A 72,089-nucleotide genomic window follows, 5' to 3' on the forward strand; every position below is an offset into this window, starting at 1 on the left:
TAAGAGTAACAGACAAAATTGCAGAAAATCATATTTAATTTTTTAATTGAAAATTCTTAAAATTTTGGAGAGAGGGAAAAACGGGCCACTTACGTGATCTGAGAATGTAGTAGAATTACTTTAGTTCATTCTTAAAAAATTGGAATTTGATATCGCGGGCCACATCAAATGATTCCGAGGGCTACACTTAGACCGCGCGTCATGGGTTGAGCATGTATGGTCCGGTTCAGGGGTTCTCAACCTTTTTTTGCCCAAGGAACCTTTTTCATCAATTTTTCATTTCTGTGGCCCCCCCCCCCCCGTGACCATGACTAATTTCATATCCCCAACCCCCCATTTTCCTATTGCAAAATAGTTATTCAAATATTATTTTAAGTATAACATTTTTGAATTTTATTATTTTTTAATTTGGGGAAATAATGAAACCCATAATAAACATAATACAATACAGTGAAAATAAATAAAAAAATATTTTCGATCAATGTGAACCTTGTGCTTGAATATACGGTAGCAGGCAGTGCCGTTACTTTTATACTCTTCGTGCAGATAAATGTAATAATGAGGAAGTAGCCACACATTTGGAAGGATTTACGTTCATGTTGTAGCCCTGCGCTGAATTAAAAAAGAAATGAGAGAAATTTCAGAATATATGTGTTTGATACATTCGTGCCAGAGAAATCATGCGTAATTGCAAATACAAAGGCCACAACAGAAAAATGCCCAACGAAGTGACTGGAAAAAGATGACCATAAAAATATGCATGTCGAGTATATGTCTAAACATTATCAAAATTAGAGTAATTCAATTAGAGCAATAAAAAACAATAATTATGATAAAATATAAATACACTGCCCATAAAAAAATTATGGTTGTCTCGTATAAGTATGGACGGATGGCTTCTCGATTTATCTCAATATGTTTATCGTATTCCTTTTTGAAAGTGTCAATTTTGTTAGAATTCACGACCCCCCCCCCCCCCCCCCCGGAGGAAAGCTATTCCATTTATTCACAACACTATTAGGCTAAGAACATAGTGGACGCGGCGAGCAAAGCGACGAATGAGAAGGAAGAGAAGCGACACGAGAATACAGCTGCGAGCAAGGAACATAGTACACATAGTGGGGGCGTTTGATGTAGCAGAGAGTATCAAATAGAAAATCGCAATCAGCTTGGATTATTAAATTAAAGAATGCTCAAAAATTTCATAATTATAACAATCATTGCTCAGACAACAATTTAGAAATAATAATGTGTGAATATCACTATTTTTAAATATACACTACGGAAATATTCCTCATATTTTGGTCGTTTTCCCCGCTACACATCTTTTCCCGCGGCACTTGAGTGCGATCACTTCTCGAAAGATAAATATTTTCTACTAAATTGAGGAGTAAAAAATTGAGGAAAATATCAAGTTTATCAAAGCTCCCCACCGTTTAAATTTGTATTATTAGCATAGGCGGCAGGGTAGAAGTGGAAAATCCCCCCCCCCCCCGAATAGCTTTATTTGTATAAATATTTGTTGGTTTCAATTTTTTTTACACAAGAAACGTTATTATTGATACCCAAAAATCTAGCATAAAAAACATTCGGTACGCTTCCAGTATGGAAATATTGACGGTACACAGAGAATAAACAAACAAATAAAACTTGCCAATTTTTCCACAGAAACATACATCATTTTTAATTCAGACGACTCGAATACATTTACCCACACACGGTACATGATAAAATAGCTTAAAACTCGAAATGTTAATATTATAAACTCAAAATATAAATCATTTTCGGTTTGGTGCCCACGAAAAACGTTTGACGGGAAATATATGAAAATTATATTCGGTACTTGCTGTTTTCATTTGATCGTCCACACCTTTTTAAAAAGTACGTCGAGAACTTAACATCAACGATTCTGGTGACATTTTTGACTTCACTACCGCTTTTTAACAGCGAAAACAAGCCCTTCGACGGACATCTTGAAGCTACACACGAGCGAGCAGAGCGGCGAAAACAAAATATCTTGAATGCGCTGCTATTTTCGCTTGTGGCTGCTGTGGTGTGCGCCGCTATACGCAGGCGTATTGAAATCTGTGTGTTTGATTTCGCTGGTCTGATCTCCTCTCATCGTTGCTTTGCTCTCCGTCCCACTATGTGTTCAGCCTAAGAGGAAAACTCCCTGCGACACCACAGCCTAGAATCGTTCCCTTACCAATCGATACTGGTGTCCCTTGTTGAAGCAGTTGATTCGCGATGTATTAATAACTCATGTTCCCTTTTATCCATCCCATTGAACATATTAAACACTCTTCAATCATATCCCCAACATCTGCGCTTTCCCAATGTAAACATTTTTTAGAAAATCACGTCTCTCTTCACAGCTGAAGCTCCATGTGAAATCAAGAGAGTGTGCGGCTCATCTCTGCACACCCCTCCCCCCGTCCAGGTCAATATCCCTCTGTAAGCATGGTCTCTGAAACCTGGCGGCATACTTCAATCCAGGACGAAACAGTACACAGTGACAAAACTGCAGTGGTGGTCGAGTGGTCATAGTGCCAGACGGACTCGCATCGCGAGGATCCGAGTTCAAACCCCACCGTCGCCGCAGTGGTAGTCGGCTGAATTTGGTTTTCTGCGGTTCCCAACTTTGAGGCGCAAATGCGAGCCGATCTCGCCGTAGAGAACAACAGGCCTACACACAACGTTACAATTATTCATTCATTACACTTCACTCACTATGTGAGTTGAGAAAAACTCATAATTTAAAAAAATTGATTGCAAATGGCAGCACTACACATAACAAACATTACACATAAACAAACTTCACGGGAGCTTCACTATACATTCCAAAATTTTACCAATGCGTTAAAAGTTCCGCAGGGGAATATGGACGAGCTGCGTGTGTCTGGTTTAATAGTAGTAGTTGCGCCAAAACTGTTCACTTGGAAAACAAGGAGTTTAAATAATTTCTGAACACATAACAATGATTCATAATTCAGAATTTGAAACTCATCAGAAATTGTAAATAATCAGATTTCAAATAAGAAAATTATTGGTTTGTTGACTTAATTTCAATTTGGTAGGATTCACATTCATCACGAAAACCCGATGTCTCGTTGGATGACAAGCCAAACCTCCAAGCTTCTTGGTTCATAAATGTGGCTTCTCCCTCGCAGGCGAATGAAACAACTTGTGAGAGTTGGCTCGAAGACAATATTTCACATTAAACCACAAACGAATTAAGGTCGGTTGAGAGACACGGGTGCAGAAGAAAGTATTGGGCCTCTTAAATCAGACAAAAGTGTGAAGCTGGAGTTTTTCCGGGTCCTTCAGAATTCCGGGGCCCGGTGTGCTTGACGTTAAATCCGCGTGTGAATAAAAACACACAGTCCGTACTATATTGGATATAGATGAAATATTTTAAAAAAAAGGCATTTTTTTGATCTGCAAAACGTACTGGTAGGACTGTTTCTCCTCATGAACTTTAACAATTTGATGTGAAAACAGTTCCTCTTATAACCTGAGGAAAGAAATAAAAGTAATTGAGGGAAGAGATGGCTAGAAGGGGCTCGGTTGTGCGTAAATGCTTCCAAATTGCACTTGTGCGCAATAGGGTCCGCGCCTCAGTGAGATCTTATTTATGTCTCTCCGTTATACACGACTTGCATATTTATAAGACGTTTAGCTTCGGTCACGATTCGTCCCTATATCTCTTTCAACGTTAAAATATTTCATTTATGCGACGCACAACTTCAATTATTTGACATTTTTACTAGGGCTGGGAACCAATTAGAATTTTTAACTGGCTAATCAAAATTTTTTAATCGATTAATAGAATTTTAATCGAAAATTTTTTGTGACCATGTAATATTAATAGACGCTATAAAAATATATTTTATTCATTTCGCTCACTTATTCGGTAGATGTAATACATGTATAAAGAATACGAAAAATGTACTGTTCATAGTGAAGATAATAAATTTGAATCTGAAATCTCACATCAGTTCCCGTTGAATCAAATTTGATCAAAATATTGATTCAACTATTTTTAAATATAGTCACTTATCCAAAATGCTCTGCATAGAACGTGATTCATGAGACATCCAATCGATTTTTTAAAAACAAATAAAGTTGATTCACAAACTTTTAATAAAAATTTTAATCGAATTGATCGAGTCAATTGACTCAACTACAAATTTTTAACTGCGATTAACAATTGATCGATTAACCGACCCGATTAATCGGACCAGCCCAAATTTTAACTTCTGCCCGAACTCCAAAACTTTTGAATCTATGGACATTTCCAAATATCAAATCTACTAAAGTTTGCAGATTGTGAAAACGGAAGCGTCTCGCTGCAGTGTTGTGCAGGTTAAGCAATGCCAGGAAGCGCATACGCGTGATTATTGACGCGTGCTTTTCTGGCGACTGTTGATTGGCGGCAACATATTTCCTGACAATGTTTAATATATAATGGATATACTTAATTCTACAGGACTTGAATATATATTCACAATTTGTGAGGCATAATAGTCTCATAATAGTCGGGGTCTTATTTTTTCCTCACCACCAGCTTCGCTTTTTAATGTGTGTGTGATCTTAAATTTATTTTTCATTCCAATAAAATTCAATTTTTTTAAACCGTTGGACAGGTTAAATATGACTCATTTACATCACCAATTGCCACAATTTCCTATTGTGGCGATAACAGAGCTTATATTTTCAGCCCGGGAGCAGGGGCCCCCTTTAATGGCCGGAGGAGCGAAGCCGCAGGGCCGCGACGAACGGAGTTCGGCCTACAGGCGTATTTACTAATAACGTAGTTGAAAATAGCCAGCGTTTAGCGATAGTTTGCCAGGCTATCCAGAGACACACTCGCACATGCGCGTTCTGACAATGCTCAACCTGCACAACACTGCAGCGAGACACTCGTGTGAAAACGCGTTGCTCAAATAATTTTACATGCGTATTATCAACGCAAAACCCATAAAATTTTGGTTGCAGATATGAAGAGACGCTGGTTTTGGACATTTCAAAGTGAACACTCACGTCAGTATTTATTGCACTTTTTCTGAGAAATCAACAGATTTTCAAACAAACGGATTTAAATTGTTTGAAATGTGGGCCATATGCCCTTTTTAGTTTTTTTTTCTAGTGCCCACAGCATTATTCATGCAGGGCAAGAAAGTACATTAAAATATTCGGGATGCCATAGGTCTGTAAATAGGAAACAGGATGGATTAGTATCGAACAACTGCTATTAAACCAGACATGCACCTCGTCCATATTCCTCTGCGGAACCTTTAACGAATTGGCACATGTTGGAATGTGCGTGTAGTGAAGCTTGTTTCTGTGTAATGCTGGCATCTGTTTTCTTTAGTATGAGTGAAGTGTAATTATTGAATGATTTGTCGTTGTAGGCCTGTTGCTCTCTGTGGCGAGACTTTAATGGAGAGATCGGCTTTGCGTCTCGAAGTTGGGAACCACATGAAACCAACTTCAGCCGACCACCCCTGTGATGACGGTGGGGTTCGATCCCGGATCCACGATCGTCACTACAACCATTCGACCACCACAGCGGCAGTATCGAACACTCATTCATTCATTCAAACCGAGCACAACTCCGGTCTGGTTGACGGTATTTGTATGTTATGACCTGTATAATATGATGTTGCATTTTTATAAAGAAATTTAATTTTTTATGGCTTTTGAAAAATGAAATTTTCGGAAATTCTATCCCAACTTTCGATCTGGAATTTTTTTCCCATGGCCATTAACAGAAATAATTTTTCTAAAAATGAGAAAAAGTATTTTTTCTTAAATTTTTTTTTGTCACCTGATACATGAGATTTCCCAATACCGTAATCACTAATTAAGTAAAGTTGATTAATAGATCTTAATTAAAAGTGTATTCATTGCAAATTTACATTAGTTACAAAGAAAAACATGCTAAATTAATATCCAATTTTTTGAAAATTCTCAAATATGTTATTTAAATAGCCAGTTAGTCTTTACAAAAAAATTGGTCATGAATTTGAGGAGCGGTCACAAATGGGTTAAGAGAGCTGCTGTGTCAAACTGTCAATCTTAGAGAAAGTCTCGATACATTTTACCTGCTTTAAAGAAACCAATCAGCAAACCAAACGACAATAAGACTTTTTAAGTAAGTTCAAAATTACTAGATGTCACTAGATATGTTTTTTTCCTCCTCTTAAATCTTTAGAGGAAAAGCATAAGAATACTTGAGATTGAAGCAAAACAGCTAGTAATGCAGGCCAATTATAGGTCCTGTAATATAATAACTGTTTATGAGGTGAGTAGAGAGAGTCGTCGGATTATTGTCAAGCTGTACATTCCACATTTACTTGCTCAGATGCTGAACAAACACACACGCTAATTTATCATTGCAAATCAAAAAAAAAAAAAACAAAGCGTGCAATTTTGTTACAAATTTTTCCCGGGTACCGTAATTAAATAACAAATTTTCAACTGAGCATTTTGTTTGAAATGAAAAATTTTTGGTCACACTCTTCGTCACACATTTCTTCGTGGATCCCTTATCAGCAGCCGCGGCCACCTTGGAATATCCTGGGGCGGTTGAGAACCACTGGTCTAGTTGATCGTAGGTGGGAATAAAGAAGTATTTGAGGTGTTGCTGGTACACCGTCTTCGTCCATACCACTTTTTCTCACCAAGTCGTTTCTGTTGTATGAGTGTGTGTGCTCTATACCTCAGCAATGCTAACTTAAATGTTAGGATGCCAAAATAGCACTGTAGATCGATAAACAGGGTCGCACCTAGATTCTTGGTCAGCCGGGTCAGCACACATTTTGGCACTCCTTTTTAAATTTGAAGGAGAGTTGCCAATTCAATCGAGTTGAATAAAGGATGGCGTTCACGCTCCCTCTCTGGTCCTCCGTCTGATTTCACTCTAGTTACGGCGTTGGCGATTTATCAATTATAATATTACAATCACATATTGTAATATAGTAAATTACTTAATTACTGTAATCAATTGCAGATCAGATTATCGTTTTTCACGTTTTATATATATAGATCACATTTTTTTTTTCTCCAGAAATAAAATGGCCATTCCCATTAACGGAAACTTTCTAATAGCGGCCACATTTTCACAGTTCCGTTAGTGGCCGTTGTAGGGAGGTTTTACTGTAATTTTATTACAAGATTATGTATCTAGATGTCATTAGCTGTTGCATGAAGCCATAGCGTCTGTGCAGATTTAGTTAGCTTCCTTTTTATTGGCGCACTCAAGGGGCAAAAATTACGATGCCCGTGTCTGTCACGAGCATGTCAGACAAGTAGTTAGAGGATTAACATCCCCGCTTGCGGTGTATTGAGACGCAAAGGCTATATGGAGATCAGCGAAATGGTTTGTAATAAGGCACACAAGGGGCCTTAATCCACGTCCGGCATTCTATCTCTTGAATCGTAATGCCGGACGTGGACTTCTTGTCGGTCGACGAAGATCCCAATCGTTTTTTATCTGCTTGTGATGTTAGTCCAAACAATTTTTTTTCCCGTGGAACATCACTACTTAAAATCATCCTGTAATAAAAAGCTAATTTATTTTTGTGGGAAATGTCAGTTGAACGCCATCTGGTGATATAAATTTGAACCATTTTTCTTGTCGATCATTTTGCTATTAAAACGTGTAATCGTTTGTACAAAGAATACTAATCAAACGTTGACCGACAATAGAAACATAATTTTTTTTTTTTCAGTGATCCCAATCGAAATGATACCTAGTGATAAAAGTTTGAACAAAATGTTTTGAATTAATATTCAGTTATGTGTTATTACGTCTATCTCTATCGTTCGTTAAGACTTTTAAATACCATAGTCGACCATTCTGAAGAGGTTGATCTCGTCATCTTCGAATTGAAACGTTCCACTAATGTGGAGCCATCAGTGATGATAATGAATGTAGAAAAGTTAATGAAACTCACACATCGAAATTTAGATTCCACGTTGCACTACGGAATACGGCTCGTGAGATAAAATCAGTGCCAAGTAAAACACACGGCGTCTCTAGACCGGAAACTCATTATTTTCAAGAAAATAGAACCGTTATTAGGGGCCGTTCAAGTCTTACGTCATGATCGGAGGGGGGGGGGAAGAGGTTTCCGATTTGCTGCCTTTTTATGACGGGGGGGGGGGGGGTTTGGATAATGCTTACGTCATCAACCACCCTTTATGAAGATATGAAATATTCTTAATGGCATCTTACCCGGTGCGCTAAAAACGAGGAAAAAACCTTTCGATAGGCTTGTGGGCACTTACATGTAACATGTCCCACTATTGAGAAATTTCATTATAAAGGAATACCAGGATTTTGCATTGTTCTTAAAAGGGGAATTAGAAAAGTTTTCGTACAAACGAGATTTTCGCTATAACGGTATTCGTTAAAAAGGGATTCGACTGTAGTTTTTCAAGCTTCTTTAATTATTCTCTCAAAAATGGTCTTCTATCAAGACACACATTCCAAAAAAAATGAAGGCATACATGACATGAAATTTTTTTAAATTCTATATAAAAATTTTTAATGCAATTTTCATGACTAAAAATGAACAGATGTGATTGAAGTACACGCAGAAAATAAAATTTGCAAATTAAAATAGTATTTACTATATTTTCAGAAGCACCTAAGTTATTCTTATTTTATGTCGGAAACACCCACTACTTGCAAGCAACACCATGACATTTTGATCATTCGTGCAATTCCCTAGATTTTACGTGCAATTCCCTAGATTTTACGTGCAATTCACTAACAGCACTATTCTCATTTCGAATATATATCCGGTGTTTCAACATTAATTTGAAACCATTATAGAAAAAAACTGGTGTTCCGAAACCCCCTTTCGATCTCAGCACAAACAAAAAAAGACTTACGCAAGTGGTGAGGTGGGACCATTCTGACCCCACGGAAACTTTGATCAATGATTTAGGGGGAAAAATTAGAGCAACATAAATTGGTCGAACACGAGTAAACAACTAGCTTGAAAGGTATTGAAAATGAAGTCTTTTTCAAGGGGTGGCAAGATGAAGAATGTGTAGGGTCATGACCCCACCGTGCCAGTTAAGAGTTAAATTGCATGCTGATAAAATCCCAATTTTTTCAGTAGGGCGTATGATAAGTAACTGTAGCAATTTGACCATGACTGTAACACGTTAACCACTTGCCTGATGGGTGCGCAGAAAAAAATTAAAAAAAATTTTCTGCGCAAAAAAATGTCAATTTTTTTTTTTCATTTTATTCCAATGACTGGGAATAACAGAAAATTACGGAAAATCATTCTTAATTTTTTTTTTAAATTAAAAAAAAAATCGATTCACTTTCATTATTATTTTAAATTATTATTTTAATTTAATTAATTTTTTTTAATTAAATTAAATTTTTTTTTTTTCTTCCAAAGCCCTAATTTGAGTTTTTTTTTTTTTTTTTTGCATGGAATATGAATAATCTAGTTTTAAGATCGATTATGTAACTGAACTAGATGTATGTTGTATTTCTACGTAGAAAGAAACGTTCCCTGATGCACGAGGTGCTGGCGTATAAGTCCTCAGATCACGAGAAGAGTTACGCGAACGCCCCTCTCTGGTGAGGGTTCATTTCGGCGCGGGGAAAGGATAAAAGTTATCCCGGGTTGCCACACAGTAAAGGCTGTCTTGGCGCAAATCTCTGTTATGAGGGTATTCTTAGTGAACTCCGTCAGTCTTCACGCTTGAGTGAGCTACGCTTTTTGAGTTGGCGTTTCAAGTCGCCGGTACCAATAATCTTATTGGTTGCACATGCTCGAAAGTCGCATGCTTCCGTGATATTTAGTGACACGTGCTAGTGACGTGACACGTGATATTAGTGACAAGAACTATAATCCCCGATTGCTCTGTGTTAAGATAGAACAGCTACGAGGATCAGTGAAATCGTTGTAGTAAGACAAAGCTAGGGGGGTCGTCTCTTGAATTGTACTCCACTGAGTTCATCCGGCGGCAATCGACGCCTTGCATATCATTCCTTTAACAAGAATGCCTGAGTTTTTAAACCTGATTAGTCAGACATGCAACTCAAATAACACGGTCCTGGCCAGATGGTCAGTAATCGGGAGGTCATTTAGATATTAATAAATAATCGGAGGTCATATTCAGCGAAATAAAGCCAAGGGATTAATGTCAACACAATAGGAAATACTGTTACTGTATTATGCAAGTTTTTGCATGCTTAAATATTGGAGAAATATGCTGTTGCATTTTAATTAAAGAATTGAATTTTGCAGAATATATAGTTTTTAATTTTTCTCACTGCGCTCATTCCAATATTCCACGCATGATCAAGAAATACAAAAATGCTTCGTGGTCTCTCTTGGGACATATTTTTCTATTTAGCTTATGTAATGATCACGTGAATAGATATGCTTAGCTTCCGACATTTTTAGTAAAACAAAATTTGTGTTACCAAAAATAAAGATACAACTACCTGTTAAAGCAATTCGCAAAACAGAAAAGATCGGATATGCACAGAAAAAGCTGAATTTTAGAGGACTCGGCCAATTCAATCGATTATTAGAATGCAGATTTTTCACAAAATCTGAAACTGTGACTCAAATATGCCGGCTGAATGCGGAGGAACGGGCTTTTTTAAACGGTAACTAAACGAACATTATTGAAACCAAATAATTCAGAATGTGCGTACTCTCAATACAATATACTTCCTATATCCCCAGGAACCCTGAAACTGTGCACTGCGGGGTTCTGGTGCGCCTGCAATTTAGCGGTGACCCCGGCAAAGGTTTTTCGAAGAGGCGGCGTTGTTAGACAGCTCTTTGCAGCCGGCGAAGGTCGCAGATAAGCATTGAATAGGAAAGGGGCGCCACGGGTGAAAGAAAGTTCAAATTTTTCATATACGTATAAATTATATTATGATTATCATGACTATTTGTCGTAATTAATCTTAGTTTTTTCAATATTCATCTCATTATGCCAGTCAGCTGAAAAGTTTTCTTGTGAATTACATTTTAATCCTCTGCTATTTTGCTGTAGCGCTTCATTCCCGGCTATTGGTGATTTTTTTTGTAATTTGCTAGCATTTGGTTACGTTTTTTGGCGATAATAGGTGATGTCCCGTATTTTACCACAGGGATATGGATTTACTGTATTTCTATCAGGAAGCCCATTTAACCGATCAAATCGGACCTAATATCGGGTTGTGTGCATTAATACTTTTCCGCCAAAACAACTTTCGCTGGTGGCCCTATTGAACCCATTGCCGGAACCCGCGGGTCGGAGATTGTGCACTTCCTGTGGCTATCAGATTATGGAAATTTCAAGTAATTTGCTCGACGAGGATCTCAATTGATTTTCGTATCTGGCGATGTCAATAGAAAAATTTTTTTTCAGTGGAAGATCGTAATCAAAAAATCCATCCATTAATTGATAATTTTAATTTCTTTTGATGAAAATCTTAGAGACGACATCTGGTGATAAAAATTTGAACACTCTCTTTTCATTAACATCAATAAAGTTATTTTCTTTACTGATTGCGCCATACGATAGCAGAACAAGACTACGATTTTCAAGATACCCAAAAACTATCTGCACATACCCAGACCTGCGGTTCCGGCCAGTAGGTGTGCAAAAATCATTAAAAAAAATGGCGTCCTGCATGAATGGGGCTACCTCTTGGGGACGATTTGATACTACATGACTATTATGTTTCTCAAAAATAAAATAGATAGAATTGCAAGGATTGATTCATGGTGGGTGACCACCATTTTGGCCTTGATAAGATTCCTTTTATAAAAAAAAAGAAAGAAAAATTGGTGGTGATGAGTGATCAGCTTTATTTTTGATGCTTCTGTTGTCTGGGGGTGGTCCTGGTTAGTGTAAATAAGAATTTACATATACATTTAGTCGGATTTACGCCCATTTAATCGCATCGATTCTCTATTTAGTCGCTTCTATATTATTTTTTCATGTATTACCGTTCCCCCCCCCCCCTCCGGGAAGTTCATATCATCATGGACCCTAGTTGGGCCTGTGTATGTTCAAGTTATTCCTGGAAATTTTCTCTTTCTGGGTGTTAGGTGAATCTGTGGTTTCGCTCTCTTAATAAATACAAACAGGAATAGCAAAGCGCACTACTGCTACTGAATCGGCAGAGTAACGATGGATCATTGCTACCCATTGGAACCCCGGTATCACCAATTACGGTTTTCAGGTTTCACAGGCTCTTTACAGATTAGCTGCTGTAGTTGTCATGTTTAAAAACTTTGGTTGACCATTCTTAAGAGGTTGACCTTGGTATCTTTGAAATACCAACTTTCCACACAAATGGAGATCCATTAGTTATTATTGAATGTATAAAGTTAATAAAGCTCCCACTTCTCTATATTTTGATTCCACATTGAAATACTGCTCTTGAAATAAAATAAGTTAAACACCACGTCTCTGAAACGGAAACTGAGCATTTTCGAGCGTAGAACGGTTACCTGTTATTCGCTGATTCGACTTGGAGATTTCGAAAATATCATGCCACACAAAAACGACATGACATTAATAGATTGCGGGGTATAGAAATCTCGAACGGGTGCGTTCCATATTTCTTACAGGCGTTTGAAATGTCTGTACATCCTGTCAGAATACAACCTTTTAAACTTTTACATTCGAAATAGCAGTGTTTCAAGATGGAATATCTTGTCACATGTTCACTTCATGACATGTTTTGTGTATCCAAAAACTTTAGGAAAAGATGATAGAGAAATTTTGTTCATGTATTCTTGACGATTGTATTGAAGATTTTCTATTTTTCAGATAAAATATCCATTTCATTATGTTTCATAAAAGTCTTTATAAAAATCGGACATAATGGTGTATGCAGTTTCCAGATGCTGTAAAACAGTAACAGTTGATTCATGTCCCTTAAACGGGTGGGTGGGGGGGGGACTTACAGGGCTCCAGCCCGGGACAAATCTAACCATTTTTTTTTTTTGCTTTTTCACATTATAGGAGGGGTCTGCTAAATATTCTAACCTAGGAGCCCTGTTACAGGATTTGGGGGCTATGAGTTGATGACACGTTACCGTTGCGAGTTGGAGTTCCGAGCATTGGGCTCTCATCCTACTTCCTATAACTTATTAAAAGTAAATTTCAGTCCATTACAAGAATGGTTGCTTAAAAATCTTGCATTGTAAAAAAGTTCTTGAAGACGTGGACCATATCTGTGTCAAATTAGGTAAATGTAGACATGGAGATGTGTGCCGCTACTGTGGGGAGTAGTATAGGTGATAGGGCATGTGTCGCGTGCCTATAGTCCGTTTCAGGTTAACTTTGCAGTGCAGAGAAAGGTAGAGAGTGTGTTCCTTCGCCGCAAAATATAGTTCCCATATATCAAAGGCTTACGATGATCATCTATGCAGAATATTTCAGTTTTTTGTACGATTGAAAAAAAAATACTGAAAAAATATTGTTCTGAATCGATTTTTATTCGTTTAAGAATTTTAAATTAGAAAAAAATATTTGGTTACCATTATACGTAAAAAAAAAAAGTTTTTTTCTCAGTGAGATTGGCTAGAATCTTACCGCGATCGCGTATCGATACATTGGTTGAAAGGCTTTCGTTGTCATAGCAACGTGTGAAGCGGTTCCCTTTTAGCTTCCCCTTAACTGCAAAGTTAACCTGAAACGAACTATAGTCAGTCAAAATTGTGTGTGTGTACATATTAGGGCCACACATACAACACACAAAACACTTTCCTGTACGTACCTAATTCTTCAATTGAATTGTCGCTGCGAAAGGTTTACGGTTTCCATTTTGCTCAGTTCAAAATCGCAAAAAATGCTTCCTACACTTCAGCATAATCATTTATATTGACTACTCACGTGACTTACGAGTTATCGCCTACGCCTCTTTTTTGAGTAGCAGGACACAACAAATTTTATGAGTATGCGATCTTAACTGAAACTTCCCATGAATCCCGCGGCCCACCACACCAAGTGATTCTGTAATAATCATAATTTGAAGGTAAAATCTCCAGATTCATAAAGAATTAATGTAATGTGCAGTGTTATTTTTCACGGATTGCCCAAACACGGCTCGAGCAAAAACTGGGCCTCAAGCATTTGAAGAGATATATATATATATATATGTTTTTAACGTGATCCTCACGTGTTCCCAAAAGACCTGCATGCTGTCCAGAGAATAATAATTGATAAATTATTTCTTATATCAATTATGATTACTTTAAATAGTTCTGGTATTATTTATGTGCTTAATTCTGAAATTATTTTGTCAATAATTCTGGAAATTATTTGTTCCTATTAAGGGGTTTTGGAAGCATTTCAGGAAATTGTGTATATATATACCGAAATTCTGGATGCATGAACTGGGTCAAGGGTTGTTAATAAATGGAATAGCGTACCCCCCCCCCCCCCGGAGGTAGTGAATTGTAACACAAATGACACGTTTAAAAAGAAATACGATAAACATGTTGGGGTAAATCGAGAAAGTATCCGTATTTAGAATCAGACAACCTATAATAAGTATTCTTTATGGGCATTGTATAATATTTTATGATGTATATATATTGTTTATAATTTTTGTGATTGTGTTTTTAATTGGGTTGCTGTAGTTTTGAAACATAAATGACCATCCATATTTATTATGGGCATCTTTTTCTCAGCCAACTCATTGGGCATTTTGCCTGTTGTGGCGTTGTATTTGTATTTTTGTATGAGGAGGTATCTTTTAACATAGGAAGAGGAAAAAAGACCATGCATCTAAAAGTTAATGTATTATTGTTTTTAACCTACTCCAGATAGCACGGAGGCCGAATAGTCGTGAGCCGGATAAGTTGAAAGTCTACTGTATTTATAACCAGAGTTAAAATCAAATAGTAACATGAACTGCATTACCGTCTCCGTTATAGTATCTCTCAATCCCACGCCATATTTTTCAAGAATACCGATATAGAAGGCGAATTTTATTGTGAATATTTCAGGTGTCTCGGTTTCGGCGAAATTCGATTTTCCAAACGATTTTCCAGACAATATTTATTCAAGTAAATATTTCAACACGGTTTGGTAATATCGAAATCAGTGATGAGGAAATATGTAGGCACCATGAAATCGGTCGAACATGAAATGGGATATGGTGGGAAAATAATATGCTGGCAAACCCGTTAGGAAATGTTCTTAAATATGATAATAGAAGATGTGTAATTTCTAATATAATAATTTTTCAAGATAGTTAAAACAACTTTTTTCGCAAATGCTTCAAACCAAATAGCAGTTCCTTTATAAACAGTTCCTAAAAATTATTCAGAAAATAAATAGATATCACTTGGAAAATGATATTTTCTCCAAAGCAAGGGAAAAAATTTATTCTAGTACGTATTTTAATTACTAAGAAGAACTAGTTGTTATATACAATTTTTCTTATTCGCTAAACGCTTCGAGCTCATAACACGAGCGTCTCAGTAATTACTGTGGGATGTTCTTATCAAATGTGCATGGCGTACCTGTTTGCTTCACCCACGAAATACGAATCCTACGGTGGTGTTAAATATTTAGACGTGGGTGTAACCGGATCTGGAAACCATGCATCCTCCTGCAATAAAACGAAAAATCTAGAGAGATAATTGTAAGAAGAGTTTCGGATACGTGATATTATTGTTACTGTGTGTTTTTCTAGATGATTCTGCGTGGTGATGATAACCATATATAAACCCTTTCTTGTGATGGAGAAACGGCTCGGTATAATGAAACCAACAGTAAGAAAAAAATGGAAAGAGCTCGTAAAATGAGAAAAAGCCGAAAAAGCATTCAAGATGTCAAGGGGGTCACTTTCTTTGTGGTCATTTCCTTGATAACGTCAAGCCGAAACACCCAATGGGGAATATCTATGGTCATCGTATCCGGCGGTTGGTCATTACTGTTTTGTGTTGGAGTCTCAGCTTCTAGGAAGAATATAATGGTAAAAACTCACAGAGCAATGAACCTTTCCCCTGTCGTACATTCACATACACATTTACACAAACATTACTCTCTTGTCTTTCTTCTTCATCAGGGGGACGCGACGGGCCCCCAGCCTGTATGGGGAATATATGGCCCGCATAAGGGCCAGGCATCCCCTTAAAATTTTTATTCTGGTTCTGGTTCTGGTTGCACAGAGCTTAAGAAAAATAAAATGCTTTGGCATATGGACGCATTTCGTAAATATGGTCATTATTATGGAGTACAAAATATTTATATTTCATCTTTTGTTTGAATTCAGAATTAGGTGACATTGATACTAAAATTTAAAATTTGCTAAATAAAATGAATAATTTGGGATGAACGAGAAAAATTGCCGTTACATTCACGTCGGTGAAAAGAATGAAAGAAAAAATTAGAATATATTTACAAAAGAAAACACGTAACAATGAAAAAAAATTAAAAATCATTGGAAAAAGATTAGCCCTTTAAGCGGCACTGACGAGATATCTCGCCTCCTCAAGGACCTGTTATTTGACCATCAATAACCCTAGAAATTTTGTAAAGTTGATTTCTCAATGAAACACTTTCCCCTTACTTTGCCCTGTTGAAAATTAGGAGAAAGCCTGCTTGATTAGAAAATATGACATTTTATAGGGGGTTTTAATGATTTATTCTGTGCCGCTTGAAGGGTTAAAAAATTAACAAGGAATATGCGTGTTTATGAAAATACAAAATTAAAAAATGAGAAAAATACGAAATTACAAAAAAGAAAAATGTTGCAAAATAAAATGTAAAGTTAAATCATTGAGGTTGAGGGGAATAAAGAAATCACTGAGAAAATCAAAAAATAAAAATGCAAAAAATCTGGAATAACCAGTGGAAACCCCACTGGTTACCAGTGGAAACCACAGAAAAGAAAATGCAAATGCAAAAAAAAATGACAGTAATAATAAATCAACGTAGAAAATCAATTTAATTTCTTTCATATCCCAACGATAATGCATGAAAAATTAAAAGGAATGATAGAAGTTAAAAAACACGAAATTACATTTGGAAAGAAAATTTAAAAAAAACGAGAAACGAAAAGGCTTTGAAAGTAAAAATGGAACTTATCATATGCAGCGAAAACAAAATTATAAAAAGTGAAACAAAATTAATTAGTTTCAAAAAGGGACAGTGAAATTAACTGTAAAAGTGAAAAGAATATGGGGGGAGAAAAGAGATTCGAATGCAAAAAAAAAAAAAAAAGAAAAGAAAATTGGATGTAAAATTAGAAAGTTATGAATAAAAATGTGAACGTAAAATTATTGATAAAACTAATTTCTCTGAAATAAAGTATGGAACTTGCAAAAAAATTGAGAAGTCCAAATTAGAAAAAAAAAAATGAAAATGAAGAAAGAGAGGAAGAAATGGGAAAGGAAAGAGAAAAATATCAAACAAGAGTTATCAAAGAAAGTAGAAACGATGAAGGAAAGGAAATGAAGAAGAAAAGCTTAAAACATTATGGGGGGAAAAATATAGAATTTACTAGAGTGTGTAATATGAAGAATAAAATTTTAATATCATATTCCAATCAACAATACAAATTTGAAGAAATGAGAATGAATATAGAGATGAAAAGTATAAATGAAAGGGGAAATGATAAAAAGGGAATGATAAAAGAAAATGATAAAAGAAAATGAAAAAATGTGATGAATGAATAAAAAAAAAAGAAATGGGAAAAAGATTAAAACGTGATAGTAAGAAAATGCAAACAGTGAAAAAAAAATAAAGAATTTAAAAAAATATATAGAATTTAGATGTGTATGGGAAATACCCCTCAAATGAAAATAATGAACAAGAAATGAAAATGAACAAGAAAGAGATGAAAGATATAAAATGAAAAAGAACAAGATGAAAAATAATAAAAGAAAGAGAACAGGATGAAAAATAAAAATTGAAGATAAAAAGATGCAAAAAATAAGCAATAAAATAAAATAAAAGTGTTAAAACATAGAAAAATAAAGCAATGAATGAATTAACAAATGGGGAAAAAGTAATTTATGAACAAGCAAATGATAGCAAATAAATAAAATTGAAAACGAAAGTGGTGAAAAAAAAATGATGAAAAAAAAATTAAATAGATGAAAAGTTAAAAACAAAATTTGAATGAAAAATTGAAAACAAAATTTGAATGAAAAATTGAAAACGAAATTTGAATGAAAAATTGAAAACGAAATTTGAATGAAAAATTGAAAACGAAATTTGAATGAAAAATTGAAAACGAAATTTGAATGAAAAATTGAAAACGAAATTTGAATGAAAAATTGAAAACGAAATTTGAATGAAAAATTGAAAACGAAATTTGAATGAAAAATTGAAAACGAAATTTGAATGAAAAATTGAAAACGAAATTTGAATGAAAAATTGAAAACGAAATTTGAATGAAAAATATAAATTAAGTGAAAAAAGATAATATATAGGCCTATATAAAATGTAGATTTAAGATACGAATATAAAAGAGAAAAAAAGAAAAAAAATTGAAGGATGAATGAGAAAACTAAAGAGCAATGAAGAAGAAAAGTTAAAACGAAATTTAAAACAAGAATAAATGGTGAGCAAAAAGTAGGAATGTAAGACTGAAATGAAAAGGAAATTTCGCATTTAAAAGAGGGGGAAAATGAAAAATGGAAACGCGAATACAGTTAATTTTTCACTCATATAAAAGATAAAATCCTTATTTATGTCGATAATACCCAGACAAAAACGCAAAAAATCAATATTCCAACATTCGTATCACGGTTTTACATATTCATGAGAAAACATTTAAGAATCTTATCCATTTCAGATTCCTAATTCTCAAGAAAAATTTAGAATTTTTCTTAAATTCGCTAAAAGCTAAAAATTTATGAAATCGAATCTAGTTATCACGCAAGGGTGACTCCAAGAGCACCAAATCCCAGGATTTTCAGGCCAAGAAACGAATCCTCTTCCGGGCATGTCAAATACCATTTTTCGCATTTGTAGACATTTTCGCATCTCTGGAAGCATTTTCATAGCCCTGGGCATTCCACCCCCTTCCCCCAATCGTCACATCAAAGTATTTTTCTTGATCCAGATTGAAAGGAATGGCTCTGCCATCAAGACTCGGTATCCACCCATATTATGCGCATATCTGTATCCATAGCAAAGTTGTCCGCAAAGGTACCGTCAGGGAGTGATTGATGACCACTTCGGAATCTTCCTTCCGAGACCGAGATGAAAAAATGAATCTCGAAATCCCATGTCGAAAAGTTTTCAAGAGAATTTTCGACATATTATGTCTCGGTTGAAAAATATCTTTCGTGGTTTTTGGGAAACAAAATATTTCTTCTGTTTCGTGATGGATGACGTTTACCTCCATCTATAGACGTTTTCCTGACCAAGAGTTACGGAATGTGTACTCGATAAATCAGTTGCGATTAATTAAAGCAATTCAATTAATTTCTTACTCATTACGAGAAAACATCGACGGTAAATCAGAACTATTTTATATAGAACTATTTTAACAAGAGAATAAAAGGATACAAAAATAACCAATTACTTTTCTACAATATCTCCACCTTCTGAAATATATTTTTTACAATGAATTATAATTGTTTTTTTAATCCCTTCCTTGAAGAAATAAGAGGGATATGCCATCACAGTAGGATGGTCGAAATGTCCTTCATTCCCAGCATCATCGAGAAATTGTTGTTGCCTGCAAGTGATCCGAACGAATTGTAGTCATAGGCAGAAGAATCCGGACTGTAGGGAGGGTGTTCCAGTGAACCGTTTTTCAAAATTTTCAGCTGTTAATGTCGCAAGACTACAATGTCGAAGTTTGTTGGCTTGTGCTGTTGTTGAGCAGAATGACATGAGGACCATCCACCCCCCCACAGCAGACACTTTTTTCCTACTCCAGGTTCTAGGCCATACTCAATGATGGATCAAGCTCTTCCATAACTAATAGTGTATCAGCTTTTGAATACATCCAGTTGTGTAAGGCTGCCGCTGTGGTGGTCGAGTGGTTATAGTGACGGACTCGCGATGCGAGGATCCGGGTTCGAACCCCACAGTGGTGGTCGGCTGAAGTTGGTTTTCTGTGGTTCCCAACTTCAAGGCGCAAATGCGAGCCGATCTCCCCGTTAAAAAGTCTCGCCACAGAGAGCAACAGTCCTACAACGTTACAAATATTCAATCATTACACTTCACTCACAATTTGAAGTATAGATGGCAGCACTGAAATATCAGGCACAACACTAGTTACACACTCAGACTGTTAGGTGCACTCACTTTGTTCCAGACTCTGCCACGAAGCTGGGCTGGAAGAGATCTCGGCAACGGGATAAGTCCGGTGGCAGAGACCCTGGCGTTCATTCAGTTGTGTAAGGCTGCGCTCATAGTGGAGCGAAGAGGTACCAGTTTCGAGGATTGGGAATTGGAAAAAATCCATAGGGGTGGAGGAAGAGGATGAAGAAAATGACTAGAAGGGTTCTGAAATGTAAGGGTATGCAAGATTATCCATGCACAGGAGAGGAAAAAAAAAAAGGTTAGAAACTGGACGAATCATCAGATAGCGAAGAACCGCTGATCGAGGTGAAAATTAACAGGTTTGCTCAAGTCACGCTCCTCCTTGAGTGGCCTCTTTCCCTGCTTCGCCGCGCTTCTCCAGTGTATGCGGTGTAGAACAAAACAATACATTATTTTTCGTCGCTAATTTCTATTATGCACTCCCGTTCCTCGCTGCACTATGGGCGCTGCCTAAGAAGTGTACCAATTCTGCACATACTGCATCATCTTCGAAATCACTGTCCTCCACATTGCCATCCCAAGTGGTCCTAACAAATAGTAGTCGCATGCCGATGAATCGAACCCGGAGTGTTGGGATAGTTTTCCAGAGCTGTCCCCTGAACCGCCTTCAGCTTTTCAGAGGATAATGTAGCAGTTTGTGGCCTTGTATTGTCGTGGAGAAGAACGACATGAGGAATCCCCCTTGCACACACGTTTCGGTTCCTCAGGGTCGAGGTACCAATTGCTGATGATCTTTATGATAGTTACATGTGACTATCTACTTTCAGTAATTTCATGAAGATCACGAATGTTTCATGGGGTGATTCTCGTCTGCGGTAAGAGCTCATTTTCGATTGCATAGCGTCCTGCTGAAAAATGTTATTCACGGCAGTGCGTGAATTTTTTGTGCTGCCATCTACTTTTCAAACTATGAGTGAAGTGTAATGATTGAATATTTCTACTCTTGTAGGTCTGTTGCTATGTTTGGCGTGATTTTTTTAACTGGGTGGTCGGCTCACATTCGCGCCTCAAATCCAGAAACCACAGGAAACGAACTTCAGCTGATTACCACAATTGCAGCCCGGTAAGGTTGCGAACCCAGTTCCTCGATGTACGACAATGCAAACTAACTGTCAGTAGTCCTTAGAGAACCACTCGCCGCCACTCTACAATTTTGAAATGAAAACCGCAGTTTATGTTTGAGGAATGTGTACAAGTCCACGATCAAGTAAAAATCATACTAGTTTATTTAACTGATCCACCTACGTAGGTTTTGCACCGCTATATAGTCTTCCCTCTCTGTTCCTCATTACAGTCACAAGTTTTCTCCAAACCAGGATGACCTCAGATAATGTATTAGTTTGGAAACATTAATCTCATTCACTTATTACAAACGTTGCAGCGGCATTGACGAGATATCTCGCCTAACTTGATGATCTGTGTCCCGGCAAATACGAGATATTTCCGAAATGACGAGCCCAAGAGCTGTATGTCGGTTTTTTTCAGAGTCGATCATGTTTTCCATTCACCCCTCTCCCAATCTCTCAGATCAGCTGCCAGCGGCACTCATTTTTTGTTCAAAGTTGTATAACAGATGGGGAGAAAGACGGTGTTTTTTCTCTTCCTCAAGGGTAGTATAGGATATGCGTACAGTATAAATAAAAAAGATATCAGAGTATGTCTCTCTCCCTTAAATTTTATTATTATTATTATTCTCGAAGTTGAGGGTGGCACTACAAGTTGCACAAAATCGAAAACATATTCCTACTGAAAAAAAGTGTTACGCTTTACACAGGGTTTAGTGATTTCCACTGTGGCATTAAAAATGAGGAATCAGGGAAATATATATAAAATCCGCCTTAAAGGTTAAAGCACTAATCAATTTTTAAAAAGTTTTCATAAATATATATTTTCCTTTCCCATACATATATAACCTGAAGATTTCCACATTATTTTATCGGGACAGGAATATCTATACCGAATCTTATTCCTAAGGCCTAAAAGTTGAATGGAGTATCGATCCAAGACGAGCAAGAACCCAAGAATTTCCGTGGGAAATATACATATAAATAAATTAGCGCGCACGCGTTTGGCCCTCTTTGCTGCTGCAACGGAAAGAGATTCCACTAAGCGAAACTGAAGTCCTCGTGGAAAATGAGAGTTGTTATTGTTGCTGCTGCTGCTGTGGGTGTAATCTCCTTATAAAAGTAATTGAAGTCAAGCTCGAGATGGGAATTATTCTAATTAGTCGGGAATACTCAAAGGATGATTTTAGTTTTTGTTCGTTTCCCGGAGCTTTATCTTCACCGTGATCATGATCATCATTCAGACAAGGTTCAAGGTCTCTCTAATGAATAGGAAGACTTGCTCTCAAAATACCTCTCATCCTTCCCTACAAGAAACATCCTTCAGTTTTTATAATTTTCTTCTATTCTTCTTTCAACTGATTCCTTTCCTTTTTTTTTTCTGGGCATTTCTTTCATCACGATTCATCCGAATGCATTTAATTAATTCAATTAATGTTTCGAATACACTTTCATATTTCACGTGCTTCTTTTCATCATGAGTTATAACGGTATTGAACGCGTGTAATCTAGTTATTTTTCTTAGTTTTGAATGTATACGAACCAATTAACGTCAATGAACGAAATAATGAATTAATACTCATACAAATCTAATGGAAGGGGTTTTCTTTTAATTACGCAGGCATCAGGAAGATAATTTTCTACATTTTTGTTGCTTAGTTTCGAAATCGTCAGAGAAACGTGCCTCAATTAGTGAAAATGTATGTGTGGAAACAAATTGTGACTTACTAATTAACACGTTAAACATCGCATTAGTCACCTTTTATTTATTAACCGTACGCAGACATGGTCTATTGCGACATTGGAAATTTATTACTGATTTTCCTTTGAAGTATTGGCTGTATCTTAATGAATTGTTGAAGATAACTGCGTATTTATGTAAGTTTCGTGCACGTGGGTGTGTGCGCTCGGGTGCTGCCATCGATCCCAGCATTCTTCGGCCGCTGATGCGCGGACCGGTGCAGGTATTCGTGAAATATTTCATCCAATTCGTATCACTTCATTTAAATTCAATCGTATATTACATTGCCGTCATATTGGGTCTTATTACTGTCTTCGCCGTCACAAGGTGGTTCTAGTATTGGGAAGCACATGCACCTCATCCATATCCCTTCGCGGAATTTCTAGCGAATCAGTACATGTTGGAATATGTGTATGTGTCGTGAATCTAGCGTGTAGTTTGTTATGCGTAGTGCTGCCACCTGTCATTAATTTTTCTAACTATGAATGTAGTGTGATGATCCAATATTTCACCGTTGTAGGCCTGTTGCCGTCACAAGGTCTGCGGTTAATAAAATTATTTATCTTATCTATTTATTCTTCTGCAGTCTGCTGATTATTTCTCCCATTCATTTATCTATTGCTGGTCCTCAAAGTATATTTCTGCTGTTCATTAATTTCATGACGTGCCGAAGTCGCTCGCTACCAACAGGCCCGTAGCCAGACGAGACCACTTTCACTTCGGGGAAGGGGACCAAAGTGATAGAAGAATAGATTTGGCCATCCTTTTCCCTTTTTTCGGTAATTTTTTCACATTTCGGGAGGGGACCAGACCCGCAAGCTCCCCCCGCTACGGCTTTGGCTACCAGCTAACTTAATGTGTCACGTCATTGCCCTGACATTACCAGGAAGGAGGGGGTGCACCCGATTCGCTACCTTGTTAATTACAATATTTGGAAATCACTGTACCGCCCATTTTACTGAATTCTTTCTAAAATTATATTTTCGATTATATTGTCATTAGTGTCTGCAAAATTTATTTGCTTGCTTCATTCAACAATTTAAACATTTAAAATGAAAAATTTTGCTTTTGAGGTAACTTCTACTAAGAATACTTTTTTTCGAATATATTTGAATCACGAACATTGCTTAACTATCATCGGGTTGATTGAAAACCAACTCGACACAGATAATTTCAGCTATCTTTTGAACTTTCTAATATTTTTTGATTACCTTTCGGTTTCATTTGAATTAGGTGTAAGTTTTAGAAGCCGTGAACTTCGTTATCACCAATACAATTGCAACATGAAAACATGGGAAGCAAATATATAAATAAACCAAATATACAATGTTTGAAGGTATATTGTTATTATTTTGAATACTACTATTCAAAGACGTTATTGCTCACTTCCTATTTCTTGGGTTTAATTCATTTCTTAGCTTATAGATCATAAAAAATTCCACACGAGCATACTACTAAAACAAGTCTATCAAAGAGACACGCATTAAGTGAGAGAAATATCCCACTTAAAACAATAGAATAAGTAAACTTAAATTTAAAAAAAGGCACGTCATTACAGCACGTTTGATGTGCTTATATCGTCTGCTAAAAAAAAAAATAAGGACCGTGGTGCCGCTCAGCAGCTACGAGACAACGCCCACTAAGCCAATACGGCAAGTGCAACTTGAAAGGGATGAAAAAGCCCTTACTATACAGCCCTCGGTCGGCCCTTACTATACAGCAGCAGTTTCGCATCACATAAATTTCTGTACCCGGGGATGCTGAAAAATAATATTTTTAACACAGAAATCTAGTCATTTTTTTTTCAAAGACAGAAGTAGAGCGTCCAAAGCAAAGAGAGCAAGAAAAATGTAGTAACCATATGAGAAAATGCTCATAAATTTCTAAAATCCCGGGAGTGAATTCCTTACAGGACGAAAAAGAAGTTGTGTCTTCTGTTCGTTTCTCAAGAAAAAAAAAATATATAATAAAATATTGAAATTTATGGAAGCATAAAATACAAAACAAACAAATATTATAAATTGTTAGAGAGCGTTCATTGATCACAGATGCAATCGGAATCATGAATAAATCATGATGACGTCGGCATAAAAAAAGGGAAAAAATGAGCAAATCCCTAATTATTTCCATTTCTTTGCTGATTGAAAAAAAAATGCAATAAAAGAAATGCGAAAATCTTTTCTTGGGAACAGATTTTTCTTATTACCAATTTATGTTTTACAAAATAATCCGGTAAGACTTATAGCAATTACCTAGAACTTTACTCATTTAAGAGAATACACATTCGAAATGGAATTAAAAAACGCAAGTAATTCCTTTTCTTATTCAATGGGCAATGATGCAGAGGAAAATTGGTCATGAAATGACGGCAATTATTGGCAAAATGTGGAATAATACCACTTTAGATACAATATGTTTTCGAGTTCTAGTCACGTGATTATGACGAATGATGGGTGTGCCGACGGATTCCCCAGAATTCCAAGAAATCACAGCAAACGTTGAGAAGGTGACCTCTCAACTTGTAGCACAAGATTCCTCGCAACGCTGATTTTACAGGGTCTTTATAATTAAAGTTCCACTTTGAAACGGCCATAAAAGGGTAACTACTGGACAAAATGTTATCAAACTTGGTAATAGTTTACAGGAGGTCATGGGATCCAATTTTCCGCAAAAAAAAAAAGTTCAAAAACTCAGCACCGGGAGGGAATGGCGCTGTATGCAATACTGTTAAACGAAATAAGGCATGAAGAAATCTTCCTGAGGACGGGGCTCCACCTCACATTGGTACATATGTCAAACGGTTACTTCAGCACCGTTTCACAGAATTGAAAAATGTGATACACCGGCATGTCCGAAAAGTTCCTCCTGATATGCTAAGAGCTATTGTTGAGAACGAAGTAATGCGAACAAGTAAAGCTAACTTGCTTTCAGAAAATGGTGGACGCCACATTGAACATGTTTTGTAACACATTTTAGAAACTACTAAGAATATTTTCACCGGTGCCTTCACGTCTCATTCCGTTTAACAATATTGCATGCAGCGCCATTCCCCGCTGGTGGTGAGTTTTTAAACTTTTTTCGCGGAAAATTGAATCCCATGGCCTCCTGTAAACTATTACAAGTTTGATAACATATTGTCCAGTAGTTTTACTATTTCAAACAACATTAACTTTAATGATGATTTTGGCAAGAGTTCATTTCTGCCTCCACAGGGAATCGAACCTTGGTCTTTTGGTTGCCGGACGAATGCTCTACCTCTGAGCTAGGGAAACATATATAATAATAGGGAAACCTACATTATTGGAAAATTTTACTTATTCTGAGATCACTTTTTCATTAAATATGAATTTCTTCCTCATTCCTATTTAAATTATTTCTCATTAAATATGACATTTCATTATTTTTCATTAAATACGTATTTTTATCAATTTGAGATTTTTTTTTTCCATTTTTATTATGGATTTTCATTAATTCTGAAATTATTTCTTCATAAAATATTAATTTTCATTAATTCTCAAATTATCTTCCCACTAAATATGAATTTTTCATTTATCCTGAGAAATTTCTTTTTCATCAAATTTCATAAATCATGATTGTTCCATTTAAAAAAAACAAATTGCCTTTCTTCAACCCCTACAGCGGCAATCCCGAAATATCTCGTCAAACTAGTACTCCGAAACACATGTCCGGTTCTTAAAACGACTTTATTTCCAATGTAGCAGTTATAATGCGGATCAAGAAAATTTAAAAAACCACTTAAAGGGTTAAGATCATATGGCTTCCCCCCCCCCCACCCCGTGAGCCACGCAATCCACGTTGGGAATCACGACAGACAAATAATGCCCTCCTATGATTATGACTCCAAATAGTTACCCAAAAAAATATTCCTTCAATATGGAAGAAATCTTTGAAGAAATATTTCACGAAAATACTCTCTGAAACCCGTTTCCCCCTTAAAAATACCTTTTTTTTCCCCCTTTTGAAGTTAATCAAGGAGACGGAAATAATTAGGAACACTATGTATTTTCTTTGTTCCTCGATCATGATTTATTCATGATTCCCGATTGTGCAGCTGAGATCGATATACGGTTCTGTGACTCGTTGTATTTGATTCTCTCCTCCTTTTTTTTCACTCTTCCCATAAATTTCAATATTTTTCTTTCTTCCCAGAAAAGAGAAGCAAACACAGATTTCGAATTTTTAGTAGAAATTCCGAGAGAACTGCACTCCAGGGATTTAAAAATTTATGAGCGCTTGCATATCTCTTCTTTACCTTTTTTTCTAGTTTTTATTGCAGCCATATTTTTGATCATTCTTGGGAATTCGTCATCCCCTTCTGGGCTTGATTTTAAGAATATTTTGTTTTTCGAATGAGCAAATATTCGATGTATTTGGACGTGTCCGGGAAAATTCACTGCCAGCAATTCACCGACAATGCAATTCATCGCTGGGAAAATTCGCCGACCAACAATTCACCGAATGGAAAATAATTCGTCGCTTTGAAAATTACCCATGTACAGGACGTTCGGGAAATGACTTCACAACCTTGAAGGTGAATGAAAGTCATATTGATCAGTGTTTCCTCAGCCACCGGTCGCTCTGCCATCAGCCAAAGTGGACCGTGATTGATTCGGTGGCCTATCATTCACAAGAATGAAATCCGCCGGGCCGCGTTCTTCCAAAGGTTGAGAGCCACTGATATAGATGGTGTCAATACATGGACGTGTCCGGAAAATTCACTGGCAGCAACTAACCGCCATGCAACAATTCACCGAATCGAAAATTCATCGCTTTGAAAATTGCCTATGTATAGGATTTCCGGAACATTACTTCACAACCTTGAAGGTGAATGAAGGGAAAAAATACTGTTAGTCATATAGATCAGTGTCTCTCAACCCGCCGAGCCCTGTCATTAGTCAAAACAGGCCGTGATTGATTCGATGTTTCATTTTTCCTTATTTATTTTCCATTAGTCGAGTGTATGATCGGGCCTTTCACCTACAAAACAGAAATCAGCCTGCCGAGGGCTTCCAAAGGTTGAGAGCCACTGATATAGATGGCATCAGAATTTGGAAGTGTCCGGAAAATTCACCGCCAGCAGTTTAGTCGTTCACTCACTCTGCTACACACTCAATCATCTGGTCACTCACTTCCTCACTAATTCACTCACTCAGTCATTCACAAATTAGTTCGCTCACTCTCACTCGCTTAGTCACTAACAAGGTCACTCATTCAATCACTAACTCACCACATCGTTCGCTCTGTCGCACACCAGGTTACGCGCTTTCTCGCTAGCTCACTCCTCTGGGTAAGCTCACTATGACACTCGCTCGTTCCCTCACTCTCTCACTAGGTCACTTACTCTATCTCTACATCACTCACTCTCTCCCCTTTTGCTCACCAACACTTACCACTCTTTCCCTCATTTGTGGGTGGAACTCGACGTGCAGCTACCTACTTGTGATGAATTCTGGGTCTTTTGTTCTGACAAAACGGACGAAGAGCCTGCACGATGAAACTCGACAAAATTTGGTCAATTCCTGTTTTTCGGACACGTTGCGCGGCCAATAAACATTGAAATATTTGTTTGTTTGTTTGTTTGAATACATGTCGTTTTAATTTATTTATTAATTCATTGAACCATGAAATAAGCATAACAAACTTTCGCATGTCGATCATAGAATTTTAATTAATATTAAAAAATTTAAGAAAAATGTTCAGTTTCATCAATTTCCATAAACTTGAAGTGCGATTCGCAATCGGAAGATATCAACCGATTTTAAAAAAAAAATTATGTTCATTTTCTTATTATTAAAAAGGGTAACATTTCTTCTCTGTGGGACAATTTGGAAATAAAAATTTCATTTCCTTCGACCCACCCTAGTGTGCATTAGACCTCTGGCCCTTGTTCTCTTAAACAACGTGCGAGTTTCTGAAAAATTTTTCAAATAACGACATTTCTCATATTTTCAGCTCATTTCGGCATTGATGCTTCTAAGCAACTCCTAAACGTTTCGATTTTTACTTGTCAGTTATTTTTGAAGTTACTATAATTAGCGGCAAAATGGCTCAAAGAGGTAGATATGTCTTCTGTGTCTTGACAAGCCAAGCAAGAACAATTTTCAACCCGTGCATTTTGTAGGGAAATATCATGTATAGAGGAGACATAGCTCCTCCTAGAGATAGATGGCCTCTGCAGTCTGCTTGTGGCGTCAGTAAGTAGTCTATTTTCCCCCAGAATATTCAGGGAAAACATTCCCTGCTCGTGCCAGTATCATCGTTGTGAGGTAAAGAAATGATCGGGCTCAGAATTGGCGATGTTGATGTCCCACATCCAATCACTATGCGGTATTTGTGAGCCAATTCTACGCCAAAGTAAGAAGAAACGAAATAGGATGCTGTGTTTCAAAATTTGGCAAACTTGCTAGGTAGTCTGAATCATAGGCGGAGATTGACTTGGAAGTCTGGGGGGGGGGCACGATGATGATGATGTCAGCTCATATATACATATATGCATTAGATCAGTCGACTCCACCTTTGACGCTGGGGGGCAATGCCCCCCACTCCCCCCCTCCCCGTATCTCCGCCCATGGTCTGAATGAAGTTTATGGCAAACAGTGCAGAAGCCTTCCATCTCTGAGGTGCTGCATAGCTGTGCATTAATTCTTCAATAATGATAGAAAAGTAAGTAGGCAAACATTAAGACAACCATAAGTATTCTTTATGGGCATTGTGCAATATTTCATCATTATATATTGTTTGTAATGGTATTTTTAATTGGGTTGCTGTATTTTTTAAATATATGACACCCATATTTATTATGGCCATCTTTTTCTCAGCCTCCTCGTTGGGCATTTTGCCTGTTGTAGCTTTGTATTTGTATAATAGATGCCATTTTTGACCTCAGCACAAAACCCGTTTTTGGGGTGCGGCTAGCACATGCGGGTGATTTTCAAGGTAGATTTTGCAAAATCCGGGTTTTCCTAGATATAGGCTTCTTGCACCGCGTGAACCGAACTGGATCATTTCGCGTCGGCAGAAACGTGCTACATAATAACGCTACGCGTTTGTGTTTTCCTACCGTGGCGCATCAGTTCAGGGTGGCTATATAAAGTATATGGCCCTGGCATCAGAGAGAGCTACTCCATCGTCTGCATGCTCCGGTTTGAAGGGAAGAGAAAGAAAGCACGACAAAAATGAAGGGAAGATCGGTGAACGCTCGGCGCACGACGCATTTGACTGCTCTACAAGCAGTCAGCCAATAACGCCCGACGTAAAGCACTATCCTGGGCCATATTGCGCTCTGTAGCTAAACAGCCATACTGGTTTTCTTATTGGTGAGTGGACGGCGTGTCAAGCTGGGCGGATCACGTTGCGTGCGGCACAAAAAACCTGCTCCTAGGAAAACCCGGCTTTAGCCAGGTTCTTTTTGGGATTCAGGATTCTGCGCAGCGGCGCTGGTGTGTGGATTCGACTTTGATAAGTAATGAAGGATCTGGTTTTTTGACCTACAGGGACCCCAGAAATGAGACATTGTCAGAATTGATAGAAGATGTGTATGCTAATACTACTTAAGTTGACGGGCCTTTTGCTGCGTTCGCGTCTGCGCATGACATTTTTATCAAGGCATCTGGATGAGATGAATTGACAAATCGTGAGTGAAGATGAAATACAAGCTCCTAATTTAAAAGAATTATTCATGAGAAAAATTACGTAATAAATCGTTGATGTTTTAAAAGACTTGTGGGGAAGACGGGGGATTCAAAAATACAGTCGGGAAAAATTCTCAAATTCGGCGAATTCTCGCCTAAATTACAAATTGTGTTGTGATATATTGTGTTGTCTCTCTCACACACCGATTTTTGGGAGGTAGGCCTTTTTATTGTTTTTGGATATACCGTATATACTCGTGTATGAGCCGAACCCCCCACCCCCCACTTCCGGACCACCAAAACCGCAATAAATTGAAAACCCGTGTATAAGAAGACCTCCAAAAAATCAGTGCATTTTAGAGAAAAAAATTCTTTTGTTTCCATGCAAAATGAATATTGTACGTAAATTTACAATAGAAAATGATTCAAACATTTTAATCCGTTTCTTCTGAGTCTCCAAGCTAATCGTAATCCATCAGATCATCATCATATGGGGTGTGGCATCTTCGTTTTTATCCTCATCTGGGCAGTCATCTCCATTGTCACTTTCAAAGAGGATATCATCTTCAGTTCCGTCCATCGCATTGCTGATGCAACACTTTTTGAAGGATCGGATGATGATTTCGGCGGAAACAGAATTCCACGCCGCATGTACCCATTGGCACACTAAGCCAATGTCAGGTTTCTTCAAGCCACCAGTATTTTGTAGTTTCTTTATCATCGGAACTCATCCATTCGATCCACAAATCCCTCAAATAGTCTTTGAGAGGCTTGTTCATGCTCGCATCTAAAGGCTGTACAATCGACGTTAGCCCACCTGGTATTAACGCCAATGATTTTTTCGATTTCTTTGCCTCGGCTTTGACATTATTGGTTCTGTGAGGTATGAACATATCTCATACCAATAATTCCGCCTACAAAAATGACTACTGATTGCGGGGGTCGATATTTTGTCATCAAAAACTGACCCGAGTATAAGCCCCCCACTTGAGGAACGAATTTTTCCACAAAAAAACTAGGCTTATATACGAGTATATACGGTAATTTGCACCTTCACTTGCTAATTACACATGCCACATTATACTTGTCAATTCTCATACCCACTCGGTTTGATAATTTTTCAGCGATAATCGGCGATGTCCCGTATGGATATCGATTTCCCGTATCTTTATGTAGGAAATAATATGATCAGTCTGGGGATATAATTATATCGCGTTGTGTACATTGACACTTTTCAACCGAAATACCTTTGGCCAGGCGCATTTGGCTCACGGTACGGAGGTTGTGCACCCCAGGCTTATGGTAAATTGGTCGTGAAATAACAAGATCTTTAGAATCTCTCGTGGGATCTAAGATCCTTAGAATCTTTTAACTTTGTTCGGGCAGACCCTGGAACGAATCAAACGATTTCCCATAGAAACCTCACGTTAGAAATATCACGTTTCTGCTAAAGAACGTGATTCTGAAACAAATCATTCTCGTTAATCAAAGTATCGCAGTAATCGGCTTTTGTATATGGTGTTCCTCAACTTCCCGATTTACTCACATTTATTCTGTTTTTTTCTCCGTTTTTAGAATTTAATTATCTCAGTGAATATTGCACTTAGAAACTTGCAATTTATTTGTTATCATCAGGAGATACAAGGCAACAACTTTCTGATTGAGTATTTGATCGCACAGGGAATGTAAAATTTTAATTTAAACAACTATACACATCATCTTGCAACAAGAACGACGTATCTGAGTACTGTACTAAACGTTATTTACGTTATTTGGTAACTTTTTTCTAATTGGAAGTATACCTCTAGGATCAACAAGTCACCAGTAAAATGTCATACCCACCCCCATTTGCTATGAACCCTATACAGTTCATCAATGGTTCTCAATTTTTTGTCATGCGCGGTTCCCTTGTCCTAGTCATCGATTATCTGCGGCTCTCAGGAGAAGTTTAGTAGATATTGTGAATTCAGAAAAGAAGCACATCAAAGCACGGACAGGCACAAACATCAATATCTCCACTCGTCGCGACGCTCCGGACGAAGGTTAGCGACGCCTCCATGAGCCGTGACACACACTTTGAGAAACGCTAATCTAGTTTCTACTACTGGTAGTCAAAAAAGCTGATGTTATAAAAGTTGTTGGACACAAAAAAATATATATAGATTCGTTAATAGCTGTAAAAACTGATGAACTTTTGCTACAACACCAACTAAATTCGCCAGAAAACCCGGATGTACATCACCCTACGATAATTGATTTACTGAAAATTCACCGACAACAATTCGCCACCACGGAATTCTCCGACAGGAAAATTTACTGACGGGAAACTTCACGAGAGTCCATCACACCAGTGAGTGAGTAAGCGAGTGATTGAGCACGTGAATGAATGTGAGCGAGTGAGTAACAGAATGAGTGATGGAGTGAGTGAGTATCTGCGTTAATGACCTAGTGGGCAACCGTACGAATGGCCGAGTGAGTGATCATGTGCACGTTATTTGGATACTTTTTTTAATTGAGAGAGTGCATCTAGGATCAACAGTTCGCCAGTAAAATGCGGTGTGTGCTATTTACCTGCGTATATATAAACATATATCACCATTAAACAATTCATTTAAAGACAAAGTGATGTAGTGAGAGTGTGAATTAACAAACGAGCAAGTGAATGAGCATGTGAGTTAGTCACCCATACGGCCATACTGTAATTCACACACTCCCTTGGTCATTTATATGGCCACTGACTCACTCAATCGCTTACTTACTCGGTCACACGATCCCTCACTTACCCACTCAGTCGCTCATTCAACCTTGCACTCAGTTGGTAACTCACTCGATCATTAATACGATTACTCACTCGGTCACTGCAACGATAACTTATATGGTAACTCACTCAGTCGCTCACTCACTCGGTCATTCATATGATCACTCACTCGGCCATTCGTACAGTTACTCACTCGGCCATCCAGCAGTTATACTCACTCGATCACTCATTCTATCGCTCACTCGCTCGCATATTTTTTCAGTTGCTCAGTCACTCTCTTACTCACTCACATGCTGTAATGGTGAATCGTTGACCGTGGTGGTGAATCGTTGTCGGTGAATTTTCTGTAAATAAACTCTTGTACGACGATGTAAATGAGGGTTTTAGAAAATTTAGTTGGTGTTACAGCAAAATTTCATCAATTTTTATAGCTTTTTTTCGTATCTTCAACTCTTGTAGCATCAGCTCTTTTGACTATCATTCGTAGAAACTAGATCAGTGTTTCTCAAAGTGTGCGTCGCCGCTCATTGGGGCGTCACCAACCTTTGCCAGGTGCGTCGCGACGAATGGAGATATTGATGTTTGCACCTGTTCGTGCTTTGAAGTGGTTACTTTTTCTGAATTCGCAATATCTATACTAAACTTTTCCTGAGAGCAGCAGATAACCGATGACTAGAGCGAGGGAACCGTGGGTGACAAAAAATTGAGAATCACTGAGCTATATAATACACACTGATCTATAAATATGTATAGTCCACCGTTGTAATCCGTACTCATTATACCGGACACTTACTGTATAATGCAGTCTATTTTTTTTAGACTACAATGCATTCTGCCGGCAAAATTTGCAACTAACGTGAAAATGCAGTGCGATTTAAAATTCGTTAGTTTTCTACTTAAAATGCAGCGAAAAACGCATTTTTTTGCTAATTTTTTTTTTTTCTGTTTTTCTTGAATTAAAAGGTTGTGTAGTCACTTTTTGAAAACTTTGTAAATAAGCATCGAACAGAAAAATGGTTTACATACAGCAGGCATCTTCAACCCGGGGCTCCCTGAAGCACCCAGAATGCTCGATGCTTGAATGATTTTAGGAAGAAAATTCATCTCTGCGTCCACGGGGACTCGAACCCCGGTTTTTCGGTTGCCACACGACTGCTCTACCTCTAAGCTTTAGAATCAGATAAAATATTTCTTTCTTTTAGCATATATGTGTGTTGAATGCCTCCGCACATGGACGGCGGCAGCAATCAACTAACAGTTCGTGAATGACAAAAGCCACCGTCTTGATTGCTCTTGATTGCGTCTTGAAAATCTCTAGCTTAGTTTCCCTGGAAACTAGCTAGAGATTTTCTGTAGAGTAATAGGATTCCGGGAAATCTCGATTTTCCGTGGGAATTGTCCAGCGTCCCAGTCATCAAAGAAGAAACAATGGACTGCGTGTATGGACGGCGGCAGCAATCAAGATGGTGGCTTTTGTCATTCACGAACTGTTAGTTGATTGCTGCCGCCGTCCATGTGCGGAGGAAATCTCGATCACCTTAGTTTCCTTTCTGGAAACTAATTCAAGACTTGTAACTTTATTTCTAATCCGCCTTCTTCAACTGAAGTCTCCGATCAAGACACTGACAGCTCGTATTCACCTCCAATTTGGCGGCCATGGCACTGTTATCTTCATTCGGTGTCAGACTTTGATGTGTTCTACTTTCCTCAGCTGTCACCGATTGCTGCACTTTTTCCTTGTCACTGCCATATTTTGATTGCACAAGCACATTCTGTCATTTGTAATCATGTTATTTTTGTTTCCTACTTGCTATTTTTCATCTGCTGTGAAATTGTGTCCAACCATTTAATAATATATAATTTCTTTTTCTTTCAGGCATAGTATATTTTGTCATTGCATGCTTTTGATGTAATCTATCTTGCTACTACTGCTTATATTGATTTGCAAACTTCACTGTTATTTTTACTTTTTATTATTATATTTGTTTTTGCATCATTTGATGCAAGTCGTTATGATCGCACTGTGCAAATTCGTGAAATTTCAAAAATTTTGAAAATGGTCCATATTTGATACACATCTCTCCTGTACAATGCTGAAATCCGCCAGAACATGCTTTCCCTGGTGCCTGAATCCCTTTGGACAGACTCGATGGCTCGCAGGAATGCCCTCTGATTTCTCGTTTAAGGCCCACCAGAATGGGTGCAACTGACCCTCTGTGTAAGATTTAAGGCCCACTGAAATGAATGAATCGGACATTAGGGCATCAGTGCCAGCATATTTTCCTCCATGTGGTGTGTTTGGGAATGTTCTTGAATTCTTGACTGAGATTTTATTTTTTTGGTGCTGTGATATGTACTATATGTTGTGAGCGTTTCGCCAAGTGACCGTTGGCACCCCTTCACACACACACACATTCCGCCGCCAAAACATTCCAAACATCATATAAGTGCACAAGAGAAAAGAATAAATTTTAATAATTAACTTAATTTTTAGTGGTGGGAAATTGTTATACCAGAGACCTATAAAGGGTTAACAAATTGTTATGGAGAATGGGAAAAATGGAAGGTGTAGTGTTATTATTTCTGTGTTGATTATTTATTATACTCATTCTTCATACTCACACACACACACGTAAATACTCCCTGTTCATATGTGGCCCACACGTAAAAACAAACACTACACAGTCACTAATTACTCTTATTAATTATTATGTGTTTCAGCGAGGCTGAAAATTGTATTATTTTTTATATATTTCAAAATTGTTAAATCCCTCATTTGTGGACATTTTCTCTGTTCCCCCATGCTCATGAGCGGCAAATAAAATCAAGAAATCAAAATTCCAGATTTCTATCATGATCGTGTTTCGACATGAAACTTTACTGGCTCTCCCTTCCCTGGTCCCTCCTCCTCTTCTCCCCCCCCCCAGGGGTGAGTCACCATTTTCGCGCGCTTTCATCGAGAGGACATGACGTGGCTATCTGGTGACCCCTCCGCCTCCAATCGGAAGGCCGGAAAGTTGAAGGTCCAGAGAAGAGTTGAAGAAGACGAGGCTTCCTTGTTTTTTTTTTGGGGACTGAGAGATGTTGAGGTAGGACGTGCTCTCCTGAAGCTGCGTGGCCCTCTCGCCACCTACTCCCCCGTAAGTCCGAACAATCCTCCTGCCCACGACTAAAGAAAAACTCCCCTCCCTCAACCATCCGGGAGGAAGTTGCGAAAGCCGGTATCGCCATGGATCAGGGCCGTGGCCTTACTACCTGCCAAGATGCCGAGCTCCAGTTCCAGACTTTACCAATAAACGACTGAAAAGAGCGACACATCCCGACGAACGGTATCAGCCAGCCACCGGGACATCAGCATGGACCAACAATCAGTGCCGAGCTCTAGTTTCCAGGTGTCACCAATGAAGACGGAAAATTCGACTCTTCATCTATGAGTGACCTGTCAGCGACCATCACGTCCGTATCGCTCCAGTGAGTGACACCTGCCTTCCGTCTTCCTGAGACAATTTGCATTCCACCCGAGAATGAGCTGAGGTCTTCATCCTCCGTGGGACAGCTCGGTAAAGTACTCAAAATTTACCTATCTTTCGGATACCCCCCCCCCCACTTTTTGTTGTCTCCGTCATCTGACGATAATGTCCATGTACAGCTATTAATATCTCTGCAATATTCATATTATTAATATCTCTGCAATATTCATATTATTCGTTCCAAAAGGGGCCCCTAGAACCAACGGTTCATTTTTTTAGAATTAAATTCTTAATTATTGAAATGTTGTCTTGCTTGATTCACTGTATCCTGTCATTTGTTGAGATGGCTTTTCCTTTTTATTTTTGGTAAGAATATAATCTCAGAAACTATAAAAGAACCTGGGTGGTTATTCACCCCCTCTTATCACGGCATTCCTCTATTTAAATTAGGTAACGGTAAAATTAATGCACTAAGAGTTAAATAATCTAAATAAACTATATAACACAAATACAGAACTGTTTCCTGAAATGTGGTTGAAAATACTGTGTTATCTAAAATATTAAAGAAAATACTGTTATCTAAAATATTAAAGAAAATACTGTTATCTGAAATATTAAAGAAAATACTGTTATCTGAAGTATTGTTCGACAAATACAGTATACAATTATCAGAAGCGCACAAACACACACATTATTGATAACGTACTTGCTATCCGAAAAACTGAATGAGAAATTACTATCATCTAAAAATTTCTTTGAAAAATACTGATATTTCAAATACAAATACAACGCCACAACAGGCAAATTGCCCAACGAGGTGGCTGACTTAAGAACATCATGGATCCCCGAGCCATTTTTTGGAGGCCCTACCTACTACTGCTACACCACACATGCACCCCGGCCCCCCAACGAATCGGTACAAGCGGGAATGTGCGTGTACGTGTAGTGAAACCTGACGTGTATTTTTTTTTGTTTCTCTGTAATGCTTGTTATGTGTAGTGCTGCCATCTGCCACCAGTTTTTCTAACTATGATTGAAGTGTTACGATTGAATGATTTATCGTTGTAGGACTGTTGCTCTCTGTGGCGAGACTTTTTAACGGGGAGATCGGCTCGCATTTGCGCCTTGAAGTTGGGAACCACAGAAAACCAACTTCAGCCGACCACAACTGTGGGGTTCGAACCGGGATCCTCGCATCGCGAGTCCGTCACGATAACCGCTCGACCACCACCACAGTTCTGTAAGCATTTTAAAAAAAAATCACGAAATACGACATCTGACATGGAATACTGTAGTCGACGACCGATTTAAAAAATGATCTTAATTAAAAAACAAACCATGACGAGCCTCCATTTCACACACACTTACCAATATTCCAAACTTATTTCTCAGGTATGCAGCTTAAGTGAAATCTTCCGAAGATTTCTCTGAAAGCAAATGTTACACATTTTACCTCATAACCATACGTTTACATAAAAAGCTCGCTATACTTAACCCTCACTGTGCTAAAAATAAGTTCATAAATGTGTAACACCTGTTTATGAAACATCTCGGGTACTTTTACACTCAATACAACCGAAATACGATTGCCTAAACACATCTCTCTCTCTCTCTCTCGAGCACTATATTTCTGTTTATCTTCTTGTGGAAAACGTGGGTGATCCAAAGAGTGCAAAATGTCCCTAAAAATAACATCTTTTCACTTCCTATGATTTCTATATTCGGTTCCTCTGGATTATAACGTAAACGGAATAGTAGATGCTCACACCTACGCCTATCCCATTTCAAGCGTTTGCGTTTGTTTGCCTTATTCTTTTACCATTGTTGTCATTTTATTAGATAACACGAGTGTGAATGGGGAATACTTGAATCCTTATCTTCGTTGGAATAGCAAGAAAAGAAAGGAAACACAAACTGCGAATATTTGGCTTGTGCCTAAATAACATCTTCCCCATATTATATTTTTGTTATTCTTATCGAGAAAAAATATTTCAAGACTATAATCGCGCGCGTCCACGAACATCTACATAACACACACACGCACCTTTACCCTGCTCATGAATAATACATCCAAGGATGACATCACTCTCCGCTATCCTTACAAAGGTTTCTGACAGCTGGCTGATGCGAAGATGAATTTAGGAAAGAAAATTCAACTGCCCTTGCGGGGAATCGAAATCACGTCCCGTCACTTTCCTGGTGAGCGTGCCGTACACCGCTAGACTACAAAGGAAACGAATCGAGATCTTGAATTAAGCCGGGTTTTCCTAGGAATAGGTTTCTTGCGCCGCGTGAACCGAATTAGACCATTTCGTGCCGGCAGAAACGTGTTACATAATTACGCTACGCGTTTGTGTTTTCCTAGCGTGGCGCATCAGATCACGGCGGCTATATTATAATATATGGCCTTGGCATCAGCTACTCTGTCGTCTGCATGCTCCGGTTTGAAGGGAAAGAAAATACACAAGAGTGAAGAGAAAATCGGCAAAACCGCGGCGCACGACGCATTTGACTCCCCCAGAAGCAGTAGGCCAATCACGTCCAACGTAAAGCGCTGTCGGGCGGCGTATTGCGCTCTGTAGGAAAACAGTCATGCTGCTTTTCTTACTGGTGAGTGGACGGCGTGTCGCGCTGGGCGAGTCACGTTGCGCGCGACACAGGAAACCTGCTCCTAGGAACACCCGGCTTTAGAGCTCGTGTGCACTGAGCGGGACCGTACAGAGACGGTCAAACCTGAGGACAAGCTCACAATTGCTGTGGCGACTTATCCCTCCCCGCTATCCATATAATACGAAGGTTTCAGACAGCTTTCTGATGTGAAGATGAATTTAGGAAAGAATAACGAGTGACGTCATCCTTGGATAAGTCGCCATCTGGTTGCAGCGTCACCAATTGTGAGCTTTGGCTTGAGATAGGTCTGTTTTTTGATAATTTTTTTTGCATAGTTCTAATTCACAAAACGCTATCATTTTTTCAGAGTAGATGCCACAAATACCGCTGATTATCAAAATGTATTTTTTTTTATTTTTTTGGAAAGTTTTTATTTTTGCCAGATTTTTTTTTCGACCCATGTATGCAATGTTAAATCAATGGGAGGTATGCACGTTTGTAAAATCAAAAAGGGAAACGGAAAGGGAATTATCAGAATGGGGAAAAACAGTTTCCCCATAAATGATGGATTTTTGATATTTAACGTTCAGTGGGAATGTATTAATTGGAATAAGTTATGTTTCATCTTTTTCTTATTACTCGGCCTTACTTTCAGAGCCGCAACTAGGGGAGAGCAGGTTGGTTTGGTCTGTGGGGGGGAGGCAAATTTCACCCTTTCATCTCTCCTTCAATCAACATTACAAGCAGGGCCGCAACTAGATGCTTGGTCACCCGGGGCAAGTGCGCATTTTAGCACCCCCTTGTAATGTTGGAGAGGTTTAGGAATAAAATTTGCGCCCCCTCTGGTCCAGCACCCCGGGCCATGGCCCCAACATCCTGGAGTGGGGCCCCTAGGCTGGAATCTTTTGCGGACCCCCTGACCAGACTTTCACGAGCCCTTTTATGATTTATAGCGTGAAAAACAAAAAATAATCGCCCGGGAAATCGTCCCGGGGCCCCAGGGCTGGAGCCTTGCCAGCCCACCCCTTGTGAGGGGCATGCCCTGGGCATGAGACCCACCTGCCCCCCCCCCCCCCTTTAGTTGCGACCCTGATTACAAGGGAACGCCAGAATATGTACTTGCTTGGCTGACCAAGCATCAGTTGCCCACATTACTTGTAGAACATAGAACAGGGCCTGATTTCCGCATGGAGGAAGTGAAGCATTTGCTCTGGGACAGGACCGCAAATAGATACTTGGTCAGTCGGAGCAAGCAAGTATTTTGGCGTCCCCTTGTAATGTCGAAAATTTAGCCCAGGATCCGGATCACCAGACCCACCCGTTCCCTTCCGGGTTACGGCCCTGCCCAGGAGCTCCAACATTTAAACATGCGTTTACTGATTAACAAAACGTCTTTGATCCAGGGCACGGAGACCCCCCCCCCCTGTCTGATTTGGGCCCCGACATGGATGTTCAAACTCTTCGGTTTGCGGGCCATATGACAATGAAAACAGGGATAAAATTAATTTCAAAATGTTTAATTGATGCTCGAATAATTTCTGCATAGTTACTACTGCATCACAATCATTAGTGCATTATATAATATAATTCGATTTCGCATGCGTGTTACCCAGGCGTGTACTTTTTAGCTGCTGGCCACAAACTCTCTCTGATACAATTATCGTGTTGTAAGCACTAGGTACTTTCTTAACAACACTTTTTCGCGAGCCGTATGGAATCTCTTGTCATCCCACCACTATGGGTGGGGGACTGGTAGTCCCATATATACGGGACTCTAGCCCTTATGCGGGTGGGGCAGTGGTTGTTGCATTGTATATTTGTTAATTATGGGGAGGGTGCTCAGCCCCCTCGTAAAATTTATTAGGGAGGGGTCGAACTGCCTCAACCCCAGGTTCCAGTGCCTATGGCCCGGGGGCAGGACCAGATTTAGTCATTCAGCGGCCCGGTGCAAGAACAGTTTTGCGGTCCTGGTGATAGGGGTTGGGCCTAGAGGTTAACTAATTTTTGCTCTATAAATCCACCGAAATTTCTTTTAGGGGCGGGGGAGGGTCTTCGAACTTGGATCCGTAAAAAATCTTTCCGAGGAGGAGGCCCCAGTAAGTAGGGCCGTTCTAGCGCATGGGCAGACTGGGTATGGGCAGTGCAGGTGGTTACAAAGCTTTACGTTCACGAGAAATATGTAAAACAATATAATGTCTAACAAGGCTGCAACTGGGGAGGGGGTGCAGGCGACCCTGGTGTCCCGGCGCTGTGCTAGAGGGGGTACAAATTTCACTCTTTAATCTCTCCTTCAACATTATGAGGGGGCGCCAAAATGCATGCTTGCCCCGGCTGACCAAGCATCTACTTGAGGCCCTGATGTCTATAAAAAATGATTTTTTTAAGACCTCCCTATCTAACTAGAAATGGTTACACAGTGCCGCAACTAAATGATTGGTCAGTCGGCACAAGCACGCATTTTAGTGTCTCCTTTTAATATTGAAGGAGAGGTTAAAGGTTGAAATTCGCACCCCGTCTGGTTCAGCGTCCAGGGCACCAGACATGACTTCTCCCCCCGTGATTGCTTACCAATTTGCATGCTTAATCTCGAACGATATCTCATTATCATGAGGGCCACCTCTGCGTGAGACCCCCAGGCCGTGTCCGGGTGGGCCCATGCGTTAAGACTACACTAGGAAAGAGCGCGATTACGAACGAAAACCCCTTCCTCTTGTTATTGCCCCTTACCCACGGTTCCGTGGCATCCTGTTTGGGAATAAATTTCACTACATTATAACTGTTTAAACAAGTTCAGGTGTGGGCGAGCTCAAAATAATAACAAATAACTAGTAATAAATAATAATTAATAATAAATAATAATGAATAATAATTATTAATTACAAATAATAATTATTAATTACAAATAATAATTATTAATTACAAATAATAATTATTAATTACAAATAATAATTATAAATTACAAATAATAATTCTTTTAATTCAACCAAAATTATTAAACACTTTCAAATGAATCTAATATTTTTCTTTCCCTGTATGTTTTTTTCTCCGTAAAGACACGTTCCTGATAATTTCCCTCTCTCATGGTTTCTAGAATTTCCCTCTCGTGGAAGAGAGAAGCTGCTTCCATTGACTTAACATTGCATACATGAGCTGGGGAAAAAAATCATTAAAAATCAAATAAATTTTTTAAAAATAAAAAAAAAATATCTTGACAATAAGCGGTTTTTGTGGCATCCGCTCAAAAAAAATGATGAAGTTCTGAGCGTGAAAACTATGCGAAAAAATTCATGAAAAACCAACAATTTTACATTATGCTCCCGTTTGAGTGGGCCATGTGAGGAATCGGGTGACGTCAAAACCAGTTTCATTCTGAAGCGCGCGCTCTTGCTAATACCTAACCTTATATATTCTAGAAACCTTGGGTCTGACCGTCCAAGTACGGTCCCATTCAGTCTAAGAAACCCGTGCGAATAAGTTTGCCTCATGACCATAACTCGGAAATCCCTGGCTATAAGTGCGATTGTGTGACCCTTCTTGAAAGATATTGTGAATCAGGTTTAAGTCGGTACCCGTAGCTCAAGAGTGATGACTATTACTGGATTTGAACGGCACATTTCACATGCCCCAGTGAATCAAATTTCGGACATGATCCATGCCTCAAGAATCCCGGAATGTAACTGGATTTATGAAGCCCCTGCGAATTTAGTCTGAGTCAGGGCAAATAGCTCAAGAGCCCCTGGCTTTTTTTGGATTTGAACGACCAATCTCGGAAAACCCTGTGTTTTCCGTTTCAAGACGATTTTGACGCATATTTAATAGCCAAATGAGATCTATTGGAAAAATTGTTTTTAGTTTTTACTGTGTGATCGTTTTTCACACTGTATTTTTAATCAGATTACACGTTGATCAATAAAACAGGGCAATAATTTTTGAGATATTTTAAAATTTCGTCGATACTCTTACGCGTGAAAAACTTCAATGAAGTAGGCAAAAATGGTACCGCGACGAAGGTTGTCGGGTGGAAACAGTGAAATAATAACAACGATTCAATCAGAAACTTTTAATGAAATTAATTATTTCATGAATCGACATATTCATTAATAGCTAGTGGTTTCGGATTTTTTCTATTGATCCATCGAGTCACATTTTCCTATCGATTTCTACACGTTACAATAAATATTTTTCATTTCCTTGTGACTGCAATTGATTTTCATCGTGATGAAATGTTAATAGATTTTTACTTTACCCATTTATACAAGAAAGATTTTGACGACTTCGAAATTTGTTCCAGCCTGCATGATTCGCGCAGAACTTGATAATTTTTCTGATGAAATTTCATTCGGGGGCGTATTTATAAGATCCCTCTTAGCAGGGACGGACTTCAGGCTTCCTCTCCGTATCAGACATTACAAATTTTACAGCCTCCTTTGAGATAGTCTTATAGTCCGTTTCCTAATTTCTCCCTTCCCCCCCCCCCCCCCCGAAAAATCATGTCCTCTTCTCTCAGTTCTCAAAATAAAACTTTTTTTTTTATATATTGAGCTGCCGTTAGAAATTTTAAACTGTATTAGGTGGGGAACAAAGTTTTTGCCAGAAATGCTTGGTTGTGCCAGGTTAGCTGCAGTAGTCGTGTTTGCAGTCTAATCTCTAATCGCGATTGTTTGGGATACGTTAAAATGTGCGAAGGTTTTTTAACAACTGGCTGTTGCGAAGATATATTTTGGAAAGAGAAAATTCAACACACACAGCCCCTGCGGGGAATCGAACCCTAGACCACTAGACTACAGAGGCACCGAATCTCTCAATCTTTCCTTGGAGCTCGTGTACACTGAAAGGGACCGTACATGAACGGCCGGACCAGAATCAGGCCAAGCTCACAACTGCTGACGCTGCTACCAGATGGTGACTTATACAAGGATGACGTCACTCTCCGCTACCGTAAGAAGGTTTGAAGGAAAGTGAAAGGACCTGGGTTCGATTCCCCGCAGGGACAGTTGAATTTTCTCTCTTTCCAAAATATATCTTCGCAACAGCCAGTTGTTAAAAAACCTTCGTATGGTAGCAGAGAATGACGTCATCCTTGTATACGTTAAAATGTGTTCAAGAAGTACACAAAATTTTGTTCGTTGTTTGCAACTTTTAGGTGTGATACAGGACGTAGAAAATGTGTGTTGAAAAATCTAAAATCCACACGAGAAGGTAATTTTGTCTGTCTGATGGGATCACTGTGGAATAATCTTCGATGACTTTCTTCTGTGTGTTTTCTTGCTCTTTTTTTCTGTATCATTCTTTCCAAACAATCAATTTCTTGCAAGAACTTCGTTCCCCACCTAATATTTATTAGATTGCATCGTGATAATTTGTAACTAGGATCGATTTCGTATTCAATAAGCTTACTGTGTTAATAACGCAGAATTATCTCAATGTGGGAGGTTTTAATTTTCTTCCTTTTCAGGGGGTTTACTTTTTTCCCTGCAAAATAACACTATAATCTTGGCTTCAGGGTGGTTAGGATACCCCCCTTTGCGGAAGCCAATGGTATTAATTATGTTGCAGAATTACAATCAAAAACCGTCACGCAACCAATGCCCACATCTAGGGTAAGGACTCTAGTCGGAGATATTTGGCAGCCACCCTCCCCCCCCCACCCCAAGCCAGACTTTCCACTGACACCATTCAATGGTGAATTTGTAACATGAAAAAAACTATGATAATTGCCCCTGGCTGAAAGACTAGAGCCCTGTTAGCCCCAACCGTGTGGGAGCCCATGGATGCAGGGCCGTCTCAAGAGAACCATGCCCCCCCCCCCCCGGGACAAGTGATTTTTCCGAGTTCCTACCAGGACAATTACGTGCATACCGCTCGTAAATTCCAACTACATCTAATTTTTGTGAAGCTCGTCTTCTCTTCTCGCTGGCCCAGGTGAACCCATGCGCAGTGCCGTCTTAACGCGTGGGCCCACTTGGGCACCTCAAGAGATGAGGGGCCTCACAAAAATTAGATCTGGTTTAAATTTTCTAGGATTCACCAGGTGCGGCCTCCGAAAAACCACTTGGCCCGGGGGCTCATGATACTCTTAAGACGGCCCTGCCCATGCGTTAAGACGGCACAGCGTAGATGCAAAATGCAAGTCTTCGGAAACTTCTACGTTGGAACTGGGAAAGAAATCTGATCTCAAAATTGTTAGCGATACTTTATTCATTTAAACGCGACAAATCAAATGATCACAGCCGTCGTGGAACTTCGATCAAAGCGGAAAACATTTTTTTCTTTTTTGGGTATAAAACGATCGCGTAAAAATTTGAAAAAGGGACAAACACACACACACTAGAGAGGGAAAAAGTTGTTTCGTTTTTCTTCAATATTTCCTTAGGGTTACACAATTTTAATTCAATTTCGAAAACGCCAAGTTAAAGTTCATTTCAAAAAAGTTTTTGTTACACCGCACCGAAAATAATAAACTTCATCTACTCTAGTAATTACACAAATAGTAATAAAAATACAGATTACAATGTCTTTATTATGATCAAAAACACAGCTATTAATGCAGTACTTTGAAATGAATTATTGCACCAATGCATATTAATTATATACTAAAATACATCTAACGAAGAAAAGAGCTGTTGCTCTGAGGGAGAAAATCACGTAATAAAAATCATATAAGGCCTGCTGGAAGCACTTCATAGTCCCTTGGGGCTACATAGTGTATGTGTGTTTTGTGGCGTGTAACATATGTTTGTATTTGTATATCGTATTATATATTTGTATATTGTAATTTGCTGTTTGTTCGTTTTAATTAAAAAAAAATTGTGAATTTGGCATAATTTTGAAGTGATGTCATAATTTTTTTGAAGCATTACAGCTCATTAATTATTTGTCAAACCAGAAAATTTAAAACTCTTTTCCGTATTAGTTTTCCCATAAGGAATCACGTGAGTAATTATTGCGTCAATTTCATTCTGTATATATTATCCTGTTTCCTTATCTATTTTATTTTTACCTAACATAAATACTATCAAATTCATGGATATTCACCTCAGTAACTGGAACATATTTTTCCTATCTCTCCTTTTAGAAGATCTCGCTCGTGCGTAAGAACGAATTAGAATGACAACGAAATAAATTGATACGAGAATAAAGTAATAAAAACTTCATGGAATTTTCTTTAAATACTAATTAATTTCTTCATGGAAATCGCAAACAAACGGAAGAGATATATCATACAAGTATAATGGAGGAGGCACTATCATATTCCACAGTGATTCAATGGCTCATCCCTTACATCTTTCTGGGAAAACCGGCGTATGCCAATGCCAGCTTTTCCTGTTGGCGGGTCACATATGGATATTCGCCGGAGAAATGAGAGAAGAAAAACATGAAATGAAATTTTATGAGATAAAAATATGTGTAGCTGACAAGTGAAAAAAAGCTGATTTTGTATCTTGTATGTTCATAATCTCATCAATGTCCGCCATTCATGTTTTTTATTATAAATTTAAATAATAAATATTTGATGATGATACTCGAGAGATTTGTTTTCATTACTTTCAGTGTTGATTAACACGGACTTATTAAAACTTCAATACGTTTTTTATCCTGAAAAATATTTTTTGTGAGAATTAGGAAATTACATCTACCTCTCATTGAAGATATACGTATTTTACTCTTATCGGGAGAAAATTTTGAAAAATAATTTAGTTTCCGCATACGTGAGGGAATTTTTGTTTCGACCTTAAACATTACTTCACTCTCATTTTATGTAGTTTGTTTCAGAAGATGTGCTGAATATTTCTATATTTTTTTTGGACTTCATTTCGAGATTTATTTCATGCCTTACTTATTTGTATGAAATGTAACTTGACAATATGAAGTGAAAAAAATACTCTGCTAAGAACTTTTTCCTTCTGCTAAAAATTTGAAAAGAAAATAGTTTCCATTTGGGAATTCATCGCATTTCGTCATGAGAATACATTAGCATAAATATTCAAAAACTAAAATTATATATTTTGTATTTTTTTTCAGTCGAAGAAATGATTGTTGAATGCATTTGATACGAAAAAGAATATTACGCACAAACGGTATACATACATTTGTTTTCTCGTCACCTTTTTTTTGCATTTTCGTAAATTAAAAATTCATGAGTTTTAAGAATTAACTTCGAAAGAGAAAACAATTTTTTGTTTCTTAATATTTTTGTATTTCATCTCAAATGCATATTCCAGTTGAGATGTTTTATTTCCCAGTGGTTTTGCCATCTAATCGCCTATCGAAGCAGTTTTGACCCGTCTCATAATCCTGTGCTGTAAATTGGCTTGTTTCTGATATTATCATTTTTTGTGTTGTATAATAGAATGATTTGATTTTATTACACACAATACAACATTTATTTTATCATACAGAATACAAGAACACAAAAATTTGTTGAAATCAAGTTTTCAAGTGAAATATAATGGAGGAAAGTGTGACTAAACTTTTAGAATCCAGCAGAGCTGTCCATGAAGCAGGAACCATCTAAACCTATGTGGGCATGACTTGGGGTGCTCATGGAGGCCCTTCATGGTCACATATGGTACTACGATTTTTGAGTGTAAATATGTAAGCTGTTTCGATTACGTAAAGGGGCGCCCCAGAATTTTCCTCAGAGAACCATGATAGTGAGACGGCCATGCATAGAACCCCCAAAAGAAGGAACCCCCACTCACATTTAGTAGTAAGATGCAGACCCATAATGTGTCGGTAGGGGTGATTTATTGTATAGGTTCGTTGAATCGTCCAGCATATCGCACAGACCTATTATTCCCATATAATTTGTCCCTTAAGAAAGGTGGCAATCTCCCCTTCCCCCAGCTTTAATTGATCTTATCTATAAAATATTTGTTCATTATAAAAACTTAGTTTGGACTAAACTAAATTCAGTAAGTAGAATGTGTTTCACTCTTCCATGAGGGTAGGGGGGTCCCTAGGTAAGACAAGGGGGGGGGGGCTACGAGAAGAAAATGTGGTTCAAAGTGGGACATAAGCTAAAAAAGGTTGACAACCACTGGTGTAGACAAAGCCGCTTGTAAGTAACTCTTAAAACTCTTAATGCAGCTTTTGGTGTAGACGACGTCATTGCCACGTGGACGATGTGGCATTATGTATACCTACTCAATCAATGTTAGAGATTTTTTTTTTTCCATTTCCTTATATATTTTATTTACCCAACAAAGAGGCGTAAACACTATTAAATTCATGAGAAAAACATCTCAGGTAGCAAAAACATATTTTTCCCGGCACATCTCGGTACGAAAACCACGCACTTACGTGAGAACGAATTTAAATGTCAACGAAATAAATTTATATGGAGATAAAATATGCTCTTGGAAGTAATAATAACTTTATGAAACTACCGTCTTTTTTCTTCAGATACTCATACATTGCTTCATTGAATTTGCAAATAAATAGAAGTAAACAAAAATATGATGTAAGTAGAAGAGATACTATCCACATATGTGTGTATATATACATATACACATTTTCCAGAGCAATTCAATGGCCCATTCCTTACAGCTTTCTGAGAAAACCGACATATGCCAATGTCAGCTTTTCCTGTTGGCTGTCACAGCTGGATATTCAGCGAAGAAATGAAAAGAGGAAAAACATGGAATGAAATTGTACGAGATAAAAATATCTGTAGCTGACAAGTGAAAAGCCAAAAAAAACTGTTTTTGTATCTTGTTTAATCATCAATGTCCGCCATTCATTTTTGTAAATTCAAATAATAAATATTTGATGATGACATTCGATCTTATCAACCGTGAGATCAGTTTTAATTACTTTCAGTTTCTAATTAACACGGACTGAATTATCTTGAAAAGTATTTGTGTGACAATTGAGAAATTATCTACCTACTCATTGAAGATGCATATTTCATTGTTATCGAGAGAAATATGAAAAATAATTCTGTTTACGCATGTGTGGGAATTTCTGTGTTCTTCGACCGTAAATGCCACTTCACTCACTTTTTTTATGCAGTTTCCTTCAGAATATGTGCTGAATATTTCAATATTTTTTTGGACTTCATTTCGAGATTTATTTCATGCATTATTTATTTATTTTTACGGAATTTAACGTGGCGTAACATTTTTTTTCGCTAAAATTTTGAAAAGAGAAAGGTTTTTATTTGGGAATTCATCAAATTTTTTTTGGTCGTGAGAAGACATCAGCATAAATATTTCAAGGACTAAAATTATTGTTTCATTTTCTTTGGCTCGAAGAAATACATGGCGAACATGTGCATTTGATACGGGAAAAGAATAAATTACAAACAATGCATACATTTGTTTCCTCGTTATTTTCTTTTATATTTTTGCTGTAAATTAGAAATTCATGAGTTTTAAGAATCGACTTCGAAAGAAAGAGAAGAAAAACAATTTTTTTTTTATATTCCTCTATTTCATTTTGAATATTTATTCCAATGGAGATATTTTACTTTCCAGTGGCTCCGCCATCTATCGACCGTTGAAGCAGGTATCAGCCATGTCATTATCCCGGGTTACAAATTTGATTTCTGTTTCTGATATTATCATTTGTTATGTTGTGCAATAAAATATTTTTTTTCTTATTATAATTATATGTTTAAATGATTTAAACGGAATTAATCTCTGAAGAGATAACTATGATGTGTGTTATCTCAGCCCAACACAGCAATCGAGTTCACCTCAACATATCGGTATGACGACTGTGTTATTTATAATTGCAATTTATTTGCCTCAATCACCATTTTTTAATCATAAGTTTTACACTTGTTTACTGGCGATGTGCATAATGTCACCTGCCCATGTATATAATTATATCTTGCTCAAGCTCAATAAATGGTTATGTTCCCCGAAGGCACCCGAGTCCCCAGGGACAATGTACTTATATCACCGAGTGTGACAGTGCCCGAGGGTGTCTCGGTTCCTATCTCCTTGTCAGAAAACTTTCCTGACCGCAGCAAAAAATTGCTACCGCAGGGAGTCCCCCATCGAGGGGTTAGCGCACCAACCTCTCGATGAGTATAAAAAACAAGTCTGCCGTTCGGAATCGGCAATAAATTGTAGGACTCGGTCTAATTAGCTCTCGTGTGCAGAAAATGACCGTGGTGCGACAAAAATGATCAATGATCGGTTCCTATCACTATCACCTGAGCATATCAGGGATGGCCAACAGTTGGCTCGGGACTAGGTGAAATTACTGCGCATTAAATTTATTTTCTCATCATTATTTAAGCCATCATTTCCATTTCTTACAGCAAACCTGATTAATACTAGTACATTCATTATTTCTAGTGACGATAGTAATTAGCTATGTTCTTATCGAACAGTTTTTTTCGTACATTACGTATTATTATGTATTACATTATGTATTATTTTCAAAGTTTGCTATGTGGGCATTTTTATCCCCCTTTCTTTCCGCTGCCTCGTTGGGCACGTTGCCTTTTTATGACTTGTATTTGTAGCTGAATGCATGTTTGGTGTTCTGCTCACGGTGACGAAGCTTTTTTGAATTGGATGCCAACTTACAACGACACCTCGAAATTACAACCGACTAGGTTACGTAGACCCCCACTAATTGCAAAGAGCAGAAATGTGTCATATGGGATGGTTGGGTTCATGTTGTGCTGTCGAACAAGAGAGCTCCACACTCAGACACGATGATTTTTTTGTGTCGAAAACAGAGCAGCAGTCACCTCTAAATTTCGACGTAGCAGGTTGGCGGTGTTCCACGCTTTGAAGCAGAAATATACTTTCTCAAACCAATAAACCTATATTCGGTCCCTAGAAGGTAACTCAAGTAATAAGGATACATATATTGCAAATTTGGTTCCTTGTAATCTCAAGGACATTTGAAGGTAATAGTGCGTGTGCGCATCCTCTCACATCTACAGGTAGTCTGCCTGGTTCACGAGAAAGTCTATTTTATCCTGGTGCCATCACGGGTTTGCCCATGACAGTCCACACGACTAGCGTTAGGCCCACTTTTCATCCCGATAATGGAAACTTCTTTCGAAGTCTAGCGGTGCATGAATCATTTCCTTGACTGTCTATTCGACCCGTCCCTACCGATTGCCTGGTCATGAGTAAGGGATAAAAAAAATGTTTGGTCTGCCAAATATAAACTATGGACGTATTTGATGGAATATAATTTACAGAACAAACTGTAACTTTTTTATGCATTGCGTTTATTAGCTGGGAACCAGGAAAAACAATGGATTCGTAACAGTTTACGAATAAGTGGAGCCCGAAGTAGAATTTTAACGACTAAATTGCCCGTTTTATACCATATCACTTATGGCGCCCTCAGATCTACGATTTTTCAGGGTAATTTTACGAGTGCGGCTTATACACCAGAGTTCTGATGCGACCCTGGATATGATGTTGACTTCTGAACTGTGAGAAATTGGCCACCTCTGGTGTAGACAATGGTGTAGACGACGTCATTACGACGTGGACGAGGTGACATTATGTGTATTCAATTTAACGTTACTAAGAAAACAGTTTATTTTTTCCTTATATACAGTAAAACCTCGTTAAGTCGTCTCTCCGGTTAAGTCGTCATTTTTCTTCAGGCCCTTCCACCTCTCATAGACAACAATGTTATTAAACTCTCGTTTACTCGTCGCTAATTTCGGTTAACTCGTCATTATGAAAAAATTTGAGAAAGTGGAACAGACTATTTTAATGGCTCCCATAAAAAAAAAGAGCTTATTGACAGCATTGCCATATGCTTAAGTCACTATAAAATCCTATGTACCCAAACGCAACAGTTTAAGTAACGAAGGTTACGCTGGGGAAGTTCATTTGCCGACTAAGGTTTTCGGAACATTGGGGACTGTTCAAGCTAGGTCTCATTTCTGTATGGGCTCTACTGGAGAAACTGTAAGGCACCCAGGCTCTGTCGCAAGAAGCAACGTAAGCACTTCGCCCCCCCCCCCCCAGGGCATCTCCGGCAAAACCAAAATTTATTGATACGTCAAAGATTACACGTAGTGCAATTAAATCAAAAATTATGTAAATCGAAGAATCAAATTAATCAAGTCAAAGTGCAACGGCTACGGATAATAAATAATTATAGAAAGCATGGGCTCTACTAATTTAGGGCTTGAAAATTAAACAAAATATCTTTGTTGATAAAATTAGACATTCTTTCCCAAGTTGAGGTCTTCTGTTTTCTTTTCCCTGCCCAGGGCCCCTCGACCAAGTCAAAAGTGTTCGAGATTACTTTGTAGTTGTACATGAACTACTGATGAAGAATTAAAATACTATAGTCTGTTTCCAGGTTAACTTTGCAGTGAAGAGAAAGGTAGAGAGTGTATTCCTTCGCCGCAAAATATAGTTCTCATATATCGGAGGTTTAAGATGAACCTTTATACAGAATATTTCAATTTTTTCTATGATTTTGAAAAAAATACTGAAAAAACATCGTTTTGAACTCGTTGTTTACTTGTTTAAAATTTTTAAATTATAAAAAATATTGGTTACCATTATCAAAAATCCATAGCAACGGCAACGACACTCTGGCGCGATATCCTAGAAATTTTCCCCGCCAATATCACTGTCGTGTTTTTTTTCGTTACACAATTATATACTGTATATATACATTTTTTTTTTTTCGTTATTTGGTTGAATTTTCCATAACGATACAATTTTTCATTCAGTTTTACATGCAGTTGTAGGCTTACATAAAAACGAATATTCAATCAGTTTTATTTTCTCCTAAAAATAGGCTTCAGTGAGTTCAGATATTCACTCATAGATTACAAGAAGTGTTTCTCTTCCACGAGAGTGCCGATACTATTGTGACTTGTGAGAGGCCCTCTATGGGTGCAGAAGTTTTGGTTACAGGTCCTCCTTTTTTTAATTATTTATTTTTTGCCATGTTTATGGGATAGTTTTAGTTTCCGATCACGGAGAGTGTTGACAGAGTCGCGACTTCCACTCACACGAACGGACGCCATCTTCCACCCACCTGTTTCTCCTCATGCCCCTTGCCTTTAGCGTCTCTTGAGATACAATAAATGAAAGGGGGGGGGGGGGTCCACAGTGGTTTGGGCTTTCATCTGTTATGTGACAGTTGTGTCTTAATTTTCACCAGAGATAGCCACGCTAAAGTTCTCTGCTCTTCCATTCCTGAATACTATATTTTTGGTTTTTACATATTCGTTGTAAACAAAACTCCATAAGAATAATCCGTAATAACCATAAGCAGCACATCAACCGTAACAAAAGACTAAAGCTGTCGTGTAAACAAGTGGAATCGACGTATACCGTTCGGGGAAGGGGGAGGTCGAGTGACGGAAATTTCGGCAAGAAAAGTGAGTAAAAAAATTCTAAACTTTTCCGTATCATTATTATTATTTGGTGCTATTCCTGCATTTACACGTGAAAACAGAGTTAACCTGCTTCTTCTTAATTTTATTTAACATTAATTTTTTCCATATAAATTGAAGAAAAAATTAAAAATCCCCAAGTTTTTGAGAGCCATGGTTAATATATATTATACAGTATTTTAAAATTATACGTTGCTTTCATAATATTGTTTGGATTTTTTTTTGTAAATAAATTTCAGCTGAGGGAAGGGAAATATTGCAGAAAAATATATGACTTTTTTGAAATTTTTAGAGTTACTTACGGCACATCAATGAAGAGTAAGTGGCACGCTGATAGAAGATAATTATTTTTTTCTAAATTTTAAAACATTTTCTAATCAAAAAACAAAACAAATGATTTCAAAAACCTCACTTTAATTTCTGAAAATACAAATACAAATACAAATACAACGCCACAACAGGCAAAATGCCCAACGAGGTGGCTGATAAAAAGATGCCCATAAAAATATGGTTGTCATATGTTTCAAAAATACAGCAACCCAATTAAAAATGCAATTAACACAAATTACAAACAATATATACACATGATAAAATATTATACGATGCCCATAAAGATTACTTATGGTTGTCTTATTCTAAGAATGGATAGCTTCTCGATTTACCCCAACATGTTTATCGTATTTCTTTTTAAACGTGTCAATTGTGTTACAATTTACTACCTCCGGGGGTAAGCTATTCCATTTATTAACAACCCTATTGGAGAAAAATTCCCTGCGACACCATAACCTTGCATTGTCCCTCACCAATCGATACTGGTGTCCCCTTGTAAAAGCAGTCGATTGGCGGTGTACTAAAAGTTCATGGTCCATCCTATCCATCCCATTGAAAATTTTGAACACTTCGATCATATCTCCTCGACACCTGCGTTCATCCAATGTAAACATATTCAAAAAATGAAGTCTTTCTTCATAACTCAAGCCCTGTGTGCCAATAAGGACACGCGTAGCTCTTCTCTGCACCCCTTCAACCAAGTCTATGTCCCTCTGTAGGTATGGTCTCCAAAACCTTACAGCATACTCCAGTCCAGGACGAACTAAGCCTCGAAAAAGAGGAAGAATGACTTTAGGAGAACGCGAAGAGACCTTTTTGAAAATGAGACCAAGCATTCTATTCGATTTTTTGACAACCGCTGAACAATGTTCAGAAAACTTAAGTCGCTTAAAATATCAGCAGTGGTTTTTTAAATTATATAATTATTACTAATCTAACTGTGCAATTACGTTACACGTAAAAAATATTTTTCTCAGTGAGATTGGCGAGAATCGGCCCTATCTTACCGAGGCCGCGCATCGATACATTGGTTAAGAGGCTTTCGTTCCCATAGCAACGAGTGATACGGTTCCCTCGTAGCTTCCCCTTCACTGCAAAGTTAACCTGAAACGGACTATAAAAAAAATATATATATATATTATTCATATATAAAATTAAATTTGATGTATATGTAAAATTAATGTGCAATAGAGTTATTATGACTGGACTTCGACTATTATGAAGAAAAGCTACCTATTCTAACAGTTGCTCTGTTAGTCTAAATTAAAAATTACTAGCATAAATCAAAGTGTACAGTATATTTTACCACAATAATCTAAGTAATAAGAGATAAAAAAAGGTAAAAAATTTCTATTATTTTTTCTTTCGCGATCTATAAATTTTATTAATATTATTTTGATTCATATTTTAATAGTCATATTACTTTAAATTTATACGATTTTCACAACATTGCACATTAAAACTGACGGCACTCCACTTAAGCCGTCATAATATTTCGATAACTTGAGGTGACGACTTATCGAGGTTTTAGTGTATTTTACTTACCCAACAAAAAGGAGTAAACACTATTAAATTCATGAGAAAAACATCTCGGGTAACAAAAAATATATTTTTCCCATCTTGGTAAGAAAGCCATGCACTTACGTGAGAACGAATTTAAATGACAACGAAATAAATTGATACGAGGACAAAATATGCTGTGGAAGTAATAATAACTTCATGAAATTTTCTTCTTTTTCTTTAGATACTCACTCATTTCTTCATGGAAATCGCAAATAAATATAACAAAACAGAAATATGATATAAGGAGAGGGGACACTCATATATGTTCCAGAGTAATTCATGGCTCGTCCCTGTTCTTTCTGAGGAAACCGACATATGCCAATGCCAGCTTTTCCTGTTGCCTGTCACAGCTGGATATTCACCGGAGAAATGAGAGGAGAAAAAACACGCAATGAAATTGTACGACATAAAAATATCTGTAGCTGACAAAGCGGAAACAAAAAACTGTTTTTGTATCTTGTATGTACATAATCGGAGGCGGATTTAACGGCGGGCGCACCGGGCTCGCGCCCGAGGCCCCAACTTCTAAAAGGCCTGAAAAACCCCAAACGTCACACTTTTTTCCAATTTAAGAGGCACATTATTTTCTTTTGCGCCCGGGGGCTTCGACCGACTTCAATCCACCACTGTACATAATCATCAATGTCCGCCATTCATTTTTGTAAATTCAAATTTCTTATCAACCGTGAGATTAGTTTTTAATTATTTTCCTTTGCTCATTAACACGGACTTAATAAGCTTTCAGTAAGTTTTTCATACGAAAAAATGTTTTCGTGAGAATTTAAAAACTATCGACCTACGCATATATAGAAGATGCGTATTTTATTCTTTATCAGGAGAAATTTTCAAAAATAATTTAGTTTACGCATGCTTTGGAATTTGTGTTTAAACCGTAAATGTCACTTCACTCACATTCGTTGTAGTTTGTTTCAGAGGATACGCTTGTTCTTTTTGGACGTCATTTCGACATTTATTTTATGCATTACTTATTTATTTCTACGGAATGTAACGTGAAAACATGAAGTGAAAAAAATACTTCACTAGAAACTTTTTTTTGTTTTTGCTAAAAATTTGAAAAAAGAATGGTTTCGAATTGACTTCGAGAAGAGGAAAAACAATTTCTCTTTTTGTTTTGGTAATATCTCTGTAATTTATCATGAATACGTTTTTCCCATTGAAAATGTTTTATTTTCAAGTGGTTCACCATCTATGGACCAATAAAGCAGTTATGAGCCGGCTCATAATCCCGTGTTGTAAATTGATTTCAGTTTCTGTGTTACATAGAATATTTCTATTATGTATATCATATAATATGAGTATTCCATTTATTATATATTTATGAATATTCTATATATTATTCAGATATTATAAAGGCAATTTGTTTCTAAAGAGATGGCTCTTTCGGGATCTATTAATATGTAATTAAATCGCGTACTTACGTAAGTCTGCTATGTATTTCTTCCTTGAGACAGACGCCTGCTTCGGAACTATTATATATTTCTGTGGAGTTCAATTTGAATTCCAGTTTGTATTAACACTAGAACAACAGAAGCGGTCATTTGGACCGAAATAGACAAAAGTTAGCATATATTATTTTAAGAAGCTTAAAAACAATTTAAGTCTCTTTGGACTTATTTTTGCAATTAACACATGTTCTATGTACCAGAGGCGCCGACATGAATAAAACATTGGGGGAGGGGCTGAAAGTTGTTGGTCGTCCCGTATATACGGGACGCATCGCGTACGCAGTAGAGGAAGGGTGCATTTCATTTTTTTTTCAGAAATTATTGGCGGGTGAGGCTCAGCCCTCTTACAAAATTAATTGGGGGGGGGGGTGCTCAAATGGTCTCAGCCCCTAGTTTGCGGCGCCTATGCTATGCACCAATTTTTTGTGAATTTCGGACAGATAGGGCTTGTTATGACAAACACTAACCTCGAGTTTTGTTACATTACAAAGTGGTTTGACTGTCATTTTTTGCAATGGCGTAATTCGCGGCTTTGTTTTCACTTGGCAGTCCACTGACAAGGATTGAAGTATAATACGCTTGAGAAATTTGCGAAGAGATTGCATGTACTTAATGAAAAAACCGTGAATAGCCGCAAAATAATGAGCAACATAAAAGACATACTTACGGCAGCTTTCGGATGCCGATCGCATTGTGCACTGAATGCATCCGTTTGGCGGAAAACATCATCGACATCCATTTGACAGTGTAATAAAACTTCTAATTACTGCGCGAAATAATTTTTTCCGTGATTTCAATTTTGTGTGTGCATGACCTAATAAAGACCTAGGTTTTCGCTGCTTTTTTACCAACTGTAAAATTATTTTTCTACTCTGTCGAAAGCATGATATGTGGTAAAATGATGGCTCTCCACACCATCAAGCCGGGCCTTATAGACAGGGGTCCTTGATGAAATCCCTGCGACCCCTTCATAGTGAATTTATATTGGGAAGAAACAATAAATTATGAGAATCGTTTCGGCCTCCGGGCTAGAGCCTTGCACATGGGTAAAATCGTGAAAAAAGGAAGATTCCTTTTGTCGGGCGGCATTGTACCAGCGAATGTCATGTAATAAAAGCGCAAAGATCCATAGATACGATAAATGAATTGGATAACGTGCGACGACGAGCTTTTTTAAAAGTGTACATTTGAATGGTACAAAATGGGTACTGGAGAAAAGTAAACACCATGACAGAACATCTGTTCCCTCAATATTAATGATCGCATAAGACCACTGCTCATTTCAACATGTTTTGCAATCATATTAGTTGAATATTTCATGTTAAATATCAACCTGACCACTAACGTCGTTGTAAGTGGAACTTCATTTTGCCACTAAAATAAGAAACCTAAAACATTTTTATTTTAGGAATCCAAGAGCTTAACAAGGTGAAAGAAAATTATGAAATTTCAATATCCTGGAAAACATCCTCCTGCAATCTAATGTCAAAGTAGCTTTGCGGTCAAAATAACCGCTTCCGTCGATCTAGTGTTAACACAAAATAAGGATGATATTGTCTTTCGTGGGCTTATGCTATGGAAGCTATGAGTGGACCCATGGTAGACAACAATCAAAGCTTTTTATTGATACGCAGATGTATAATGTAACATGTATAGTATATATATTTTTTAATTCGGTTTTTCGTTAATCAAAATGATAAAATATGCCCCGAAAAATCTTTGTCTAGCCATTGACTATTCGTCATCAGGAAGGAGAAGCTTTGGTGTACAATACTATTCATATTGCGAAGTATAGCCCGTTGCAGAAGTTTAAGCATAACACCTAAAAAAAAAACAAAAAAAACTGGTACAGTCGAATCCAGTTTTAACGAAAATACCGTTATAGCGAAAAAATCTCGTTTTAATCTCTCTCCCCCCAAATAAATTCACAAAGGAACAATGCAAATGCTTGAAATTCCTTTATAACTAAATTTCGTTATAACGAAGTGATTTTCCCGGTTTCTTGGAGTTCGTTATGACGGGATTCGAGTGTATAACACACGCAATCTCAAAATTAAGTGTCAATGTTGTTTTTTTTGTCCTTGTATCACTTTGAACAAAAACGTTTCCATTGAAATAATGATATTTTGAAGGATTTTTGGCTTCAGATAATGCCAGCATCCTCGATAGCAATATTAAGTGCTACTAGAAGATTTTACTGCTCTCCATGCTTACAAACCGCTCGGATAAGAATGCCACGAAGATTCTTCATAATGTTTAGACCCAGGTTTAATGTTGGCCAGTTCGAAACTAACAAAATTTATTGTGAGAGCTACTGTTTTGTGCATGTTGAAGTAGGAAGGGAACCATTGCCACATGCTGCAGCTCCCCTCAGATTCACAAAAAGTTCGCCAAATGGAGCGAATGTTTCTTCGGTGTTTGCTGATTGTTCTTCGAGTCTTGTTCTCAATCAAAAATTGAAATAATATTCTGACTATCCAAACGAAATCCTCTCCGAATCATCAGTGATTTTTGCCACCTTTTCTTAGGATGAAGACATTCCTCGGATTTTACTAAAAGTCATGCAAAAAGTGTTCCAGTCATCATGGCTATCCGAATTTCACTTTTTCTCCTCGCTGAATATTACTTTTCCACCACATGTCTCCACAAAGCATACACTTTCCAGTCTCACCAACACCACCTTGAGAAGAAGGCTTCCGCACGAAGCTCGTTACGTCACTAAGGAAGACTATCTCACTTATAGCCAATGGATGCAGCAGGCCGACGCATGCGCCGTCGTTAGCTTTTTTGTAGTTATATCCAATGCTTATAGACATATATAGTGACGTCACGAGCTTCGTGTGGAGGCCTTCTCACTCAGATCGCGTCTCTTGTGGCGTTCTTCTAGACATGCTTTACATACCATTTCTTTTTCAGTTTAATGTATTTGTAGCCTCTTATTCGTGTACGTACTGTATCTTTTGGCATATTTATCCGCAGATCATTTTTCACATTTTTTTTAAATTTGCACATAGACGTGTTTTCAGTTGACACCATTCTCTGGACCATTCTGTCTGTCCAAATGCACGATGCATGTGGCCTTACAGATCTCGGTTTTTCCATCAAAACCATTCTCTTTGGCAAGAACTTGACATACACCACGATTTGATCGGCCAAGAACATTAGAAATTTGTCCGACAGCCTCACCTTCCGATTTGCACTTGAAGATTCTAGACATCTCCTCTCTCGTGAACTGCGATCAATTAGGTGTTTTGATTCATTAGCAAAAAAATTTCCCTCTGCTTCATTCCGCTCTTTATAACATCGTGTCAATTCACCCCGCACAACACGTCTGTAAAATTTGAATAAAGTGCTCACACTTTCGAGACAAAGATTTACCACCAAAAATAAAATTATATTTTATTCTAACTCACCATCAGTGTTGTATTCAATAAAATACATTAATTTTATTGGATTTGGTTTGGACTTCAATTATATGCTTTTGAATATTATTTTGAATTTGTGATTTTGATTTTATCGGCAATTTTGATCTTGTGCTTAAATTTTTGAGACGGACTATGTATATCGCTAGTTCATTGAGTGAAAAAAATTGTTTGGAACGGCATGGGTTCTCTCAGCCCAATACAGCAATCGAGTTCACCTTGGCATAATATCGGTGTAGGTAACTGTGTAGACCAGTGATGGGCAAACTTTTTTTAGGAACGGGCCGAAAAACAAAAAGGAAAAATTTTGTCGGGAAGGATGTATTCGGACAATGATTAGCCTCGTTCAACTCGCCATAATATGCAGGAAATCTCTTGATTTGATCGTGGGAAGAGAACAAACCATCTATTTCTGTACTTGCTATTATCTTAAAACCCGCGAAAGGCCGGATAGAAATTCAGAGCCGGCCGTAGTTTGCCCATCACTAGCGTAGACGACGTCATTACGACGTGGACGATGCGGCATTATGTAAATTCAATCTGATGTTACTAAAAGATAGTTTATTTTCTTATTTATATATTTATTTTACCCAACATAAAGACGTGAAGATTTTCAATTCATGGGGAAAACATCTCAGGTAGCAAAATCATATTTTTCCCATCTCGATACGAAAACCACGCATTTACATAAGAACGAATTTAAATGACAACGAAATAAATTGATACGGGAATAAAATATGCTCTTGGAAGTAATAATAACTTCAGGAAACTTTTTTTTTCACTTTTTCGCTCAGATACTGATTCATTTCATCATGGAATTCGCAAATAAAAGGAAGAAAGAAAAATATGATGTAAGTAGAGAAGATACTATCATATTCCAGAGCAATGCGATGGCTCATCCCTTACAGCTTTCTGAGAAAACCGGCATATGCCAATGTCAGCTTTTCCTGTTGGCTGTCACAGCTGGATATTCACCGGAGAAATGGGAGGAGGAAAAAAAAAACACGGAATGAAATTGTACGAGATAAAAATATCTGTAGCTGACAAGTGAAATGCCAAAAAAAAAAAAACTGTTTTTGTATCTTGTTTGTACATAATCATCAATATCCGCCATTCATTTTTGTAAATTCAAATAATAAATATTCGACGATGATACTCGATCTTATCAACCGTGAGATCAGTTTTAATTACTTTCAGTTTCTAATTAACACGGTCTTACTAACCCTTCAACACTGTTTTTTTATCGTGAAAAATATTTCTTTGTGAGGTTCAAGAAATTATCTACCTCTCATTGAAGATGCCTATTTCATTCTTATCGAGAGAAATTCGAAATATAATTCAGTTTCCGCATGAGCGTGGGAATATTTCCGTGTTCCGACCGTAAATGTCACATCAATCGCATTTTATGTACTTCCTTTCAGATGTGCTGAATATTTCAGTATTTTTTTGGCTTCATTTCGATATTTATTTTATGCATTACTTATTTATGTAACGTGACAACTAGAAGTAAAAAAAAATAACTTTACTAAGAAACATTGCTTTTGCTTAAATTTTGAAAAGAGAAAGGTTTTTATTTGGGAATTCATCGCATTTCGTCACGAGAAGACATTAGCATAAATATTCAAGGACTAAAATTATTGTTTTTTTATTTTTTTCGACTTGAAGGAATAAATGTTGAACGTATGCATTTGATACGGGAAAATAATATCGCAAATATACATATTCTTGTTTTCTCGTTACTTTCTCCTGTTCTATTCAGTAAATTATATATTCATGAGTTTTAAGAACGACTTCAAAAGAGATAAACAAGTTTTCAGTTTTTGTAATATTTCTGTATTTTTATCTCGAATACATATATTTCAATTTGATGTTTTATCTAGAAAAATGTTGTGTCATCTATTGACAATTTAAATCGGTATGAGTCGTCTTGTAATTTCGTGTTGTAAATTAGTTTCGGTTTCTGATATTATTTGCATCAAGTGGTAAAATCTCATTTTATTATGATATGGAGGCCATTTATCTTCAAAGAGATAGTTGTTAAAGGAGCAACTAATAAGCAATTAAACTGTGTATTTATGTAAATCTGCTAAAGGTGCAAATTACAAACTAGAGAATTAATATAAAAGAAAAAATATCCAATATAATGGTGATTCGTCAGAAATAAGATAACTACTGGCAGGGACGCTACTGGATACTTGGTTAGCTGGGGCTACCAATCATTTAGGCACCCACCTGTTCCCCTCACTACTTGCGGCCCTGCCTATTGGCAATATTATGGCCATTCTAACATTCAATGGTTTCTCCTTGGAGTGTTGTTACAGCCTTTATCTCATCAACCGTACGTCGTAGTGGGTATGGTTCTAGTTTTAAAAATTCCCAAAACGTGACCAGAAATCACCCTGTACGAGTTTTGGGGATGAAAATACAGTGTTCACAAGATACAAAAATGTTAATTTTTTAACGATCCCTCTCCCCCTTGTCCTCTAATTTCCAATTAGACAATTGTTGCTCTTTCTCTTCGGAGCCCAACAAACAAATTACACGTTTTTAACTGCATGATTTCCTGGGATATTTAAATTCAAACATCGGAGACAGGTCCGGGCTTAGTAGAATTTCGCGGCCCAACGCAAAAAAAAATATTTTTGCGGCCCCCTCAAAAAATTTTTTATGTAGTTGCTCCTCGACTAACAGACTTTTCGAGCTACGAACGTAAATCTTGAAGGGGAAATTTTTTCACAAAGAACGTATTCTATTATGTACTCATTTTTTTCATTATTTCAGGAACGCGTTGATAGTCTGGATCGTAATTAAACACGATCCATTGAGAGGGAATGCATTTAAATTAATTTTACAAAATTCATAGATTATTAATAATAATTTAGCGCGTGGTCCACCTGCGGACACTCCATCGTGGCTGGAATCATATTGAACAGACGTAAATTTTTGTCATACTTTTAAAGCGGTTCATCATCTCCTTATCAAACATATGTTGCAATTCGATAATTTTGATCATTTTTGGAATTTGTTATTGCCGTTTTTGTTTAATTAATGTAAATTAATAGAAGTAAAAGGAAGTGGAATTCCATGACCCCCATAAGGATGGAGCTGACAGGCATTATCGTCTTAATAGCGTCATGGGCACCCGAGCCACGGGATTTTTTGGAGGCCCTACCTGAAAAATTCTCGAAAACTTCAACTACGTTTCGTTTTTCTTAGGCACATCTTCTCTTGAGGCCCTTCGGGCATGGCCCGGGTTTGGGGAGGCATTCGTTAAAATGACACTGCCTAAGGTTCGCACCAGGCATCCTCCTTTTTCAGTTTTGAATCTTGAGTTATTACTAGAGCCCGGAAGTTCAGGCACTAAAAATGGTCGAAAAAGGCAGTAAAAAATGCCTAAAATAGGCTCTAAAGAAAGGCATTTACAATAAGGAAGAAAGAAAATATGACTTTATATATGTATATATATATATATATATAGGGTGATTATAAAAAAACTATCCCGACGTATGGGCCCCTAACTATCATACCATTCACAGAAACTGAATGAAATTTTGGCATAAGGTATTTTGAGGTATGCGCTCAAGAATGATATGGAAAACAACAGTGCCACTCTAACAGTTACGGTTACAGTGAGAAAATTTCGAAAATATCAAATGGCAACACCAAGTTTTTTGTATTGGAATGTGATCTCCATTGTGAAAAACCCTAAATAGCGTTCGAACGGCAACTGTAGCATGAAAATCACCGGCGGTAGATAGGCTAAAAGTGAGGACAACCAATAAGGACAGAGAAGCAGCATAAAATAAAGCATTTTATTGTGTTTTCCACATGACCTTGTGGAGGACTAATCAGGCTGGGATCGAAGAAACGGTGTGACGAATGAAACGAACATTAATGCTCTGGTGCACGGCAAGGTCCTTTTCCTTGCCTAGCTCCGGGGATTTTCGTGCTACAGGTGCCATTCCAACGCTATTTAGTGTTTTTCAGTATGGAGATCGCATTCCAATACAAAAAACTTGGTGTTGCCATTTGATATTTTCGAAATTTTCTCACTGTAACCGTAACTGTTAGAGTGGCACTGTTGTTTTCCATATCATTCTTGAGCGCATACCTCAAAATACCTTATGCCAAAATTTCATTCAGTTTCTGTGAATGGTATGATAGTTAGGGGCCCATATGTCGGGATAGTTTTTTTATAATCACCCCGTATATATATATAAACTATGGAGGGTCCAAGAACTAGCTGAAAAATTGGTTGCACTTAATCGGTCTACGGTTGTATTTATAGTTGATAATAACTACATCATTATCCAAAGTTAATTGAGATTTAAAGCCCAAAATAAAATGTTAGTGGACCCTTTGGATAATATCAATTCCAAGGCCACCATTAGTAGTCCGTCGAGAAAATGATCTGTGGGGCTCCTGAGAATTGCGAATAATTCTCGCTTATTTGTTGTGTCATTTTGAATAATCATTGTCATTTCTTTAGTTGAAACATAGCTATTTTGTTATAAAAATATTTAGGGGTTTTTTTTTTTTTTGCATTACAACGTATGCGAGACTCCTTCAAGCGCGGGGGGGACCTATGTGGCCCCAACTGTCGCACAACCCTGAAGGCGACTCTGATCAATTTAATCGAGTACTAAATGTTACATAAAACAAATAGAGCCATGGTTGTTTACAGTGCATTTGGGGTGTAAATAATAAAACCGAAACAACAGGGCCGTCTTAAGAGCATCGTGGTCTCCCCCCCCCCCCCTGGCCGAATGATATTTCTTAGTCCCTACCAGGCAAATTCTTGAAAATTTCAACCAAATTATCATTTTTGTGAGGTCCCTTTTTCTCTCTCTCTCCCATGCCTTAAGACGGCACCGGGGGGGACGGCAAATTCAATTGCCACCGACGATGCATCATTTATAGTGACTCTCTAAGCGCATTGCAAGCACTGTGTTCTTTTACTATTCACATTCATCCATTCATTCATGCCATTATTCATGAGTTATATTATCTCTCGCATCATGGTACTACAATAAAATTTTACTGGGTACCAGGTCATGTTGGAATACCGGACAATGAGAAAGAACAGACAACGCAGCTCGAACAACAACTAACATTGACACAATAGCCTTTTTGTACCTGCCAGTGACCACTTCTCAATCCTCCGAGAAGTGATGAATCGCCACTGGCAGGATCATTGGAACAATCAAATAAATAATAAACTTAATGCCATCAAGCCCACACTTCGCCATTGGCGTTCGAGCTGCAGAACTAACCGAAAGGAAGAAGTTCTGCTTGCCCGGTTGCGCATAGGACACAGTCGCCTCACACAATCATATTTATTATTACGAGTGAGTCAACCAGAGTGCCCTCATTGTCAAAGTCCATTGACCATTGCTCATGCTTTTACGGGTTCACATCATCGTCACCATTTTACGACCGCTTTTTGTCAAAGTCATGTTTACTTCATGACATTTTAAATGACAATAGCGATGCGCATCTTGCATTTTTAAATTCATTAAAGCCATTGGTTTTTACGACAAGTTATGGTTTTTACAATTCATGTCATTGTTTTACGTTTCACGTTGCTTTTTATCATGAGCAATTTTATTTTTTTGACATGAAAAAGACAATTTTTTTTCTTATTTTTATATAATTTGTTTTGGCGCAGTTTGGCCAAATTGGTCCTTGCGCCAATCAATCCAATCCAACATCTTTCGTCGGAAAATCACGTGACTCGGTGAAAAAAAAACACAATCGCCCGTTATTTTCTTATGGCATCCACAGGAATTTAAAACAATAAATGAAAGAAAGAATTTCAGCATCGATGAGATAATTCCAAAATTAATGAAAGAGAGAATAATAAAATTAATGAAAGATAATTCCAAAATTAATGAGATATAATTTCAGAATCAATGAAAGAAATAATTCCAGCATTCATAAAGTAAAGAATTCCAGCATTAATGAAAGAAATAATTTCAGCATTAATGAAAGAAATAATTTCAGCATTAATGAAAGAAACAAATCCGGTATTGATGAAAGCAATTATTCCAGAAGTAATGAAAGAAATAATAATTAATAAAGGAAATAATTCCAGAATTAATGAAAGAAAATTCCAGAATTAATGAAAGAAAATTCCAGAATTAATGAAAGAAAATTCCGGAATTAATGTAGGGAAATTCCAGAATTAATGAGATATAATTTCAGAATCAATGAGATATAATTTCAGAATCAATGAAAGAAATAATTCCAGCATTCATAAAGGAAAGAAATAATTCCAGCATTCATAAAGGAAAGAAATAATTCCAGCATTCATAAAGGAAAGAATTTCGGCATTAATGAAAGAAGTAATTTCAGCATTAATGAAAGAAGTAATTTCAGCATTAATGAAAGAAATAATTTCAACATTAATGAAAGAAACAAATCCGGAATTGATGAAAGCAATTATTCCAGAAGTAATGAAAGAAATAATAATTAACAAAGAAAATAATTCCAGAATTAATGAAATAAATTACTCCAACATTTTAATGAAATATAAACTATTCCATTATTAATGAAAGAAATGATTCCAGTATTAAGGAAGTAAATAATTTAATCTTTTTTCACCTTTAGATGAGTGCTCCATCCTTTTTTTAATCTTTGAAACCCAATATTTAGAGGCCGAACTGTACATTTCAATGGGGAAATTGCCAGGCACGAACCGTGTTATTCACCGAGTCACGTGGTTTCCTTGCATTTGATGTCGCTGGCGTCACGGCGGATGGATGCTCCATCCAGTAATATAAGCTCGATGAATCTCTGTCGTCTGCTTCTCTCCAGGTTACTTGTTTTGGACTTCTCCTTGTGTCCTTAAAAAATAACCGAACAGGAAGTTCGAACTTCCAGTTCTGTTTGTGAGCTTAGCTTGTAGGGAACCGAACGAACCGTCTGTCGTCTGCTCATTTGGCGGTTGTTTGTTTCGGACGTCTCCTTATGCTCAAATAAAATAACCGAACTTTTAGTTTGAATTTCCAGTTCAGTTTATGAGTTTTGTTTATAAGGAACTGAGCGGAATAAAGGATATAGTTTTTTACTTCATCACCACAGGAGTCACTTTTAAATTTGAGATTAGATGGCAGCACATTACTATAAAAGTGTAGTGTGGAAAAATTCACTTTTTACGATCTTACCTGTCGTCTTCTTGTGTGGAGGTCCTTTGTTTTGGATGTCTCCTAGGGTCTTGAAAAAATAACTGAACTGGAAGTTTGATCTTTCAGGTGAGTTTATAAGCTTTGTTTATAAAGCCGGCTTATGCCGGGTTTTCCTAGAAATAAGTGTTTTGCGCCGCGTGAACTGAGCCGAACACCATAATTTCGCGTCGGCAGAAATGTGTTACATAATCTCGCTACGCGCGTTTGTGTTTTCCTAGCGGAGTTCAGCAGATCAGGGAGGCTATATTATAGCAGTGGTTCTCAACCTTTTTTTGTCCATGGCCCCCTTTCAACCATTTCTCATTCCTGTGGCCCCCTTGCGAACATGAGTAATTTTCTACTCCCCCTTCCTTTCTCCCCCCTCCCCCCGTTTTCCCATTAGAAGATAATTATTCAAAAATTGTCTGAAGTATAAATATTTTTGAATTTAATTTGATTAATTTTTAATTTATGAAAATAACGAAAAAGCAAAAAAAACATAACAGAATACAGTAAAAATAGAATAAATCCCTTAGGGTCACAAAGTGTCTGTATCATCGTAATGTTACTTTTTGTGAAGTTTATTGTTTTGTGTTTTTCTCAGTTTGATTTGTATGTTTTATGTGTTGTGTCAGTGCAATTAAAAAAAGAATATTTTCAATCAATGTAGACTCTGCGCTTGAAGACGGCACAATGTCATCAAGTTACTCTTTACTGGATGAAATTTTTATTATTTCCAAGTTAGTTTTTTCGTGTAAAAGATTATGGTTTCATTGAGAAAATGTCAGTTGTAGCTTCTAAAATACGCATTCTTATAATGATAAAAATCGCAAAAAGTGGTAGCAAGCAGTTTTATGAATTTTTATTCTCTTCGTGCGGATAAAAGTAGTAATGAGGGAGTAGCCACACAAATGAATCACAATTGAAAAGTTCAACCTTCCACATTGTTTTCAACAATAATACATGTATCAAGAATATAGGTTCATGTTGTAGCCCTACTATGAATTTAAAAAAAAAACTAAAATACGTGCGAAAACTTTTTTAATATTTGTTTGAACCATTCATTCCAGAGAAATCATATACGCAGTGGCAAAACTGTTCGTGCGAACATAATAATGATTCATTATCAGGATTTCAAGCCCATCGGAAAATATAAATAATCAGATTTTCAAATAAGGAAATTATCAGTTTGCTGACTTCAATTTCGATACGGTGAAAATCTGATATTTGGTTGGATGACAAGCTACCTTCAAGTGGCTTTTTGGTTCATAATGTGACCGCTCTCTCGCAGGCGAACGAAGCAACGTGCGTGTTGGCTTAAACACAACACAATATTTCACATAACAGTCCGTACTATATTTCATATACAGGGCGCATAGCTAACGGGGCATATGGCATTTTACTGGCGAACCATTGGTCCTAGAGGCATACGTCCAGTTGGAAAAAGTACCCGAATAATGTGTATTACTCAGATATTTGATTCATGTTGCCAGTGGTTACAGAGTTATTAAAATAAAAATATTAACTTTTTATGCGGACACCCTGTGCCCCAAAACCCAATTGGAAAGTTGTTTCCCGGTCTCCAACAAAAAATTCAACGTTTCTAATTGCAATATTCACTGAGCTATTCGAAGAAAGTTGGGGGGAAAAAAACAGCATTAAATGCGGGAAAACCATTTTACCCGCATTTAATGCTGTTTTTTTCCCAAATTTCTTCAATTTTTTTAATTCGCATATCTCGGTGAATATTGCACTTAGAAACGTGAAATCATTTTAGTTGGCATCGGGAAAGACAGAGCAACAACTTCTTAATTGGGTTCTTTGGCACACGGGGACGGTATAAAAAGTAGTTTTTTTTAATTTTATAGCTATACAACCCCTTACAACATGAATGACATATCTGAGTTGGACAAGTGATTTGGATACTTTTTCTATTTGGGTATGTTTCTAAGATTAATGGCTCACCAGTAAAGTGCCATGCGCCCTGTTACCAATGCAGCCTCCAAATACACGTAAAAAAATAGCTTGAGACGAAATACAGTCGACTCTCATTGTAACAAATACCATTACAACGGGAAAAATATCGTTTTAACGAAAACTTTTCTAATCCCTCGGATAGGTTTACATAGGAACAATATAAAAATCTGGAATTCCTTTGTAACGAAATTTCGTTATTACGAAGTGATTTCTCGGGTCTCTTGGAGTTCCGGTCTAATGGGGTTTGACCAAAGCGTATTAATAAAGGGTCTTTAATACGCTTTGGGTTTGACTGTATTTCCCCCCAAAAAAATCTGACAGTGAAAATCTCTGCAGTAAAGTAATTGAACTTCGGCAATTTGATCTGAAAACAGCCCTTTTTATAATGATTATCCTTTTTACTTTTATAAATTTAGGAAGGAAACAAAAGGAAGAAAGGGTGGAGAGAAAAAGAAAAATGGCCAAACGGGCTCGGTTGTGCGTAAATGCCTCGAAATTCCACTTGTGCGCAAGGGGATTCGTGCCTCACTCTCGGTTTTATGACAAAATTTCACACTTATGAGACGTTTGACTACGGGCACGAGTAATCTCTATGTAAAGCTTTCAATATTGAAATATTTCATTTATACGAAGCACAATTTCAATTATTTGACACATTTTCATTTTGATTCGAACTCCAAATCTTTGGCATTTAGACATCATTTCCAACTATCAAATCCAAGCAGTTTTTGCAGATTGTGAAAACGCGTCGCTGAATTGGTTTTGCATGCGTATTATCAACACTAAAAACCATAAATTTTAGGTTGACAGATACAAAGAGACGCATTGAGCGTGTTACGGACATTTCAAAGTGAAGACTTACGTGAGAATTTATTGCACTTTTTTTAGAAATCAGCAGAGGCAGTGAGTCTCTAATAAACGGATTTAAATTGCTTTAAATGCATAGGCCTTTTTAGAATTTTTTTTCTAATGTCCACAACATTATTCTTGCGGGATAGGAAAATTGCATTGAAATTATTTAGGATGTGCTTCAGGCCAGTAGTAGGGCAGTTAAAAGGAAGCATTACAGTATCGATTAAAAAGATGTGGTGCCAATCTTAGAGTAAGTCCCAATACAGGGTCGGCTCGAGCTTACCTGCCGCCCGAGTGCGAAGCCTCATGTGCCGCCCCTACGGGCGACCGGGCTGATAGGGATTCGATGAAAGGCACCTGGAGATAAACCTGACTTTTTTTCAGAAGAAAGCCGCACATAATTGTTTACCGTGCGTGATCATACGTACGTCCCGCTTCCGAAGTAGAAAATTTTTTGTTCTAGAATTATTTTACCATTCATATGACAACCATATTTTTATGGGCATCTTTTTATCAGCCACCTCGTTGGGCATTTTGCCTGTTGTGGCGTTGTATTTGTATTTGTATTTGTATTAATAAATGCCAGATAACTTAATCCTTGAAAGAGCACTTATTTTTGTGAGCCATCATCACTTATCCTGTGAAGATGATATCTAACGGGGTAATTATTATTAAGAAAATAACTCTTAGCTATAAGGATGCCTAGCCAAGTTAGGGTCCGCTAAGTGAAATCTTCTGGAATCACTCAACGGGGGGGGGGGGGCGAAGAAATTTCCATTTTTTCAAATTAAAACAACTCCGATTTTCATCAAAAGGTAACATTTCCACTGATTTTCTTGCAAAACGGAATATTTCCAAAATTTGAATGCAGATAACTTCGTTGAACATTGGACAAGAACAATAATATTTAAGTTTTTCATCTTTTATTTTTATAAGAAAAATTAAAAAAAAAAAAAATTAACATCTCAAATAATAATCTTCACAACATCCAGTCTTCTGTATATCTTGAGTTAATTTATAGCCTGAAAAAGCCAAAATATTATGAGAATTATCCCGGGCTCTTGTGGGGGCCATGGGATAGGGAACCAAAATGTCCCTTGTAATAGAGTACAGGGGGGGGGGGCGCTTGCGCTTGGCCACGCGATCCATTGCGCCACACGCAGCACAAATCCGGGGTGAATGGGTAAAAAAAAATTCAATTTGCCAAAAAAAACCAAATTGTCGGCTCTGGAGGAGCGCAAAATTGGAAATGAACGGCCGAAAAAATGTTTTGTTAGGAATTGTTTGGATAAATTGTGAGGGAGGGGCATGATCTTCTAAGGGTAGGGCTGACAGGGCTTCAGCTTGAGGCCCGGGACTAAATCCTTATAACTTTT

The sequence above is a fragment of the Pholcus phalangioides genome, unplaced genomic scaffold (assembly GCF_987345545.1).
Source record: "Pholcus phalangioides strain wild (caught in Gottingen) unplaced genomic scaffold, Ppha-v1.0 ptg000010l_1, whole genome shotgun sequence".
Lineage (NCBI taxonomy): Eukaryota > Metazoa > Arthropoda > Arachnida > Araneae > Pholcidae > Pholcus > Pholcus phalangioides.